Source organism: Indicator indicator, chromosome 27 (genome assembly GCF_027791375.1).
Source record: "Indicator indicator isolate 239-I01 chromosome 27, UM_Iind_1.1, whole genome shotgun sequence".
NCBI classification, from domain to species: Eukaryota; Metazoa; Chordata; class Aves; order Piciformes; family Indicatoridae; genus Indicator; species Indicator indicator.
The window spans coordinates 4,031,188-4,103,117 of NC_072036.1; the positions used below are offsets into that span (position 1 = coordinate 4,031,188).

The 71,930-nt window shown below is 46.3% G+C and overlaps 1 protein-coding gene across 3 annotated transcripts; it reads right to left on the minus strand.

The window, feature by feature from the left end:
• Positions 1 to 916: 916 nt before the first annotated feature.
• Positions 917 to 52,224, minus strand: NCOA7 (nuclear receptor coactivator 7). Of its 3 annotated transcripts, none has more exons than XM_054393091.1 (14): positions 51,981 to 52,224; positions 37,228 to 37,307; positions 36,273 to 36,380; positions 33,800 to 33,901; positions 31,705 to 31,830; positions 27,627 to 27,811; positions 23,565 to 24,631; positions 21,626 to 21,794; positions 12,159 to 12,306; positions 6,183 to 6,308; positions 5,421 to 5,573; positions 3,274 to 3,369; positions 2,163 to 2,236; positions 917 to 1,052 (listed from the first exon to the last, which is right to left on the minus strand). In XM_054393091.1, the coding sequence occupies exons 2-14, from the start codon at positions 37,264 to 37,266 to the stop codon at positions 917 to 919; spliced, it is 2,529 nt and encodes an 842-aa protein (XP_054249066.1). In that variant the 5' UTR covers positions 37,267 to 37,307; positions 51,981 to 52,224. The 3 variants fall into 3 exon arrangements, with proteins under 3 accessions (XP_054249066.1, XP_054249067.1, XP_054249068.1); XM_054393092.1 differs by having other exon boundaries at positions 23,565 to 24,598; positions 51,981 to 52,047; XM_054393093.1 differs by lacking the exons at positions 12,159 to 12,306; positions 21,626 to 21,794; positions 23,565 to 24,631; ... (4 more) ...; positions 37,228 to 37,307; positions 51,981 to 52,224 and adding an exon at positions 9,842 to 9,919.
• Between the last annotated feature and the right edge of the window lie 19,706 nt (positions 52,225 to 71,930).

Sequence of the window (71,930 nt, forward strand, 5' to 3'; positions counted from 1 at the left end):
TCCTCTGGGAACAGGAATGTGGCAGCAGAGTTCCTAAGAAGCACTATCTACCTTCTCTCCTCAGCTCAGGGGAAAAGAAAAAAGAAAGAAAAAAAAGAACCAACAAACCCAAGCCAGAATTATGCACCCAAGTGTTTCTGCCAGAAAGCAAACCCTCTGATTAGGGCACAAAATGAAAATCAGATCTCATTTACAAAATAATAAAAAAAAATATATATATATATAAAAAATTAACTTAAGGAAAACAAAACAAAAAAAAAAATCAAAGAAATTGATTCAGAATAAATGCAAAATGCATAAGAGACTGACCTGAATAATAATTATCAAATTGAGATTTGAAACATTACAAAGAAAAAAAAAACGACAAAAAAACCTCACAGTTAATATATTTACACAAAACCAACAGAAACCAAACCCTGCTACACAACAGCAATAAATTAAAAAAAAAAATAGAATTAGAAACATGTTCCCTTAAGTGCTGTGCACACCTGGTTTCTGCTTCTTTTCCATGGCAAACAGTATGCTGCAGGTTTTGGTAAAGTAACCTTTTATTTTTGGTTAGCATTTGGAGGTTGAACATAAATACAGATGGAATGTACTAGGCTAGAGTTTTCCCACAGGATCTCTTTCACAGTTACAGAAAAGTCTTCCACTTACACACCATGAAATGTTTCTCATAATCACCACATCTCTGATGGAAAAGTGCTGGAAGAGGAAGTAAAAAAAAACTCTTCAGGCTGATGTCTGCCTCTTCCTGCCTCTCAGAACCAGCTCCCTGTTTCTCCTGGGGTTGGTTGGTTGAGTCATGCTCCGGTACAAACTGGAGGAAAAAGCGTGTAACGTCGTGAGGCAGCCTGCACCTTCCAGCCAGCCTTTAAGTGCCCAGTGGATCCAGTCCTTTAAGGCAGTCAGTATTTCATTCAAATGTCCACACTTCCACGTCCTGTATGATGAAATCTTCTTTCTTAGATAAGATGTCGTTGTTGAAGGTGCTGCAGGAGTTGCTGCGCCCGTGGTACAGGTCTGCATCTAACCACAAGCCAAACCGCCCGCTAGAAAGGAAACACACAACACACCTCAGGAGCTGTGGAATAGCAGGAATGCTGTGGAAACCATCACAGGAATGATAGGGAGGAATCTAAGGTCTGAAGAGCCCTTAGATAAAGAATGTGCAGTGCTCAGTCCCAGCAAAACGCTTGCCAAGCAAGAAGATAGAGCAGTCCCTTCCTGCCTGTCTGCAGCAGTGAGGAGGGCAGAGCCAGGACCCAGTGTGTGCCTGCCCTCCCCAGTGCCATTCAGCTGTCCACACCACCAGCAGTGGCTGGGGCTGGCACCAGAGACTGGGCACTGAGGCTCTTCCCCAACTGTTTGGAGGCAGACACAGCCCCTCCTGCTTTAGGAGGAGCAGTGTTTCCACCACCTCAATACAAAGCATGCCCAGATGTCCCATGCAGACAGCTTTAGTGAGTCCTGTAGCCTTGGCCCTTGATTTCATATCCACTGACCTCAAACTTGGGACCTGAATTCAGCACTGTCTGTATCCTTGCTCTATCAGGGGAGACTAAATGTTAGATGTTAGAAAGAAGTTCTTTACAGTGGCGGTGGGGAGACACTGGCACAGGTTGCCCAGGCAGGTTGTGGATGTCCCCTCCCTGGAAGTGTTCAAGGCCAGGCTGGATGAGGCCTTGAGCAACTTGGGCTGGTGGGAGGTGTCCCTGCCCATGGCAGGGGGGTTGGAACTAGATGGTCCTTCAAGTCCCTTCCAACCAAAACCATTCTATGAATCAACAGAATAACAACAACTTTATCAGGACCACATGAGAAACCTTAGAAGCTGATGGCAAAACTGTCATTAGAGATTATTTTCTAGTGGCAAACTCCTTCAGCAATGGGACAGGTACCTATCCAAAACATCTGTGCTCTTTCTAGCTAAAAAACCCCAAACCCACCAGCCCTATTTTGCTAACATCAGCCACTCCCTTTAAGCAATGGAAACTGGTCTGGGTCTGTAACAGCAATCAGATTGCTGAGATATCTGCCCCGAACAGTTTGCTAGAAGTACATTTGGACATTTTCCTGACTTGTTTTTCTTACAACTACCATTTTTCCTATCTCATTATTACAAAAAAAAAGCTACATGATTTGAAAAATCATTCACTTACCCTCCACCTCCAAGCTCCAGAGAGCTGGTGTCTCCGTTGATGAAGTAGGTGTTCTCCCCACTCCACTTGAATACCTGAGGAAGGGGGAGGAAAAAACCCCAAATATATTTGAACTGTGAGGATTCTTGCACCCTAAACCTACTGAGGAGTGACTCCTAGCAGCTATTTTTTTGGTGTGGCCATACCGTATTTCATTTTTTTCTTGAAGGGGGAGGAGGAAGAGTTAATAGGTAGAAAGTAAAGGAACAAAATGTATTTGAAACGAGGAAGAAGGCAACCTCATCCTTTTTTTAAACTCTGCTTGCATGTCTACTCAACAGGCATTCTGCTACAAAGGAACAGTGTGTTCAGTACTGACAAATGCAACATTATGGGGTGCTTCAGCAGCACTCTTATCTCTGGGTTGTCGTCACTGTGGACCTAAGCAGGTGTGAAATTATAGCCTCTTCCTGATAGCCTGCCTTCCAAGCTGTGTCTTAGACAGTCACAGGATCACAGATCACAGGATGTTAGGGGTTGGAAAGGAGATCATCAAGTCCAACCCCCCTGCCAGAGCAGGGCCACAGAATTCAGCACAGGTCACACAGGAACACATCCAGATGGGGCTTGAAAGCCTCCAGAGAAGGAGACTTTCCCACAACCTCTCTGGGCAGCCTGTTCCAGTGCTCTGTGACCCTTACAGTAAAGAAGTTCTTCCTCATGTTGAGGTTGAACTTCCTATGCTGTAGTTCCCATTCACTGCCCCTTGTCCTAGGTGCAACTGAGCAGAGGCTGTCCCCTTCCTTCTTGGCACCCAGCCCTCAGATATTTACAGATTAAATGCCCTCTCAGTCTTCTCCTTCCAAACTAAAAAGCCCCAGGGCTCTACTCCTCCCTGCTTCCCCCTGCAAGCCACTAAAAACCCTCTCCTCACCCTCACAGTCTGTCCTCTCAGGACTTGAGATCATCACAGACACTTCTGCTCAAGAGCATTGCACTGAAGCAATGAGTGAAGTGCATTCACCAAGCTGGCACACCTCCTGAACTCAATCATGCTGCCTCCATAAAAAGCTCATAAATGTTTCAGAATTGGAACCTAAAATGTTATTTGAGAAAGCAAACATCAACTTACCTTGAAATTTGGACTGAATGTGTAGAGGAATGTTTCACCAGTGCCATAATAATGGTCACTAAACCTGAAGGGATGTGTAGCATATGCCCCAAATATCTGTTAGAACAGAAGGATCACTCTTAGGGCAAAACTCAAAGAGAAAAACCAATAAACATTAACAAAATGTTTTCTAAAGAACAACTGAGCTGGTGTTTCATGTTAGAAGAACCAACCAGTCAGGTATATCACACAATCACAGAGTGGTAGGGGTTGAAAGGGACCTCTGGAAATTGAGTCCAACCCCCCAGCCAAGGCAGGTTCACCTAGGAAAACAGGAACACATCCAGGTGGATTTTGAATGTCTCCAGAGATGGAGACTCCACCACCTCTCTGGGCAGCCTATTCCAGAGCTCCATCACCCTTATATTAAAGAAGTTCCTCCTCATATTTAGACTGAACTTCTTATGTTCCAGTCTGTGCCTGGTACCCCTTGTCCTGCCACTAGGCACCACTGAAACAAGAGTGGTCCCATCCTCCTGCCACTCTCCCTTTAAGTATTGATCAGTATTGATGAGATTTCCCCCTCATTCTTCTCTTTTCCCAGACTAAAAAGGCCCAATTCTCTCAGCCTATCCTCTTTTAAGGAAGATGTTCTAGTCCCTAAATCACCTTTGTAGCCCTGCTCGGATGAACAAATATTCACAGAATACATCTGGTTGGAAGAGACCTCCAAGCTCAAGTCCAACCCTTAACCCAGCACTGAAGGGCCAACACTAAACCACGTCCCTAAGCACCAGGTCCACATGCTGCTGGAACACCCCCGGGGATGGGGACTCCACACCCCCCCGGGAATGGGGACTCCACACCCCCCCCGCCGGGGATGGGGACTCCACACACCCCCCACGGGGATGGGGACTCCACACCCCCCCGGGAATGGGGACTCCACACACCCCCCACGGGGATGGGGACTCCACACACCCCCCCGGGAATGGGGACTCCACACACCCCCCATGGGGATGGGGACTCCACACACCCCCGGGGACGGTGAACTCCACACCCCCCCCCAGGGATGGGGACTCCACACCCCACCCAGGGATGGGGACTCCACCACTTCCCTGGGCAGACCATTCCAATGTTTGAGAACCAACCCTTTTAGTGAAGAACTATTTCCTAATATCCAGCCTGAACCTCTCCTGGTGCAGCCTGTAAGCACTTCCTCTAGTCCTGTCACTTGTCATCAAGGAGAAGAGGCTGCCCCCTCCTCACTCCAACCTCCCTTCAGGTACTTGCAGAGAGTGATGTTCCCACCAATCTTTTGTAACCTCTAAGTCAGAAGCCAGATGACAACAGCAGCAACAGGAATGTCAACTCTGGGAGCTACTGCTGTGCTGGACCTCCAGAGGCACGATTCGTGACAGCTCAACTAACTCAGGCACCCAAGGAAGACTCTTCCCTGTGCGCTGTTAAAAGAAGCACTCCCTGCAAGTATGAAGCTGAGGCAGGGAGTGTCTCTCTCAGTACTGCAGCACTCTCCTGCTGTGGTGGATTGAAAACTCCCCCCCAACATTAAATTTGCCAGACCAGCTCAGCTGGAAGCAAATGAAAGCTGTATTTCCAAGGAAAACTATAATCTACAACGTAATGCAATGGATATGTACAAAATATGCAGGATTTACAATATTTACAATTAATAAACAGCACAAGGACCTAATAGCTTCTCCCTCCCTGCCCCTCCTTACCCCGCTGTACAAAAGGGACAAGAGAAAGGAGCAGAGAAAAGTTGCTGTGAGACTTAGCCCAAACAATGCAGCCAAGGCCAAGCAGAAGCCAGCAGAAGCACCGAGTTAGTATCTCCCAGCCCGAGGAAGCGAGAGGAGAGAGAGATTGCTTTGGGAACCAAATCTGATGGTAGATCTCTCTCCAATGGGAGGTTTGTTTAGAATTCTCATTATTTTCCTTTTCACACCCAGGAGTGATTTATTTACATTTTACTCCTTCCTGCTCGAGATCTGTGAAAAAGATTCTAAAGGCATCGCCTAAAACTCCCACCCCTGCTGCACGATTAGCTTCCTGAGGGGCAAAGACAAAGCTCCAGTGTCTTATTTTGGGGTGATGCCAGCACTTGAGGCCGATGGTGCCCTTCCAGCCCCTCCTCCAGCACTGCTCACCTGGTTGTCCATGTCCTTGATGACCAGCAGGACAGGGCTGTCCAGCGAGGCTGACTTGCGGTAGAGAGTCTTGAGGCTGGTGCCGTGCTCCAGGGTGCTGTAGGCCAGCCGCCAGGGGTAGCCCTGCACCCGCGCGGGCAAGCGCCGGGCCAGCTGCGCAGGGAGGGGGGCAGAAGGGTGACACATTCAACAGCCTGGCTCTCACCTGCTGCCCCACACTGCTCCCTTCCTGCAGGGGCTTCTCAGCCAAAACACGGCTGACAAGGGAGCAGCTGATGGCTCCGGCTTAACGTTTCCACCACACAGTCTGAGTCCAACTGTCTGCATTCGCATCACCTGTCCGAGATTTCACCCTGGCAGCCTGTGTCCCAGCATTGGAAGAGCTGCCAGACCTCAGCATCACAATTCCAACTCCAGAGTTGCAAAACACATAAGTTTGGCAGGGGAGCCAGTCACAGAATCACAGAATTAACCAGGTTGGAAAAGATCTCAGAGACCATCAAGTCCAACCTCTCAGCCAACACCATCTAATCAACTGAACCATGGCACCAAGTGCCTCATCCAGTCTTATTTTAAACACTTCCAGGGACAGTGACTCCACCCAGTGCTGCAGACCTTACACAAGGACACTCCAACACACTCAGGAGTTTGAAAACTCTTACATTAGAGGCATTGCTACTGCCTCCAGAAGGCAGAATATCCTACAGTGGGCAGAGACAGCACCACAGCTAACAAGAAACCTTGAGCTTTGTGTAGCCATACCTGCTCTATGTGCATATTCTCCAGGAGAGCACTGTGATGCTTCAAGACAGGCAAAGTATCATCATCTTCCTCTTCATAGTAACTGCAGACACTCTTCCGCCGTTTGGCCTCTTCTACAGTGATGATCTGGGGCAAGAGAACAGATATCCAAGCTAAGGCACAGCTCCTACACTGCCCACCCTCTGTTGAAGCAAACTGATTTAAACAACATACTCCTCAGCTGCTACACTGCATGGAGCAAACCCACTACGTGATGGCTGCATGGAGCACAGTCAGCCTTAACCAAATCACAGTCTTAGAAGAGTAGGGGTTGGAAGGATCTCTGGAGATGGAGTCCAACCCCTCTGCCAGAGCAGGTTCACCTAGAGAAGGTCACACAGGAACACGTCCAGGCAGGTTTTGAATGCCTCCAGAGAAGGAGGCTCCACCTCTCTGGGCAAGCCTGGTCCGGTGCTCTGTCACCCTTAAATTAAAGAAGTTCCTCCTCATGTTTCAATGGAACTCCTGATGTTCAAGTTTGTGCCCAGTGCCCCTTGTCCTGTCACTGGGCACCACTGAAAAAAGCCTGGCCCCATCCTCCTGACACCCACCCTTTAAGTAGTGATCAGCATTGATGAGATCCCCCCTTGGTCTTCTCTTTTCCAGACTAAAAAGCCCCAATTCTCTCAGTCTTTCCTCAAAAGAGAGATGCTCTAGTCTCCTAATCATGAGGCAAATCTAACTGGCAAGGTGTTTTTGAGACAGCACGGCCATGATTTATTCATCCCCTGCTGACCTCCCATAGCTGTAGAGATCTTTGGGATTAATAAAGTTTGAGGTAACCAGGTGACATGATATGGTCAGTCTCACACATACCTGGGCCCAAGTCAGAAGGTTAAAGTGCACCTACTTCTTCCAAGGCACATAACATGCACCTGAACTTAGATGTCTTGTGGGGAGATAAATGAGGAGGAAAAAAAAAGAAATAGGAAAAAAAAAAGGCTGAAAAATTGGTGGGAAAAAATGAGGAGGACAGAGAAGCTTCTTTGTTTTCTCTCATGGAGCTAGCTGAGTACAATTATTTTCTCAGGTGTTAATGCATGAGGGTATGAAACATTTTAAACTTCACTTCTTTTTTTCAGAATGACAGCTTTCTCCTGCTTTTCTTCACTGACCCAGGCATGGGTTTGTGTATACCCACTGAAACAGAATGAATACAGCAAAGAAGGAGAAAGGTAATCCCACTTGGAACAGGTATTTGGAAGCCCTGTCTTGCTGGAAATTATTTTGAGTATCAGGTTCTTGAAAATACTCATTCTGAGAGTCAAGGTCTTTATAAAAGACACTCACTCACTCCTTTGCTTAAGGCTTTATAAAGAGAGCACAGTAATATTTTTGAAAGGTGAGGCCATGTAAATATCACCAGTGTCAGCTGTGGATTTCAATGCCTATAAAACAGAGCTCAGGCTTCTCTCCAGCAGCTGCAGGTGAGCCACACTGCCCTTCCCATCCAGCTGAAACACAAGGAGAACACGTGTCCATACATGTAATGCTTGGCTATAGAAGGATTTAGCAGCCTATGAGCTGCTGAGAGGCACAAGGGACAAACTCTGAACCCCATGGGGCAAACAAGAGCCCAAACATGATGCAGGGCAGAAGGCTCCCTGCTGCCCAGAGCTCCCCACAGAGGGGAGGAAGGCCCTTGGTGGCAGTGCTCCACATCTCCTGGCTCCAACAGGCTGCTGCTGGGATCCTTGGCCAGGAAGAAAGCATCACCTGGCACAGCTGAAAAGCTGCTAACCCTTCAGTGCAGCCTGGGGCACTCAGTGAGTGCCAGGAGCCTCAGCTCTGCACAGCAGTGGGAGAGGAGATGGAGCACACTGTGCCTGGCAACTGGGCTTCAGCTGGAGCTTGGTGCCACCATGGCAAGCAGGAAGTAATGGCTCAGAGATGGGGCTGATGAGAAAGAGGAGGGAAAGCAAGGAGGCCTAACTACAAAAGCAAGGGGAAACCTTAGAAACCACCTTCCTTCCATAAGAGGCCTTGTCTTGGGGCAGGAGCCTCAAGATGTAGCTGCAGAGCATGCTGCACCATTGCCACTCACCTCCCTGCAAATACCTCCAACAGCTTTCCTGTTACACAGGGAGAGCTTTGCATAACCCCTCGGAGCCTTCACCATCACTGCTTGAACTTGCAGAAGCTGTCAACAGTCGAGGCAATTGCCAAGAAGTGCCTGGAAGTCCTACACATGCCTGCCCCACAGGTGAGAAAATGCACTGGGCTGACTCCAGGTGCAGATTTAACCACACCACAACACACAGGAGGAGGTTTCTGTGAAGGCCAGCACTGGTGAGCAGTTCACTGCGGGGAGGACAAAGCCCTAACACCATCAGTCACACCCAGCAGCTCCAGTGGAATCTCTGCTGCACACACTCCCTTCCAGCCCATCTTCACCTGCAGACGCCTGGAGCTGAGCTCAGGGCAGCCACCTCGAGCAGGACACTGGGCAGCAGCACTCCCACATATTCCATGGGGTTAGGAGAAAAGGAGAGGACAAGACCACAGGGCAAAACCCCAGCATACAAAGCCAACACTGTTACGTGCCCCTGCACACCCAGGCAGCACAGGTACTCCTGCTGGTGATACTGGAATTGCTGTACAGCTGCATCACAGCATTGTTTCAGTTGGAAAAGACCTCTAAGATCATCAAGTCCAACCATCAACCCAACACCACCATGGCCATTAAACTACATCCTGAAGTGCCATGTCCACCACATTTATTGAACACCTCCAGGCATGGTGACTCCACCACCTCCCTGGGCAGCCTGTTCCAATCCCTGACCACTCTTCCAGTAAAGATATCCTGCTCCTCCAGCCCAGGCTTCAGTAGGATCTAGTCCTGGGTCTTCTGCAGAGAATCCTGTGCTGGAAAATCTTCCACATGGACAATTGCAGAGAAGGTTTGCACTGCAAAATTAAGCTCAATTAAAAAAAAAAAAAAAACAAAAAACAAAACAACAACAAACCAAATACCACCATAAACAAAAATAAAAAAAAACCCACAAAACAACAATGACCTGCTAAAGTAAAATGGTTTTTCTACTTTTATCCTTGTCCTTTTTCCACCTCCTGAATGGTTTTCCTTCTCATTTCCCAGGTCATTATTTATTTTAGGCTTTTTTCAATCTTATATCAAAAGTACTCAACTCCTCTTCCCAAGACTATTTTCTAGGAATAGTCTTCCTCCAAGAAAGGAGGGGGGGAAAAAAAAAATCTCAAAATAAATCAACCAGCAAGAAGTATCTGTAGCAAAATGCAACCAAACTCAGACACAGGCAACCACAGACAACCTATTAGCATAACCATAAATTGCAAATCAAAACCAACACCTGCTCTGTAACTGCAGCACACCTCTGAATGAAGTTCAGAGTCCACAACAGTAAAATGAAAGACCAGATATTTACAGACCATGCAAAAGCAGAAAGACAAAACCAAATCAACCACTTCTAGAAACTGGATCCACAAACTCTCATTTTACAGATTTGAGAGGACTGAGAAAGTAAAAGCCACCAAGCTACCTGGGGTGGAAACCCCCTGTTCAAACCCATCCCACGTTTTCCACTGGGATAGAAACACTGATCACATCCGTGCTGCATAAAGAGGGACACAGTTCAACATACCTCCACAAAAGGCTCCCCCTGCTCAGGTCTGGCACAGTAAACAATTCGAATATTCAAAGGCATTTGTTTCCCTTTCATCATCTACTGGTTTATTTTGCAGTATCCACCACACTTCCCTGCTCCAGTGGCAAGAGCTCTGGCCCAGGAGCGTGACAGACAGCTACTGCCCTTGGCATGCTGTGATAAAATTGCTTATATGCTCCCTCCAGAATCACACTTTCTGTTTCCCCACAAGGAAGAGTGAAACTTTCACAGTAATCATGCCCAAATTTGGACTCCCGATAGGGACTTCCTGGCAGACTTGACTTGAAATTTGTAAAGCCTGAAAATGCTACAAATAAAAGAGACACACCTTTGGAAGCAGTTTCCAGCTAATCCTTTTCCCAATACACATTTAAACAAAACAGTGAGAGACCAGTTCCCAGTGGGTCCAGGTCTCTCCCACTTCTACTTTTCGGACCACTAAGCCCTGCTCCTTCAGTTTGGTTTTATGCAAATGGCATGCAAATAACAACTGCACAGAGAAACCTACTGCAATGTGCAACCACACTCAGCTCTCAGCAAGACAGGGAACGAAGAATAACTCTTTCTTTTTAACATTAAGAAACTACAAAACTGTAAAACCAGAAGCTACCTGGGATCAGAGTCTTGTTGCTGCATTTCAAATGGCAAGCCCCTGCTCTGCTTTTGAACAGGACAAGATACTTTGAAGACAGGAATGCTACAGAAGAAATATTCAGTGGACAACAGCACTTTTAAAGTAAGTTTCTATTTCACACAAATAACCAGATCACTTACTAAACCACTTTCAAGGTATTTCATAGGATGACAGAACGGTAGGGGTTGGAAGGAACTTCTAGAGAGCCTGCCAAGGCAGGTTCACCTAAAGAAGGTCACATAGGAACATGTCCAGGCAGGTTTTGAAAGTCTCCAGAGATGAAGACTCCACCACCTCTCTGGGGAGCATGTTCCAGTGCTCTGTCATCCTTACATTAAAGTTCCTCTTCATGTTTAGATGGAGCTTCCTATAGTCAAATTTGTACCTGGGACCCCTTGTCCTGTCACTGGGCACCACTGAAAAGAGTCTGATCCCATCCTCTGGACACCCATCCTTTAAGTACTGAGGAGCATTGATGAGATCCCCCTCATTCTGCCCTTTTTCAGACTAAAAAGCCCCAACTCTCTGTCTTTCCTCATAAGAGAAGTTCCATCCTTTTTGATGGAACCCCCTCATCATCTTCGTAGCCCTTTCATGTATCCTCTCCACTTAAAGACTGGTCTGGGTTTTAATGTATTCCATATCCTTAGCACAGGAAAATACTTCAGTGCTCAGAAACACTTTAAAATGCGTGCCAGCTCCTTTCCCACAGAAACCAGGCCTTGTGTGCAGAGGGCACAGCCTGATAACAACCAGAGGCATGCCAGGTAGTTAAAACACATTGCAAAAGCCCCCATATGAAAAAGCCAAAGTCCAAGGGTAAAACTGATCCATCTTCCAGCCCATTCTGCACCAGTAGTGCTGTGTGCACCTGAGAAGCAAGGGGCTGGCACTTCACCACACATACCAACCCATTCCAACCAGCACACAGCAATCTCTGCTGGGCTTTACATGTACACATTTCAGAGATTTTAGTTGTAGCACACAAACACATCATGACTTGAACCACACAAATACAACCACAACTTCAACCACACTGACAACACACACACACCTCTACAGGTTTGCAAATGGCTAACAGCACATAACCAAAACACTGACACAGCTTCTGCTGGTGGCACAGCAGAGCTTCCAGTTGTTCTCCTGCTCTTTGTAAGGAGGAGAGAAAAGAGAGGTGAGGGAAAATGAGTACATTGCTGAGACAGATACAGGATGTTAGGGGTTGGAAGGGACCTCTGAAGATCATCAAGTCCAACCCCCTGCCAGAGCAGGACCATAGAATCCAGCACAGGTCACACAGGAACACATCCAGATGGGGCTTGAAAGTCTTCAGAGGAGGGGACTCCATAACCTCTCTGGGCAGCCTGTTCCAGTGCTCTGTGACCCTCAGAGTGAAGAAGTTCCTCCTCATGTTGAGGTAGAACCTCCTGTGCTGTAATTTTGCATCCAGTACCCCTTGTCCTATCCCAGGGTGCAATTGAGCATAGTCTGTCCCCTCCCTCTTGACCCCCAGCCCTCAGGTTTTCATAAACATTAATTAAATCCCCTCTCAGTATGTAAAGAAACATAAACATCAGGAGAGCTCAGCAGAGCAAATGCTCAGATTTGTAACAGAGGATGTCCACACACATGCTCCATGTTAAAGCAGAAAGCACTCACCTCCCAGCTTTTAGTTGTGGGCTCACTGAAGAAGTTGTCTATCATGTCAAGCTCCTCCTTTTCTACCACCACAAACCCTTGCTCTTTGGCATCTTTCCCATAGATTTCTGGTGACCACTGAACAAAAAACGTGTACAAGTGATCCACCCTGCAAACAGAAGAGGAGATGACTGCTGTTCAGTGGTCCATCAACACACCACTGTCATGTAGTCCAGAGGTTCTGCCCAGTGACACAGAAGGGACAACCACACAAACAGGATACCTGTGTATTTCTGTCCTCACTCAGTGCACAAGGCAATAGGTCCCTCCATGTGTCAGCCTGAAGCACTCCAAGGTTTGTCTGCCCCACAAAGTGTTTTCCTTCTTCCTCTGCTGAACGCATGGTGCCAAAGCACTGTGGTAAAACCAAGTGGCTTGTGCAGTCCCACACAACTCACATTCAGAAGTCAAACTGATTGGTACTGCAGAGTCACAGGCTGCATCCAGATGGAAGGGACCCTCAAAGGTTTTTTTGTCCAACCCCCTGCAGTCAGCAGGGACGCCTCCAACCAGAGCAGGCTGCCCCAGGGCTGAATCAAGTCTGATCTGGAATGTCTCCAGGGATGGGGCCTCAACCACATCCCTGGGCAACTTGTTCCAGTATTTCACCACCTCATAGTGTAGAGCTTCCTCCTGATGTCCAACCTAAATCTCTTCTGTTCCACAGCTTCAAACTATTGCCCCTTGTTCTGGCACTACAAGCGCTTCTGAGCAGTTCCTCCCCAGCCTTCCTGGAGATACTGAAATGCTCCTACAAGGTCTCCCTAGAGCTTTCCCTTCTCCAGGATGAACAGCCCCAACTCTTTCAGCCTGTCTTCATTGGAGAGGTGCTCCAGCCCTCCCACTAGCTCTTCACCTCCCCACCAGCTAATGTGAGTTTCAACTGAAAGAGACATTGGCCTCAGCACTATGTAATTTCTGTGCAGCAGGCCTAGTCTGGAAAGAGAACTGCTTAATTCCTACAAATCCCCTGTGAAAGGACAACAAAACCAGTGGCTGCTGCTGTCTGGCTAGGATCAGTCTGAGAGCATGTTCCTGCAGGTGGGTGGAGGAGAGCAGCATCCTCTCATCTTAGACTCACAGAACACATTTAGGTTGTAAGGCACCATTGGAGATCACCTGGGCCAACTTCTGTGTATAGCAGAGCTAAGAGTCTTGTCCACTTGCAGCTGTGCAAATCTACAACAGAGATTCCACAAGCTCTCCGTGCAATCTATTCCATGTACAATCAGCCTCACATTTGTGTTTTCTCTTTTATCTAATCACAGTTTCCCCCCATGCATGCAGCATGTGATCTGAGATGGGTCTTCCACCATTCTACTTCCCCCCCCTGCTTCCCCCTTTTATAACCACAGGTCCAAAAGGAAGAGGGGAATAACCACCACACAGGCTGTTGGCTCTGCTCTTCCTGTTGCAAGCCAGCAAGAAGGGAAAGCTCCTTTTCTACAGTTACTCCCCAGGCTGGGGCTGCAGAGACTGCTCCACCCCAGGTGCACAGCTTTGCATTTGCCCTTTCTGAACTTGCTGATGTTTCTGTCAGGCACTTTCTCCATGCTGAGGTCCCTCTGAACAGCAGCCCTGCCCTTCAGTGTATGAACACTTCCCAGAGGCAGCATCATCCCTCCACAGTGAAAGGTGTATTCTGCCTCCTGATGAAGCCATTCGACTGGCTCAGTCCCTAAGGAGTACCACTTGCACCTGGCTGCTACTCAGATGAACTATCAACCTTTGGAGCCCAACAGCCCAGCCAGTTTTTCACCCACCTGGGAGTCCACCCATCCAGGTCACAACTCTCCAATCTGGCTGTAAGGGCACTATGGGAGATTGTGTTAGAAGCCTGCCTAGGGTCATGGTAAAACAACAATCCCTTACTCCCTCCTCATTCCCATAAATAGTTATCTGGTTGGTAGAGAAACAACTTGCCCTTGGCACATCTGCAATAGCTGTTCTTATCCCTTCTTGCCCTCCCTGTGCCTGGAACTGGCATCCAGAAGAATATGCTTCATAACCTTCCCAGGGGCTGAGGTGAAGCTGCCTGCCCTGACCTCCCACAGATCCTCCTTGATTTTTCTGAAGACAGTTGCAGCATTTCCCTTTCCAGTCATTAAGGACCTCTCCCAGGGATCATAACCTTTCAAAGGATGATAGGAAGCAGCCCTGCAACAACATCAGCCAACTTCCTCAGCACACTCAGACAGAATTCCCTGTCAGGCCCCACAGACCTGCACATGCTCAGTTTACTTCAGTAGTCCATAACTGAGTTTTCCTCTACAGTGGACAGATGCTAAATAAATCCAGACACTTCACCTTTAAGAAGCAGCAACATCAAATGAGCACTAGGTGACTGCAGGACTGAGGTGATGCTGAGAGGAGCTGCAGAGCACACCTCCTCTGTTAATCAAATGGTAACTCTGTGCTATGGTGGTGTTTTCAACCTGCCAAACTGATGAAACTGGAGGCAATTTTTACATGGACAAACCACTGCCTGAGGAACTCTTACAGCCAACTTGACAGCTGCAAGGAAATTGATCAACAGTGCAATAATTGGTCTGGTGATCACCATGCTTGGAAGTTTGTCATGCACTAATAGAGAAACATCAATAAAACAAAGTACCTGGAAAGGAGCAACTTCAGAAACCCTAAATTAATGACTCTAGAAAGAAAGTATTCAGAAGGTGATTACAGGGCACTTGAAAACACACACACAAAAAAACCCTAACAACAAAAAAAATAACTTAAGAGATGAAATGAAAATTAAAAACTGAAAGATAGAATACTGATTAAAGAGGGAATCACATCAATCTGTAGGCAGATTAAAAATAAAATTAATATGGCCTCAAGTTGCACCAGGGGAGGTTTAGGTTGGACATTAGAAGAAATTTCTTCCCTGAAAGGTTTAGGTTGGACATTAGAAAGAAATTTCATGCAACATGTTCCCCAAGGAGGGATTTGAATCCCCATCCCTGGAGGTATTTCAGAGATGTGGTGCTGAGGGCCATGGGTTAGCACCAGACTTGGTAGAGCTAGAGAATGGTTGGACCCTGTGATCTTAAAGGTCTTTTCCAACCAAAATGAATCTATGACTCTGTTTATGAACACATTCACAGTAACACACAGAGAGAGCATAAAACAAAAAGAAAAGGATATGAATTCAGTAGGAAACTAATTTGGGAGAGCACAAAGATCATGACAGCAAAGTGATAAAATTATTAGTGTAAGAGAAAAACTTGGTGGAGTATTAAACCACTGTTTTGCTTAGCAAAGTGGGCACAGTCAGCTGTAGGCTTGAACATATCTGAACAGAGGAGTCCAGACTGGCAGAGAGCACAGTGAGCAGAGGCTGTGCTTGCACCACAGTGCTTTAGGCTTGGCAGAAGCACCCTAGAGACAGGATACCCACCTCTGAATTTTGGAGCAAGAGCTCTACACCAACACACTGATGACACTACTTGGTGTGATCACTGAATGTACCAAGAAAGGAGCATTCAGCAGAAGGAATTGGTGTTTGATACTTTAGTGACCACTGCTGGAATACTCTGCCCATCTCTGGTACACTATTACCCAAGTCATGGTCAAGTGTTGCAGCTTAAGAGACACAAAACCAACCCAAAAAGGGTTGTTTAGCTCACAGGAGCAATATTCTGTGATAGCCTGCTTTAAGAGGAACTGAATCCTGGTAATACAACCACAAACAGTCTCCAAAAGCCACTTAAAGTAGGTCTGTAGTGCACTGAAAAAGAGGAAAACCAATTATCAGTAAAACACACCAGACAACTTGTCAAGTTACAGTTGAGCCCTGAGGGGAAACCATAAATGATTTTTCTTCTAAACGATACACTTGGAGGTCCCCAACTGCCATTGTCATCACCATTTCTGTTGACGTGGCAATAATACCTGACCAGTTTTCCAGCAATTAATGTCTTCAGTCACAGGTTGGAGAGGGGCTACTTCCAAATCTGTGTTTGGGGTGGCAGGGGTGGGTTTATCCATCCTGTGATACCTGCATGAAGTCTCTTAAGTTCAACCTCCTGGCCTAGAAACAGGAATTGATTCAGGAGTCCTGTGACTTCCTTATGCCTGACTAGATGATGATGATCCTTGATGAATCTCATGAGAGCTAAGGTACTATAAGCCCTCATATGCCTTTTATAAACTTAAATGAGCCTTCACTGTAAGATATTAAGCTATAGATACAAACAGGTTTTCATAGGTCTCATCTGGTATAACTTGATATTCATCAGGAGCCTACCAGTACCTTATTTGTAGAAAGCTAATTCAAAATGAGTCCAGATCCGAGCTATTTCATTAACAGGAGCAGAGAGGAGTGATCCTTCCTCATCAGGACCACCTCAGTCATCATCCCTTTATGCAAAGCCCTGAATAAGTGCACAGAAGCATCATGCAGGTATTGACTCCAGTAGCTGTGCTGCAAGTTCTTCCAGATCTCAGCATACCTCTGCATCAGCTACAGGATGTTATGCCACTAGATGCTACCCGGAGTCAGAACCAAGTAACATCTTGCTCTGCAAAAGGAAACCCCACAGAAACAGTAAGAAAAATCAAACCAAAACTCACCCTGAATCAAAACAGAAAAGCCAATGGGACAGAAAGCTAAGACTGAAAAAAGGCAGAAAGGCTCAACCATTGGTACCTTTCCTCCCTGAATACCTGCCTGCTCTCAGAAGGGAAAATTCCAAAGCAGCAGAAGCCCTCTCAGCTGCATGAGCCTGGGGCAATGTCTTCTACATCAACATCAATACATTCATAAACCAAGCCTGTCTGCCAAATTGATGTTATAGATAATCAGTGAGATTTACTCTTTGACTGAGGAAGTAGTGCCACAACGAGTAAATTACTTGTCAGGACACATACTCATAAAAAAAATTTAATTCTGCAGCACTGTGACTGTTCCAGTGCAAGGCATTTTCCTCTGCAGTGGGAAATCTGAGGAATCTTGAGGAAATCTCTCACATAATTATTGACCTACTACTACTCAAAATCCACTAGGCTGGAAAATCTACATACCCACATCAGCACAGCAGTAAGAGCAGGCAGAGACTTACCCTCTCGTACTGTAAGCTACACCCATGGCAAGGCTTCTCAGCACAACCACCAATCTCCCTAGGAGTGTCCAAAAGCTCTGTTCAGCTGCACCTGACCAGAAGCTGCCCTAGACTGAGGAACCTGTATGTAGGGTGAGTCAAGACATCCACCTCCCCCCCTGCATGCTGAGGTGAGTGCTGCTGTGAGCCAGCAGCCCCAGGGTCACTGATTAACACAGCCCTGCGCTGCGGCTCGCGGCGTGACGCACGCCAGGACGCCCAGCAAGACACCCAGGGGGAGAGGAGACCTGCAACAGCCCCCAAAAGGCAAACAGGAATTAAGACTCATTGATGGCTTTTATAAAGAGTATCAACAGTAGTGCCTTCCCTTCAGGGAATCACAGAATATTAGGGACTGGAAGGGACCTCGAAAGCTCATCCAGTCCAACCCCGCTGCCCCAGCAGGGTCACCTATACCAGCTCACACAGGAACTCATCCAGGCAGGTCTTGACCATCTCCAGAGAGGAAGACTCCACACCCTCCCTGGGCAGCCTGTTCCACTGTTCTGTCACCCTCACAGGGAAATAATTCTTCCTCCTGTTTCCATGGAACTTCCTATGCCTCAACTTCCACCATTGCTCCTTGTGCTGGCATTGGGCATCACCCAGCAGAGCCTGGCTCCAGCCTCTGGGCACTCACCCTTTATGTATTTACAAACATTAATGAGGTCCCTCCCTTAGTCTCCTCTTCTCCAAGCTAAAGAGCCCTCAGCTTCCTCAGGCTCTCCTCATAAGGAAGATGTTCCACTCCCTCCATCACTTTCATAGCTCTGTGCTGGACTCTTTCAAGCAGTTCCCTGAGGTCCTTCTTGACCTGAGGGGCCCAGAACTGGACACAATATTCCAGATGTGGCCTCAGCAGGGCAGAGCAGAGAGGCAGGAGAACCTCTCTGACCTACTGACCACAGCCCTTCTAATACAACCCAGGATCACACTGGCCTTCTTGGCCACAAGAGCACAGTGCTGGAAGTCAAGGAAGCCTAACAGTCTTCTCTCTGTGTTGAGAATGTTTCCAGAAGCTTCCATGAAAAAAACACAACCTCACAAAACCCCAAACAAACAAAAAAATAAAGGGAAAAAAAACCAACGCTGTTAAAAGGTAAAGGGGTCTGCCCCCCTTCAGTGCAGCTTCCCTGCAGCCTGCCAAGGCTAGAGAAGCAGCAGCAGCCTGCAAATGGAAGAGAAGCTCTGCTGGGAGCTATAGGGCCAGGCTGAAGAGAGAGCTGTTTCTGCAACTGATGACAGAAGCTACTTCAACAGCAAACACTAAGAAAGCATGGAAAAAATGTAACTAAATGCAAATCAGAGAGAGACTGAATTTACACAGTGATTACAGACATGCACACCAATTTATTTACAATCTCAATCCAGATTTGGCTGAGGACTTGGGTTTGTTTTGCTTTGGTTTTAATGACTATGAAACATCAAGATGCTGCACAAGCTATTGTGACTAACAGCACTGGACAGAAAGTAGTTTAGTTATGCTAGAGATGAGAACAGCATTCTTGGTATTTTCATACATGAATATAAACTGCACTCTTAATGTCTTTAAAATTAGTAAACTGTCTCAAAAATACATTGTAAAGCTATCCCAACTGACCTGCTGTCCATGGCACTCTCAAGATGCAATGCTGGTAATCTCATACTGTGCCATAGTGGTACAGGAATAGCACCAGAGGGTGGGAAGTGATACATCTTGCTTTGGGAAGGCATCCAAGAGAGTGGGGAAAACACTGACTTGTTAGGCAAAGACATGTCTTGCATTAATGGTAAGGATTGGCATTTAGTTTAAGGAATTTGTGGCTTTTTTGCCCCAAGCTCTCCATGATTTTCCCTGCATCTCTGCAGTGTTCAAATAGCCAAGTGTGAATAGCACCACATGACCCAATCTTCCACAACCACTAAGTTTGTCACTAAACTTATTATGAATCACAGAATCATGGAATTGTTAGGGTTGGAAGGGACCTCAAGGATCATCCAGTTACAACCCCCCTGCCATGGGCAGAGACATCTCACACTACAGCAGGTTGCTCACAGACACATCCAGCCTGGCTGCAAAAAGCTCCAGGGATGAGGCTTCCACCTGTTGCCTCCTGTTCCACCTGTTGCCTGTCCCTGGGCAACCTGTTCTGGTGTCTCACCACCCTCATGGTGTAAAACTTCTTCCTAACATCCAGTCTGAATCTACCCATTTCTAGTTTTGTTCCATTCCATTCCCCCCAGTCCTATCACTCCCTGATATCCTAAAAAGTCCCTCCCCAGCTTTCTTGTAGTCCCCTTCAGATACTGGAAGGCCACAAGAAGGTCTCCTCAGAGCCTTCTCTTCTCCAGACTGAATAGCCCCAACTCTCTCAGTCTGTCTTCATAGCAGAGCAGCTCCAGCCCTCTGCTCATCCTCATGGCCCTTTCTCTGGACACCCTCCAGCACCTCCAGATCCTTGTAATAGGGGCTCCAGAACTGGACACAGTATTCCAGGTGGGATCTCACCACCAGGAATGAACTATGTCACTAATCTTACTCACCACTGATTTTGACCAAGATCTGAACAGCAGCCTCAAGCAACAGAAATCTGTCTTGTCAGCCAGTAGAGCCAAGTGCTGCTGCAACAGCTCATTGCAGAAATGGTTTTTCCCTTCTTCTAAACACTGCAGGATAAACCAGCAGTCAACACTTCAGTTTGTCTGTGGGTTAGGGCCCCTCACTGTGCAGAAGATGACAAACAGAGGAGCTGTTTTCTAAGTTTGTGAAGCTTAACAGGTTTACCTGTTGCAAAGATGACCCCAGCTCAGCAGCTTGATTGAGCATCAGATACACCTACCCCAAGGCAACAGCTGACCTTGTCTTACATGACAGCATCACTCCAACTCCTGGAAGTATTTACTTGCACTTCAACCTAGAATTTTCTGGACCTGCCCTTTTGCAATACCTGAGGAGCCAAGGACTGGGCTCTGCAGATAGCAAGCAAACCAAAAGCTATATTCAGCTACACTCACAACGGTAACATTCCAGCTGGATTAAACCTCTCCCCCTCCTCCTCTGGGTCAGCAACTTCCACACCAGTGGTCTGCTCAAAACACTAATTTCTAAAACACAAGAAACAGACATTGAAATCAACACACATGCTACAACTTTGAAAATAAAACACAATATTCTGAAAAACCAGTAAAAAAAAAAAAAAGAAAATTGCCTGCATCTTAAAGAGACACCTCTGAGACTGATCAGCTGCTCAGCTTCTTCCTTCCTGGCATCTAACTCACCAAAGTGTGATCACTGATTTCCCTGTGTTGGTTCATCAACAGACCACAGAGTTGCTCTGTCTGCCTTCTAGCAAAAGAAGGATCAGGGATTTGATTCCTCACAGCCAGGGGAAATTGTTGGGTGATTTATATGGAAAAATCACAGGCCTCTACCATTTTATTTTTCTGCTGTAGCACTCTTTATGCACATACACACCTACAGGCACATCATCTAAGTGTATTTTATCACAAAGGAAAAGACTTTCTTTGTGGCCCTGAAGGCTAAAGCAGCAACACCCATTCACAGAATCACAGAATTTCTGAGGCTGGAATAGACCTCTGAGATCATCAAGTCCAGCCTATGACCTACCACCACCACATCAACCAGACCATGGCACTAAGTGCCACATCCAAGCTTGCCTGAAACACCACATTCAGTGAGGAGTGTCTCCCATTCCCACACCATGCCCTTTCCACATGGGAAATAACTCTTCTTCTAGTGCTAGCACTGCAGTGGATTTGTCTCTTCTGCAGCTGTTTCCCTTTCCATACAGTCATAGAATGGTTTGAGTTGGAAGGGACCTTAAAGACCACCATGTTCCAAACCTCCCACCAGCCCAGGTTGCTCAAGGCCTCATCCAACCTGGCCTTGAACACCTGCAGGGAGGGGACATCCATGACATCCCTGGGCAACCTGTTCCAGTGTCTCACCACTCTCACTGTAAAAAATTTCTTCCTAATATCCAAACCTCTTCTACCTGAGCTTCAATCCTTTTCCTCACTTCCTAAACCACAGCCCAACCCCACAGAATGCCCAGTGCTTGTATAATGTTAGCTGCATGCATATCCTTCTCTTCACCTTCCAACAGGCACTGATCCTTTCTTCCTCTTCACTGGGAGCCACATTAGACCAGCAGCAAACACTGCTTTGCCCCTCTGGCATGCAATCAAGCAAGGCCACTCCTCATCTTAGCATCCCTGCTGCATTTCACACCTTGGACCACCCAAGGAAGTCAGATTCCAGTCTAGAAAGCACCAGGTGCTGAAGCCAGAGCCAAGTATGTTGTTGTGCTATGCACTGCAGCTTACCTTTCTCGAGGAACAGCAAACCAGTACTCTGGTTGCTTGATTTTTTTACTGTACTGCTGAGACATGGTGGTGCTCTGAGACACAAAGGACTTTCTCATGGGCTTGCCTACTTTAATGCACAGAAACATTGGAGGAGTCTTGCTCTTCTCCTCTTTTGAAGGAAGCATATCTGGATGAGAGAAAAAGAAATGGGCTGCTTACAGGCAAAGTATAAATCCTGCAGTTGACAAAACATCATCACACAGCATTGATCTTGTGCAAAGGAACACTCAGAGGCACTGTACACAGAATTAAACCTGGCAGGTCATTCAATGGCCAAATTGGTTTCATAAACCCTTGTTCATCCTAAACTGCAGCCATTTCTTCCCATTTGATCACAATCTATACCCCCCTCAGCTGTACAGCTGTGTACAGAATAGCCCTGTAAAGCAAACCAGTAAGATGAGCAAACTGCAACATGAAGCAAGCAAGAAAAAGGGATAGTGCCAGACTGGGTCCTGGAAACCCATCCAGTCAAAGGGTTGCAGCCCTGCACACACACACACACACACAAATCCTGATCAGCTCTTCAGCTCTGACAGTCAGAGAGCCACACAGCCACCTTTCATCTGCACAGGCAGGGTCAGGGGTCAGAGCAGTTAAAGATCCTTGAATTGCTAGGGGGACAAAAAAAAAAAAACTGGTCATTAAACTATAGCCTCAATCACACAGAAGCTGCCTTGCTCATTTCAGGAGCACACAGAGAGCCTTTTAGGGACTTTTCTCTTCCAGAGAGAACAATCACCAAATGCAACCAGCACCACAGAAACCCTTCCTAAAGAAGAAAAACTATGTTAAAACACTGTTTGAAAGAATCCCACCTAATCATCCCTCATCACCTGATAGAAATCAAGGCTATGTCCAGTGATTCATTGAACTACCACAGAATCACAGAATCATTCCAGTCAGAAAAGACCTTGAAGATCATGGAGTCCAACCATTCTCTAACTCTACCAAGACTGGTGCTAAATCATGGCCCTTAGCAACTCAGCTCCACCTCTCTGAAACACTTCTAGGGACAGGGATGCAACCTCCTTCCTGGGAACCCTGTTCCAGTCTTTGAGGATCTTTTCAAGGAAAGAAGTTTCTTCTCATACCCAATCCCCACCTTTCTCCAACCTCCTTTCAGGCAGTTGTAGAGAGCAATGAGAGAACCTCCTCTTCTCCAAACTAAACACCCCCAGTTCCCTCAGCTGCTCCTCACCAGCCCTGTTCTGCAGACCCTTCACCACCTTCAATGCCCTTCTCAGGACCTGCTCCAGCACCTCAATGTCCTTCTTGTAGTGAGAGCCCCAAAACCAAACCAAGGACTCGAGGTGTGGCCTCATCAGTGCCAGTAGAGGGGCACCATCACTGTCCTGGTCCTGCTGGTCACACCATTGCTGATCCAGGCCAGGATGCTGTTGACCTTCTTGGCCACCTGGGCACACATTAGCTCATATTCAGCCAGCTGTTGACCAACACCCCCAGGTCTTTCTCTGCTGGACAGTTTCCAGCCACTCTGCCCCAAGCCTGGAGCATTCATGGGGTTGTTGTGACTCAAGTGCAGACTGCAGTGAAGCAACAAAAGCTACCCATACAGAGTGACAACTCCTAGACCATGAATAGTCACTGTCAATCCTGCACCTGGCTGACATTTCACTTAAAAATCCTTCTTAAAACCAGCAAACAGAGGTGAAGATTATATAACCACTGATGACTGAACATGGAAAGAGCACACAAGCTACTTATCAAATTGGAAGCTGAGGGAATTGGAAGCATTTTTTTTTTCTTCTAAACAGCAGATAACATAAAAAAATAATCATATGCAAGAGAGGAAATGTAGAGCTATCCATTCAGAGGTTACCATCACAATGCTGTCCAAAAGCCTCAGAGGAAACAAGGAGAACCAGAGACCTACCTTCAATTGGCACTTGAATTTTCTGCAGCAGCCACAGTCTGATCTCTGATTGATTGTCTAACTGTGTTTCTTGACAGGTCTTGTCTATAGCTGGTACTAATGAAGAGTCCACAGACTCTTTCAGATCCTTTTCCTCTGCTGCTGCTGAGCTGATTTCTAATGAAGGTGCTTTCCTTTCAACACAGCAGGAATCAAGCTCCATACTTTTAACTGTATGGACTTCATTAGCTTGGGACTTTGAACAGCTAAGTGTAAGGTCTATGCCAACTGCTTTATTGTTTTCACCTTTCTGGATTTCAGCCTTGTGTAAGTCTTCAGATGACTGAGACCCATTCCCATCTTTATTGAGGTAAAATTCAATAAGTTTATCTTTCTCTATCTCTTTCTTAGGGTCCAATGCAGTCTCCACCTTACCTGTCGGGGAACTGACACATTTGTTTACTTCTGGAATAACATCTTGCTTTTCACACAGCTCTAAGTCTAAGTCAGCTTTAGGTTCAACACTGTCCTTTTTTTCCAAGGAATCAACTGTCAAGTGCTCCTGGACTTCTGTAGTGGATTTGGTTACCTGCTGCTTAGTTCTCCCCAGCTCCCTGGGGTCAGCCAGCAAGCCTTCCATTACTGAGATTTTCCTGTCCAACCCTCTGTCCATAGGAGATGATGTCTTTTCCAGCTCAATGAGGTTATCCTCTCCTTCTTTTAAAAGGGATTTTTCTTTGGTTTTGATTTCTGCACTGTTTTTTTCCCCAGAAGGCTCCTTGGCACACGGATCTGCAGCAAACTTTTCCAAGTGTTCAGTGGCAGTGATGTTGTTGGGAAACTCCAGTGACTTGGATTTGGTTGACCTTGCACTCTCAGATAACTGAAGAACTTCAAAATCAGCAGACTTTTCCTCATCTGAAGGCTTTCTCTGTTTGGCACCCAGAGCAATGGATGGATCCCCATTCTGTTGCCTCTTTTCCTTGCTAAGGGATTTGAATTTGCTGAAAGGATTGATATCTTTCTCAGAGGACAGGTCTTCCCATTCTCCTGGCCTGTACAGAGGACAAAGATCCTTTGGTATGTCACTGTCAGGGAAAATGATGGATGTATATAGGGTGTTAAACACAAAATGGAAACAGAAAATAAAATGGAAAAGAAAAAAAACCAAAACCCTCAATAATGTCCCAACTTAAGCTCTGAAACTCAACAACAACAAAAAAATTACTTTTACCAAAATAAACATACACCAGAGGAAATAAGTGACTTGAAAGAAAATGGATAAAAATGGGGCAAGGATAATAGTGAAATCAAATGAGCAAAACACTTGGCAGAGTATGCCAGATGGATGAAGGGAAGGCATGTGAGACATGGAATAACAATGTGCAAGTCATCAGAATTTCAGCCGACATGATACGTCCTGCCCACTGCAGTCAGCAGATGATTCAGCCACCAGGACATGTACTTAGCTGCTGGAATTTCATTCATACCACATCAAGACTGTTATTTTTTCCCACACCTGACAATGAGTCAACCTCTACAACCACCCCTGCTTCCCTAGGTTGTACAACTGCATTTTGGAAAAGAAAGCAGATCAGACATAAGCCCTGCCCTGCTTGAACATGTTTGATGCAAAGCAGTAAGAGCCAACAGAGCTGGGGCTTTTCCCTTTTGTTTTCCTGCCTTACTCAAATGTGGTGTTTGAAGCACAGAATGGCTTAGGTTGGAAGGGTCCTCAGAGATCATCTACTCCAACCTCCCCACCATGGGCAGGGACACCTCTCAACTAGACTTGGCTGCTCAGGACCTCAACCAACCTGGCCTTCAACACCTCCAGAGAGGAGGCATCCACAACCTCTCTCGGGAACCTGTTCCAGAGTCTCACCACCCTCATACCAAAGAGCTTCTCCCTAAGATCCAGTCTAAATCTACTCTCCCTCAGCTTCAAACCATTCCCTCTTATCCTATCTCTAGACATCCTCATGAAAAGTCCCTCTGCAGCCTTCCTGTAGGATCCTTTTAGGAACTGGAAGACAGCGCTAAGGTCCCCCTGGAGTCTTCTCTTCTCCAGGCTGAACAACCCTCTCCTCACAGAGGAGCTGCTCCAGCCCTTGGATCATCTTTGTGGCCTCCTCTGGACTCACTCCAACAGCTCTCTGTCCTTCTGCTGGGGACACCAGGACTGGAGGCAGGATTGGAAGTGAGGTCTCAGCAGAGCAGAGCCAAGGGGCAGGATCCCCTCTCTTGCCCTGCTACCCACACTCCCTCTAGTTGCAGTCCAGCACACAGCTGCCTGCTGGGCTGCATGAGGGCACTGCTGACTCATGGGGAGCTTCTCATCAATCAACACCTCCAAGTCTTTTTCTGCAGAACTACTCTCAACCCACTCTGCACTCTGTAGTCTGTACTGAATGCAGACTTCCCCAAAGATTTCAAGTAGGACAATCACAAAACATTTCAAAATGGAAAAATCCTTAAAAACTTAAAGAGTATACAACTTCAGCTCTTCATTGCTGCTAAAAAGGGTGAGGTGAAATGAGAATACAAGATTCTCATCACTTACAAGCTACTAAGAAGTTACTAAACACTCTAAGTGTAATAAATATCTGGAATGTTTTTCCTGACATGAGAAAATGGAGAGGAGTAGATGAATTTCACTGGTTAAAGAAGTGTTGCCTCAAAGGAGAGAATCATAGAATTGTACTGAGTTGGAAGGAAACTCAAGGATCATCCAGTTCCAATCCCCTGCCATGGGCAGGGACACCTCACACTACAGCAGGTTGCTCACAACCACATCCAGCCTGGCTGCAAAAACCTCCAGGGATGAGGCTTCCACCACCTTCCTGGGCAACCTCTTCCAGTCTCTCACCACCCTCATGGTGAAAAACTTCTTCCTAACATCCAATCTGAATCTCTCCATTTCTAGTTTTGCTCTATTCCCCCCAGTCCTATAGCCTATAGCCTAAAAAGTCCCTCCCCAGCTTTCTTGTAGCCCCCTTCAGATACTGGAAGGCCACAAGAAGGTCTCCTTGGAGCCTTCTCTTCTCCAGACTGAACAATCCCAACTCTCTCAGTTTGTCTCCATAGCAGAGCAGCTCCAGCCCTCTGCTCATCCTCGTGGCCATTCTCTGGACACCTTCCAGCACCTCCAGATCCTTCCTGTAACAGAGGCTCAGAACTGGATGCAGTAATCCAGGTGGGATCTCAGCAGAGTGGAGCAGAGGTGGAGAGTCACCTCCCTCATCCTGCTGGCCACACTTCTCTTGATGCAGCCCAGGCTCTGCTCGGTGCTCTGGGCTGCAAGTGCTCACTGCTGGCTCATGCTGAGCTTCTCACCCACCATCACCCCCAAGTCCCTTTCTTCAGGGCTGCTCTCAAGCCAGTGAAAACCTTTCTTAGAACAAATGTATCAGCAGTACCTAGAGTACACACAAATGAAAGCAGCCACCCCAGGAAGTCTGTTATGTATCATAAATGCTAACAGCTCTGGTTATGAGGTGGAAATATTCCACTGACTGAATCACAGAATGCCAGGGTGGAAGGGACCCCAAGGATCATTCAGTCTAGCCTTTCCAAGTACTAGTAGAGTTGAAATGAGATGGCCCCAGCAAACTGAGTCAGCTATAGGGGAATTCACTGCTTCCCTGAGGAGATAATTCCAATGTCTGACTCTTTTGGGATTTCTGTAAATGCCAAGGATGGAAGTTAAGGTGCTGTTACCTTCAAAAGATTCAAATACTCCTCTCAGAACAGTCCTGGTTCAAATCTAACCCTTTCACTTCCACTGAATTGACCCTGGAGAGAGGTCAGTGCAGGACCCCACCATGAGATGCTATCAGTGCTTTTAATTCCTCTTTTTTAATGGTCTCCTTCACACTTTGGTTCTTACATTCATGACCCATTTCTCTTTAATGCCGCCGAAGCATTCCAACAAGAAAGCAGAACACCACCAATGGATCATTCATTTCCTGGCCCTTTCCTCCCCTGCATTACAACTTTTGCTTTCCATTCCCTTCCCTCTTCCTTTTCCATGCCCCTTCCTGAAAATCTGCCAAGCCAGGTTGAGGGAAGAGCACTCCTTACGATGGCAAGGCGTCTTTGATCTTCATGTGAGAGATGTCATTGTAGAGGGCTATGGAGACAACCTCCTCCATGGGGCATATGAGCCCATATTCTTCACAGCCATTCTCAATCACCAGAGGATCAGACTTGTGTGGGTCAAACATGATATTGTTGGGAGTTACTATCATGACTCCTCCAACTACACCCTAGAATAGGAGAAGGAAGAGTTAGCACATGGCATGTAATGCACTTAACATTTGCTATTGGATCTTAGGCTATATTCCTATTTAAAAAAAAAAAAAAGCTCTCTCTCCTGCCTCTTTATACCCCAACCATGCAATGCTGGCTAGCAACACACTTTGGTTTTCAAGTCAGACACTGTAAGATAAAAGTTTAGTAACAGCCAAGTTCCTGGCTGATAAGGAAGAACATCTAAGTATTCAACTTTCAATACTGGCTCCCCCAAGCTAAACCTGCAGAATTTTCATCAGTCTCCCACACAACAGATTAGTGGATTAAAAACAAAGTCATTGCCCCTCATTCTGTCACAAGATGCCTTTGTCAAAAGTCCCTTCCCAGATCTCCTGGGGGCCCCCTTCAAATACTGGAAGGCTGCTCTAAGGTCTCCCTGGATCCTTCTCTGTTCAAGGCTGAGTAACTCCAACTCTCCCAGCCTGTCCTTCTTGTACTGGGGGCTCCAGAGCTGGAGACTTCAGGTGGGGTCTCACCAGAGTAGGGCAAAGGGAGACAATCTCCCTTTTGACCTGCTGGCCATGCTGCTTTTGATGCAGCCCAGGACACAGTTGGCTTTCTGGGCTTCAAGCTCATGTTGTTGGCCCACATTGAGCTTCTCATCAACCAACATTCCCAAGCTCCTCTCCTAAGGACTGTTCTTTGTTGTCCTTGATCTGCTCTCCCACATGTACATGCAAAATTCTTCTACACATAGGGGCCTGACACAACACAGCTTCTCCTCATTCTAGAAGCAGCTTCTAATACAGACCCAAGCACACTTTGTACAGTTGCAGATGATGCATTCAATTCCTCAAAAACAATCTCCAGCCATGGATTTCCTAAGAGGCTGCATCAGCCATTATTCAGCATCCAACCCATGGCAACTGACCATTTCTCAGGAGGAGATTTCCACTCTTTTGCTCCTGCACCCTCTTTTCCACATGAGCTCCAAAATTCACCAGACCAACTCAGAAGCTGTAAATCGTATCTGACAAATAGGAGGCATAGACCAACAGGGGTGACTTACACTGTAGGTACTGTTAATTATCCACTGTCATCTGCAAGGCAACCAAGGAAGGCTGTCAAATAGGCAGGTAGAGGACCACAAGTTTGTTTTGTTGTTTTTTGTTTTTTTTTTGTTTGTTTGTTTAATCAAGGAAATGCCAAGCTGATGGGCTGGCACTGGCAAATGAGTCCATGTGTGCCTGCTCCTTTGTAAAGCAAAGTCTGCATCTAATTCCCATTTGCTTCTCCTGTGTGACTCATGTAAGGATTTGGATGAAAAAAAAAAATCAGTTATCAAGTGGGGAGGTTTCTCTCACAGGTTTGCAACCATCATTAGCCAGATGAGCTGTGCTTCTTACCCAGCCACTGCAGGAAGCCAGTCAACACAGGATTTTAGCTACACTGGCTAAGTCATCCCACTACAGATTGTTCTGACTGCAAATTCCAGCCATAAAATTGGCAATCTGTATCCTCTGCATCTAGCAAACACCACATAAAGCAAAGTGTTGCCCTAATTTACATGGCAGAGATCAAGCAGTCCCCCTATCAGCTTCTACAAAACAGCAGACTGAAAAATTACAGAAGAGTTAACTGCAGTCTGCATTCACTCAATACCAAGAGAAGCCCAAAATTGTAGATGTAAACACATCCATCTTAGAAAAGTCAGGATGAAGGGAAAAACATTGTGGTGGTTTAACCCTAGCTGGCAGCTAAGTACCAGGCAGCCACCTGGTCACTCCTCCCCCCACAGTAGGGCAAGGAGGAGAATTAAAAAAAAAAAAAGTAGTAAAAATTCTGGGTTGAGATAAGAACAGTCTAATAGTTAAAATATTACTATAATAATAGTAAGGAAAAATATTATAGCAAAAGGAGAGAGTAAAAGAAAAGCCAGGAAAAGACAAGTGATGCACAAAAGTTGCTTATCCCCCACTGACTGATGCCTAAGCAGTGACCTGCCCCTCCTGACCAATTCCTCCCAGTTTATATACTGGGCATGACCTTCTGTGGAGTGGAGTCCCTCTGGCTAGCCTGGGTCAGCTGTCCTGGGCATGCTCCCTCCCACCTTCTTGTGCATCTGCTTGCTGGCAGAGCATAGGAAACTGAAAAATCCTGAACTAAGGACAAGTGCTACTTGGTAACATCTAAAAGACCCCTGTGTTACCAACATAGCCTCTCACTAAACCCAAACCACAGCACTGCACCAGCTACTAGGGAGAAAATTAACTCTACCCCAGCTGAAACCAGTACTTATGCTACAACAGTTAGCATGCCCAGTGTTATAAGTTCCAGGGAACTTCAAAACCCAAATATGCAGACATCTGAAACCAGAAGCAACCAGAGCAGATGTATCAAAGCAGAGAGTTCAAGAAGGTCTTGCAACCTTGAGAAGAAAAGAGGGTTAAAATACTGCTCAGGCTGTGTGCCTTCTAAAACAGCTGCTGTAAAAAAGAGGATTGCAGTCCCAGTGGGAACATGCATGTTACAAGAATGCTTGCAAGAAAAGGAACGACGGCGGAGGAGGAAAGGGAAAGAAAAGGAACGACGGCGGAGGAGGAAAGGGAAAGAAAAGGAACGACGGCGGAGGAGGAAAGGGAAAGAAAAGGAAAGACGGCGGAGGAGGAAAGGAAAGAAAAGGAAAGAAGGAAAGAAGGAGGAGGAAAGGAAAGAAGGAGGAGGAAAGGAAAGAAGGAGGAGGAAAGGAAAGAAAAGGAAAGAAGGAGGAGGAAAGGAAAGAAAAGGAAAGAAGGAGGAGGAAAGGAAAGAAAAGGAAAGACGAGGAGGAGGAAAGGAAAGAAAAGGAAAGAACGGAGGAGGAAAGGAAAGAAAAGGAAAGAAGGAGGAGGAAAGGGAAAGAAAAGGAAAGACGACGGAGGAGGAAAGGGAAAGAAAAGGAAAGACGACGGAGGAGGAAAGGGAAAGAAAAGGAAAGAAGGAGGAGGAAAGGAAAGAAAAGGAAAGAAGGAGGAGGAAAGGAAAGAAAAGGAAAGAAGGAGGAGGAAAGGAAAGAAAAGGAAAGAAGGAGGAGGAAAGGAAAGGAAAGGAAAGAAGGAGGAGGAAAGGAAAGGAAAGAAGGAGGAGGAAAGGAAAGGAAAGAAGGAGGAGGAAAGGAAAGGAAAGAAGGAGGAGGAAAGGAAAGGAACGAATGAGGAGGAAAGGAAAGGAAAGAAGGAGGAGAAAAGGAAAGAAAAGGAAAGAAGAAAGAAAGGAAAGGAAAGAAAAGAAAAGAAAAGGAAGGAAGAGGAGGAAAAGAAAGAAAAGGAAAGAAGGAAGAGGAGGAAAGGAAAAAAGGAAAGAATAGGAGGAAAGGAAAGAGGAGGAGGAAGAAAAAATTTGTATTATGCAACATTTATCTTTTTTAGTAGGGTTTGCATGCCATTCGTTAGGCACTGCAGAAGCAATGTGGACATGTTTGGAAATACTGCTCTGGAAATAGTTAAAATGTAGCTTGAAGTCATAAATGAAAGAGATGTGCTCAGTTTCCAAAGGCATTGCACAATTCAATGGAACTGGACAATTAATCCTGACACGTCCTAACTCTAAAGTGCAGGTTTCTCTCTATCTAGCAACACACTCTTCAAAAGATAATGCTGGCAAGCCACAGTAAGGGAATGAAGATGGGTAGCAGAGCTCTTCTTTCATTAAGCAATTATCACAACAGATTAAACAATTAAAAGAACACAATGACAGAGAATGCAACCACAGCACCAATACACACAGCAGCACTAAAGCCACCAGAACGTTTACATTCTTTACAAACAGGGAGCAGGTTTGACTCCTGAAATACTGATCTCTCACTTATCCAAACAGATCTTGCTTTCAAAGAATCTGAAAGGGTGCCCCAAAGCCAGGTTCCACCTACCTTCCCATCTGTGAAGTAACGACAATTCATTTTTAAAAATTTGACAACCACAGGCTCGTCCTCTTCTGAAGTGGAGGACAGGACTCTCTCAACTGGTTTGAGAGCCTTTCTTGCCAAATCAGCATCCTTTAAAAAAAGAACAGGAAAGTTCAGTGTGGAGCAACAGAACCAGGATCACATACTTGTAGGTTTTGGACAAGTAAAAGGCCAGGTTCAACCAAGTAGTTTGCTTTTGCTTGAGGAAGAAAAGTGGTGGCTGTGTATTTCCGTGTGTGCACTTCCTGCAGTGCTCTGTATGGAAGAACAACCTTGCACCATCACAACACATATCCATACAAATAACAGGCAGGACATTAAACAACACCAAGGCAAGTCAGCTCAGGGAATTTCCATGATGTGCAATCATGAAAAGAGGACTACTCCTAGTCCTACCACCTCCGCTACACTGAAGATCTCTGCACACAGTGCAGTGGTGTGATGCCCCATGCAGGTGGCACCCAGTTATTCACTCCAGGCTTCTCTCCACTTCCCTTTTCCTTAGTTACAGACTGGAAATGTCTAATTGCTTTCATATCATACTGTGTCCAGTTCTGGGCCCCTCAGTTTAGGAAAGATGTTGAATTGCTGGAGCATGTCCAGAGAAGGGCAACGAGGCTGGGGAGGGGTCTGGAGCACAGCCCTATGAGGAGAGGCTGAGGGAGCTGGGACTGTTTAGCCTGGAGAAGAGAAGGCTCAGGGGTGACCTCATTGCTGTCTACAACTACCTGAAGGGAGGTTGTAGCCAGGAGGGGGTTGGTCTCTTCTCCCAGGCAACCAGCACCAGAACAAGAGGACACAGTCTCAAGCTGCACCAGGGGAGGTTTAGGCTGGAGGTGAGGAGAAAGTTCTTCACAGAGAGAGTGGTTGGCCATTGGAATGGGCTGCCTGGGGAGGTGGTGGAGTCACCATCCCTGGAGGTGTTCAAGAGGGGATTGGACGTGGCACTTGGTGCCATGGTTTAGATATTCATGAGGTTTAGGGTGACAGGTCGGACTCGATGATCTTTGAGGTCTCTTCCAGCCTTCTTGATTCTATGATATCAGTAGGTGGACAGCTAAACTGCCTAAAACTACTATCTAAACGCAGGGTGGTCAATCACTCCAAGGAAAATGAAGGACCAGCTATGTTCATGCCTTCAGCAAAGACTCAGTCCAGCAGTCTTGCCTATACAAGACAAGTCTATGAACCACCACAATTCACTGAACTAGAAAAAACTTCCTGCTCAGACTGAACTGACAGCCTCCTCTGCTCAAGGATCCCAATGCAGGATCAAGGCTCTGGACTGCAGAGCAGCACAGAAGTCTCCAGGGTGACCAGCAGGATGAGGGAAGTGAGTCTCCCCCTCTACTCTGCTCTTGTGAGACCCCACCTGAGAGTGCTGCATCCAGTTACAGTGTCCCCAGCATAAGAAGGACATCAAACTGCTGGAGTAGATCCAGAGGAGGCCACAAAGATCATCAGAGGGCCAGAGAACTTTCTATATGGGAACAGGCTGAGAGAATTTGGGCTGTTTAGCCCGGAGAAGAGAAAGCTCCAGGGAGTCCTCAGAGCAGCCTTTCAGTGCCCAAAATGGGACTACAAGAAACCCAGTAAGGGACTGGACTGAAGCTTGAGGAGAGCAGATTTAGACTGGAGATTAGTAACAAATTCTTTGCAGTGAGTGTGGAACAGGCTGCCCAAGGAGCTCATGGATGCCCCCTCCCTGGAGGTGTTCAAGGCTAGGGTGGAGGAGGCCTTGAACAACCTGGGCTGGTGGGAGGTGTCCTTGCCCATGGCAGGAACCAGATGATCTTTAAGGTCCCTTCTAAGCCAAACCATTCTATGAATCAGCTCTTCTTTAGAACTATACATTACAGCATTCCCAGGGACAGACTCTGGGCCCAGCTGAACCTGTACTGCGTTTCTATTCGGAATACTTCAAAAGAAGATGATAGATTTGGTGGTGCAGCAAACTAAACCTCAATACACAAGGTGTGAACTGCAACCTCAAAATCTGAGGAGAAGAACCAGGCAGGATTTTGTGAGGGTGAGAGCAGGGAAGCAGCGTTTGACTCACAGGCAGTTTATCGTATTCGGCATCGGACGATGAGGGAGAAACAGGAGCACCAGGGCTGAGAGACGACAGCCTCGCAGCACTTGTTTCTGGCACAAAGAGAATCTAAACACAAACACAGGTGTCAAACCAGGAAGACACAAGCTTTACAATGTCATTCACTACCAGTGCTGTGTCCTATGAGAAAGGTAGCCCAATAATGAGCACTCCTCGGTGCAAGGTACTCCTTAACTACTCACTCCTTCTTCACAGGTGGTGGTGGTGAAGCACACGCAGCTCATTACTCAACAGGATCTACATTTTGGTTTGCAGCACAGGCAAGAAAATAAAACATGTTCCACAGAAGGAGAATTTCCTTTTTTATCCCCAAATTTATAATCTCAGGTCATCTTGCAACTATTCCAACCACAGAACTGTAAAATCATAGAATTGTCAGGGTTGGAAGGGACCTCAAGGATCATCCAGTTCCAACCCTCCTACCTCACACTACATCAGGTTGCTCACAGCCATATCCAGCCTGGCTTTAAAAACCTCCAGGGGTGAGGCTTCCACCACCTCCCTGGGCAACCTCTTCCAGTGTCTCACCACCCTCATGGTGAAGAATTTCTAACATCCAACCTCAATCTACCCATTTGTATTTTTGTTCCATTCCCCCTAGTCCTATCATTACCTGACACCCTAAAGTCCCTCACCAAGGGGCTACTAATAGTCATAAAGTGACTAGCTATTACAGAACTACAAAATGCCTATTAATAGTTATTGATTCATAATAACAAACCTTGGTCCAAGGAGAAGGCTGCTGCTGAAGATGGAGGTTTTCAGTGCTAGAAGTTCCTGCCACTTCACTATAGTTTGTCTGTTGCCAAGAACATACATCTCCAAATTTAGACTGGAGATTAGGGAGAAATTTTTTACAGTGAGGGTGGTGTGACACTGGAACAGGCTGCCCAGGGAGGCGTTCAAGGCCAGGCTGGATGAAGCCTTGAGCAACCTGGGCTAGTGGGAGGTGTCCCTGGCCATGGCAGGGGGGTTGCACCTGGACAATCTTTAAGGTCCTTTCCAACCTAAACCACTCTGTGATTCTATGAATCTAAACAGGAAAATATTCTTTACATGAATAAGTATTTTAGGACTATGTACTGCACTTAAAAGAAAACCACCAACCACCTTAGAATAATACGAGTGCATATAAAAATTTAATGCTTTAGCTGAATGTTCACATTCCCACACAGGGAACACCCCAGACAGTACTAAACCTGCTGGTACAGCCTTGGACCTCCACCCATCTGTTGCGAGAGTCAGAGCAAAGGAAGATACTCCTAAAGGTAAATAAATCATCCCAAGTCTAAAAGAAAAACGTTCAGAAAAATAAAGTAATTTTCTTTATCCCAGTTTTTGTCCTCTGCTGGGTGTTCTTAGGCAAGTCACATCAGCTCTTTTGTGGCTCAGTTTCCCCATCTGCAAATCAGGACACTTCTGTGCTTCACAGAAGAGACTGAAAGACACATCTGCTCTTCATGAACCAGGTGTCAGCCTTCACATTTGCATTTCCATAGCATGACTCTCCCAAAACCAGTCTATTTCCATGCATTTCCATCTCACAGGAGGCTGACTCATCCCCAACATAATGGCAAAGAGCCACTTCAATGCCTGTTCCTAACTCTCTAATTCTTTAATGTATTATATATAGCATTTATTATATGTATATTACATATGTATTATACATAGCCTAATGTATTATATATAGCATGTATCATATCTATTATATATATACATATTAGCCATAGCCTAATGTATTATATGTAGCATGTATTATATCTATTATATATATACATATTAGCCATAGCCTAATGTATTATATGTAGCATTTATTATACCTATTACATATATACATATTAGCCATAGCCTAATGTATTATATGTAGCATTTATTATACCTATTACATATATACATATTAGCCATAGCCTAATGTATTATATGTAGCATTTATTATACCTATTACATATATACATATTAGCCATAGCCTAATGTATTATATGTAGCATTTATTATACCTATTACATATATACATATTAGCCATAGCCTAATGTATTATATATAGCATTTATTATATCTATTATATATATATATGTATTAGCCATATATATGTATTAGCCATAATGTACTACATATAGCATTTATCTGGGCCTCCCAAGAATTCAGCTCTTTTGCAACAGCTACGTTACCCTCTTGAGCTTCAGAACCTTGCTTAAATTTACTGCCAGCAAATAAAGAACGAAAGTCAGATATGGCAATTAAAAAGCTCCCTTCCCCAACTCCAGGCAACGATCTGGTGAATTCCCCTTTGAGGGATTTAAATGCCTGTGCCTAATCCTTGTCTTTTATGTACTCAAAGATATGTGAAAGCAGTAAAAAGCTTTTAAATACATAGCAAATAATCAGGTTTCAGGTTTTAAAAGCACCACAAAAGACTTACCTGGCCTGGCACAATCGTCTGTGTGAAAAGCTTATTGAGCTCCACCAGCTTGTTTGGGGTGATGTTAAACTTTAATGCTATGCTGTTTATGGTGTCCTGATTGCCAGCCTGAAGAAAGAGTTGAAGCTTAAGACACCACAGTAAACACACTCAGCAGACCAGCTGAACTCAAGCCATCTAACAAGCTGTTTGCAGGGAATAGGTTTGATGATCTCAACTCAGCCTCTGCTTAACAGCCTATATGATAAGCCAGAATGATTCTCTCACACTCTGCAGTAGATAAAATGGAGAGGTGTTACAGGTGTCCTCCTCCTTTTTTCATAAATCCTTCAAGCAGCACCACCTTACTTAGAGAACTTGTCTGACAAGTGGGGCTAGGACCCACGCTGGGAAGTTCACAATACCTTCAGCAGTTGCAGAAGTCAAGTGTTTGTACTGCTCCCAGTTAGGACATTGGCCTTTCACCCTCATTCTGCATGATGGGGAGCAGGGTGCAGACCCCACAGAGGAACCTGGACAGCTCACAGAGACCTTCTGGGCAGAGCTGGAACTCTGAGCCAACAGAGCAGCCGCTAGCACCCTGCTCTGGCTTAGAGAAAGAGGTCTCACATCACCTCAGGACCAAGCACAGGCCAACAACTTGATGACTTAATCAATATAATGGAATGGAAGCATTTTGCAGAATAGTAAACACATTGCTTTAATAAAGAGCCATGGTGCAGAACTAAAAATAGGATTGGCAACCACAAGAAGAGGCAGAGGAGCCAGGCTGAGTTCAGGATGTCAGCCTATCTCTCCCCACACAATGATATCTGGAACTATCCCCGCTGAAATAGGCACAAACTGCATCCAGGATTCACGTGGTCCCTTCACTGCTGTGCCACTGGCTCCCTCTTGACCTCAACAACTCCCCTTTCATAGAGCAGGGATGAACAAACCCCACACCAATACTTACAGTGTATTCTATGGTACCATGGGGTTTCTGAGAAACCATTTTCTTCTCTTTCTTTTCATTGGTTTTGTTTTGATTGTCATCTAAAGAGAAAAAAAAAAAAAACAAAACCCCACATTATTCATGTAACTGACTTCCAAGATACTTCCTACCAGCAAGTTTTCAGAGATTTACAAGATGTGCAAACTGCATCTGTGAATAGGAAGAGGACACTTCAACAATATCTATTAAGCTTTCAAACTGCACTGCAAGGTAAAACTTCTTCAAGTACAGCAGGTTTAGTAATCATTCAGGAACTCTGCAAGAGTACATAATACCATCTCAATACAGCACTGCTCCCATGGTTTTCCCCACGATTCCACACCATTCAGCTGTGGGATAAAAGGGCTTTGTGTGATGAGCTGCTCTCAAGGCTGAGGCAGAAACCAGCAGATGAACATTGTCACTGATACTGCATCCACACAGCCACAACAAATACTGCCTAATGCCCACTTCACATCATAGTTAAATACTATTTTGAACTCTGAAGGTGAAAGCCCTGCAGAGCAGGCATGCATACAGTACACAGTCAAGCATCAGAAAGCACAACACTCCTTCAGAAGGCATCTTCCACCAGCTGCAAGTACCCAAGAAACCCTCTCAGGACCTACAAGGCACAGCTGAGCCCTTGGAGCATGGCAGGGTGGCTATTTCCAGCTCTTACAACAGCAGAGGGTGAGCAAAGCTGAGGAGCAGGGAGGGTGCCAGCCAGCCCCAGCCCCACGGGGCTCACCCTCCCCAGCCAGAGGCACGTACCTGGGGGAGGCGAGGGTGGCACACAGCCCCAGCTCCAGGAGCGGGGCCGGGGTGCGGAGAGGCCACGCATGGCTGTCCTGCTGGGCCCCTCGGAGAGCTCCTGCTGCAGCCTGGCCCAGACAGGCAGAGCTGAGAAGGCAAGGCAGGGCTGAGCCTGCCCAAACCAGCAGCGAGGGCCAGGAGTGGGGGGACGCTGCCCTCCTGGGGAGTCCGCTCCTGCAATCCAAGCCAGCAGCTCCAGGAGGAGATCAGGGAGGAGAGGCTGAGGAATGGCAGCACAGTGCTTCTGGCTCGCATTCAGGCTCTGCTGCAACCTTTGCTATTTCCAGAGAGCAGGAGGCAGACAGTAAAAACAAGGGCGAGGACTCTCCTGCCCCACTGTAGTGTACACAGAGCTGTGCTGCTCCTCACCCCTCCGCCGGCTCTGCTCCACTGCGAGGTTAATGCTGCGGCTGCCTCAGCATCTTGGGGGCAGAGATTGTCCTCTTCTGTCAGCAGAGACTCACAAACATACAGCCAGGTGCTCCTGCTCCCCACCTACTACCTGCCTTGGATGCAGCCACGAGAAACACCATGACAGAAGAGGTGGCAAAGATGTTTTCCTCACAACATAAGGGAGGCGGAGAGCACGCAGGGACTGAACAGAGGGTCAGTGAGTTTGGACAGTACACCTGGCATGGGGCACAGAGGAAGAGCAGGACAATGCTGCCTTTCCCTGACAGCATTTTGGAACAGAGCATCACCCAGTGACCTCACGTATTTCAACTCTGAGGCTGGAGAGCCACAGTAAAACTTTTTAAATTAGCATTTTTGCTGCCTTTTTCCAGCATTCCCATTTCCCACACCACCTTGCTCTGATCAAAGCAGACTATGGGGAAGGGTGGAAAACCAGGTAATGATATCAGCAGGTCATGGATGCCTCCCTGGTAGTGTTCAAGGCCTTTTTGGATGAGGTCTGGAGCAACCTGTTCTAGTGGGTTCCAACCCCCATGACAGGGGGTTGGAACTAGATGATATTTAAGGGGCCTTCCAACCCAACCCAATCCATAAATCCATGCTGTGTAGGCTGTTCAGCTACAGGATAAAAGCAGCAGTCACACTCTGTGAACCTGCCTGCACCCAAAATCTGACAGTGTTTAGATGCTTTTTTCTTTTTTTGTTCACTCTCTGGGTCTTTTTTAAATCCCACCCAACAAGGGGTTCTGGACACCACCCTCACAGTGAGCAGGTTTTAGCAATTCCAAACACATGGTTTTCTGAAATGATCAGAAAAAGGCACCCAGAGCACATGTGGGTATGATAGAATCATAGAATGGCTTAGGTTGGAAGGGACCTTAGACATCATCTACTCTAACCTCCCTGCCATGGGCAGGGATGCATCCCAACTCGACTTGGTTGCCCAAGGCCTCATCTGGCCTCAAACACATCCAGGTAGGGGGTCAACCCCTCTGGGTCAACCAGTTCCAGAGTATTACCACCATGAAGAACTTCTTCCTAAGATCCAGTCTAACCCTACTTTCCCTCAGCTTCAAACCATTCCCCCTTGTCCTGTCTCTAGACACCCTTAGGAAAAGTCCCTCTGCAGCCTTCCTGCAGGATCCCTTCAGGTAGGCAACTCTAAGGTCCCCCAAGAGTCTTCTCTTCTCTAGGCTGAACAACCCCAGCTCCTTCAGCCTATACTCATAGCAGAGGTGTTCCAGCCCTTGGATCATCTTTGTGGCCCCATCTGGACTCACTGCAACAGTTCTGTGTCTTCTTATAATGGGGACAGCAGGCAGAGTCCTCAGTAACCACATTTCCTTCAGACAGAACTAGATGGAAGAGCTGCATCTCTCCACAGACATTAGGATTAAGTGCCACTGGCTACTTTTTGAACTTGGACAATTGCTTAGTGATGAAGTGACTCATGGCCCTGCCCGCCAAGTTTCCCTGCACTGCACTACACTGAAGATGGGATTGTACAGCCAGGAGAACTCACTAGGTGTTAATGCAAATTTGATCACACTGCATGTTCAGCAAAAGGGCAGAGTGGGTGGACTCTGAAACCACCTCCCTGTGGTTTCCAGCAACATATAAAAGAATTATGTAAAACCAGCAAGAAATTAGAAGAAGAATGCCAGGAAAACACAGGCCTACTGAAAATGGGCAGGTCCAGAGCAGAAATTGTTCTGCTCTCATTGGTACCACAGAATCACTTTGATTGGAAAAGCCCTTTATGATCATTGAGCCCAACTGTTCTCTGACTCTACCAAGGCTGCTGCTCAACCATGGCCCTCAGCACCACATCTCTGCCTCTTTGAAACATCTCCAGAGATGGGGATGATTCAACCACCTCCCTGGGCAGCCTGTGCCAGTCTGTGAAAACCCTTTCAGGGAAGAAGTTTTCTGTACCTGGGTTTTCTTCACTGACTGCAAACAGGATGATGAATTTGCATAAGAACTGGGGTCCTGACCACACATTTAGATGCCAAATGACTAAACAGCACCTCCAGGCAAGTGACAGAACGTAACAATGACCTTCTCTATCTGATCTAAGGACACATGTGGCTGCTGCTTGCAGTTCCCAGTAACACAGTGTGCTTCTGTAGTGTCCTCAATGAGTGACACACTTTAGCTGTGCTGTGTGGTTTCATCTGGTTGAGGAGTTGATAGCATAAACATTTGCAGGTGGCCAACTCAGAGCCAATAAAGCCGTAAAATGCTGTCCAGGGAAGCAGTGACTCTATCAAACTGAAAAGAAGGACACCAGGCAGGAAAGACAAGCCCTGCAGGGACAGCACAGGGATGCGAGTTCTCAACAGGAACATCAAGCTCCAGGCAGCTAAGCAGCCCCCATGGCAAGATCTGTACTTCTGCATTTAAAGTGTCCTTTGTCAGGATCTGCTTGCAAAGTGGGAGGAGGAAGGATCTCCCAGCTTCTTCCTGGAGCAAGGCTGCCTATCTGCAACGTGAATATCCGGAGTCACGGGGAAGACTGAAGGAGAGAACCTGAGACAGGAGGTAGGGAGTCCTTGTGTCAAAAAATAGGGGCAAGACAAGGCTCTTGTGAGAGGTTTCTGATAATGATTATCATTTCTGTGACAGGAGCTTGTTCCCATGCACTCTGGATAACTACTTCACAAAGTTGTCAAAACTCTGGACTCTTCCTGACCTGCTTTCCATTTACCACTACTGACTCTCTCTCCCCACTGCTATTTCACAAACCTCCAGCCACCTGTGAGGCAGGCTAGGGAGCACGTTGCTCACCTGGGCTAGCCACAAGACAGACCAAAGTCCTATTACACATCAGCACCACCTTAGACTAACTGCAGTCAGCAGCCAAACACCACATCTTTGGCAGTTAAATGCTTTATCCTCCTCCAGAGCTGAAGTTTATGAACCACATTTATCAGCCAGGCAAAAGGCAGCCTGTGAGCAATGAACGTCCGCTACCCAAGGCTGAGACTACATAGCTCCCATCCATGGTCTGTAGCTCCATGTGGAGGAACACATGCTATGTTCAACCTAACAACTGCAAATCACAGCCAAAGCAAAGATGCAGCAACAGAAACTTCATCATGGGCTGCTACAGCCTGTTGAGTACACTGAGTAAGTACATAAGAACCCCAAAAGTGCACCATGATGTCCTCCAGACTGTTTGGCAACAGTGGGGTCAAGTGCCTCACCAGCAGGATTAGCATTATACAAATACACAAGGTTAAGTCAACCTTCCACAGCAATACCAACTTGCATAAGACAATTCACACTCAGCATCCAGAAACCTCCTCCTCATCCAGAGTTCAGCTTTACTCATAAAAAAGAATTCTGCAGACTCAAGATGAGAAGCTGTTTGTACCTTCTGTCACCACTTCTTCCAGTTTCTAGGTCAAGACCATTCAATCTACCCCAAGATGGCTGTGCCATCTCTAAAGTACCCTGCTCCCCTTGTCTATTTGGATAGGAAAAAAAGCCCTCTGGGGTGTGCCCTGATGAAGCCAGCTGGAGCTGGAAGACAAAATGAATATTGTGCTTTGCCAGGTTGATCAGCCAGTGTGGTCTGAGTTGTCTTAACATAGTACAACAGTCACCATGGACTTAAAACAGAAGTCTACACCCCAAAAAACAGTAAAGTGTATTATCAAAACCAAAACCAAACACCAGATTCCTTTCTCTGGTTTTCTTTAAAAAAAAAAAAAAAACAAAAACAAAAACAAAACAGGAAAAACACTAAACTTTCAGGGTGACAAAGAGAGTAACAAAGTGTCTGGTCAGTGCTTCCTTGAACAGCATTTCCCCCATTGCCTGGGAAAGAGCTTTATTGGCTCTAAATTGGCCACCTTCAAGTGTTTGTGCTCTCAACTCCTCAACCAGATGAAATCACACAGCACAGCTAAAGTGTGTCACTCATTGAGGACACTACAGAAGCACACTGTGTTACTGGGAACTGCAAGCAGCAGCCACACGTGTCCTTAGATCAGATAGAGAAGGTCATTGTTACGTTCTGTCACTTGCTGGAGGTGCTGTTCAGTCATTTGGTATCTAAAGCCATGGACATGACCCCAGGTCTTATGCAAATTCAACATCCTGTTTGCAGTCAGTGAGGAAAATCCAGGTGCAGGCAGGAAAGTTCTCACAGCACCTTCCTGAGGCCTCTGTTGGATGGAGTTCATTCAAGTTCAAAGTGGTAGGGATGAGGAGAGGCAGACTTCCAGCAGGGAACACTAGAAATCCCCAGTATAAGATTGAAACTGCACAATGTTTGGGGTTTTGGGTTGTTCAGGGGGCTTTTTGTTTTAGGTTTGTTTGGGGGGGGGTTTGGTTGGTTTTGTTTTGTTGTGGGTTTTGTTTTTTTGTTGTGGTGGTAGTGTTTGTTATTCTTTACATGAAACATTAGACAGAGTTTTCTTTTAACAGTTACTTAGTCTGAAATCAACCCTTTCACACATTTGACTTCAATTTGTTCAATAAATTTTCCTTGGCAGTGAGAGAGGCTTAATGCAGGTGACCCTGCACAGCTCCCCCCTGAAAGCAGACCCAACAGAAGTCCCTGTGCAGCACTGCTGGCTTTGGGCACAGCTCCATGAGCAGTTTAAGCTGTGATGAAGCAGTTGCCAAAAGGTGCAGCTTCACCAACCTTCTTCTTTCATGCCTCCTGCCACCAGCACTGCACTGGCTCAGGTCACTAGACGCCAGCCCAGGGAAACCAGCTCCTGAATCTCTGGGCTGGTGACACCTGAAGGCCAGGCCAGGGATCAGCCAGCTGGGATCAAGACAAAGATAGGCAACACATCCTCTTTTAGCAGCAGCATGGACACCTTAGATTGACTTCAAATGCCTGTGAGAACACACCCTGAGAGGAGGGATGTGGTGACAATCAGAGCTAGTTCCAGGTGTCCTGTACAAAGGTGGAGGTAAAAAAAGGGTTGGTGATTATTCCAAAAGATATGGGGATGAATTAAAAAAGAAGGTTTAGTGAATTTTTACTCACTTTGAGTGTAAAGTAGGCTCAGAAGCATGTTGGAGAGGGATGGATGAGCATCTGCACTCTGGTCTTTCTTGTGGTCTGACAAACAGCATTACAAAGATTCATAGAATGGTTTGTGTTGGAAAAGACCTTGAAAGATCATCTAGTTCCAACCCCCTGCCATGGACAGGGACACCTCCCACCAGCCCAGGTTGCTCAAGGCCTCATCCAACCTGGCCTTGAACACCTCCAGGGAAGAGGCATCCACAGCCTCCCTGGGCAACCTGTTCCAGTGTCTCCCCACCCTCACTGGAATGAATTTCTTCCTAATCTCCAGTCTTAATCTGCTCTCCTCAAACTTCAATTACTTATGAATCCTGTTCAGCTAAGTGTCAGTACCTAAATGCATCTACCAGAAAAGTATTATCATAAAATTTCTGAGTGTTTGATTTGACATCAAGCACTCAGACAATAGAGTATGAGGAAAATCAGCCTCTCGAGAGAGCAGTGCTGAGGGAGGGAATACTTAGGTATCACAAAATGAGACATGTGCAGTTTAGAAAACTGATAGGACAACAGATCCTTATTGCCTTTATTCATGGTGCTGCTTGAAGACACAGCAGCTTGCCTAGGAAGGCAAACACCCCCAGGGATGGGGCCTCAACCACCTCCCTGGGCAACCTATTCCAGGGTCTCACCACTCTCATGGGGAAGAACTTCTTCCTCACTTCCAGCCTGAATCTCCCACTTCCAGCTTTGTTCCATTCCCCCCAGTCCTGTCCCTACCTGAGATCCTAAAAAGTCCCTCCCCAGCTTTCTTGGAGCCCCCTTCAGATACTGGAAGGCCACAAGAAGGTCACCTCAGAGCCTTCTCCTCTCCAGACTGAACAGCCCCAACTCCTTCAGTCTGTCTTCCTAGGAGAGCAGCTCCAGCCCTCTGCTCATCCTCATGGCCCTTCTCTGGACACCTTCCAGCATGTCCATAGCCCTCTTGGAACAGAGGCTCCAGAAGTGGATGCAGTACTCCAGGTGGGGTCTCAGCAGAGCTGAGCAGAGGGGGAGAATCCCCTCCCTGGCCCTGCTGGCCACACTTCTCCTGATGCAGCCCAGGCTCTGCTTGGCTCTCTGGGCTGCAAGGGCACATTGACAGCTCATGTTGAGCTTCTCCTCCCCCAGCACCCCCAAGTCCCTCTCCTCAGGGCTGCTCTCCAGCCAGTCCCTGCCCAGCCTGGATTTGTGCTTGGGATTGCCTCGACCCAGATGATATCAGCATCTGATGTGCTGCTTCCTGCCAGCACTTCATCACACGGAGCCTAGGAGCTGTAGCAAAGAGCAACTCAGTTTCCACACACTGCTGATCCCAAGTGTGACCTGACAAGCTGCAACACAGACATCACCACAGGCTGATGAGAGATGAAGAAACATCAGTGTGGAAAACTGGGAGCCACAGTGTTACAAAACAAAACTGATCTGCTTTAACTTGGTGTCGTCATCAGCTGCAGGTGAAAGGAGCTCTGGTTTGCAGAGCATTCAGGTTAACTTCCAGCAGTCTATTTCAAGAACCTCTGGAAGAGGAGAAAAAGAAATGCCCTCCCTGAGGAAACCAGGCTTGAGTTATGCAGACTCCCTGAGAATGAGTCTCTCATACTCTGCTTGGAGACCAGAAGATCTGCAATATTATTTCAAATGCACTATCTCTGTGCTCCTTATGTTCTTGGCTTATGAATATTCCTGCCTGAAAGACATAAAAATGTACACCTCATGTTTGAAACTGCAAAGGGAATGTTCTACCTCTTCCCTGTGGGCAGAGATCCTCAGGGAGCTGCTGGGAGTCATTGGGAGGGTAGAGAAACTAGGGCACTGACATACCTGGGGGCTGCAGAGGACTACCCTGCAGACATCTTGGGCATGGATCCTGAAAATCTGGGTCAGGGAGAGGCAAAGGATCCAGTCTGACTGGTCGACATCCCTCCCAGGAAATGCTCAAGAGAAAAATCTGCAAGAGATTCCAACCCTCTTCCCTGAGACAAGATACACTGCCAACAATCAGCTCCAAGGAGCTGCTCATCCCCTGCAGGCACTCAGGGGAACTTCACCTGCACTCAGCAAGCACAAGACCCAGCAGGCAGCTGGCACAACCTGGGAAAGTTCAGATTACCCCAAATGTGATGAGCCAGTGGATGCTGGAAGGGAGGGAGTGTCAAACCATACAGACATAGCATCACAGAATCGTTCTGGTTGGAAGGGATCGCTAAGAGAGAGTCCAACCTTCAGCTTACCACCATTGTCATCAAACCACATCCCCAAGTGCCATGGCCACAGGTTTCTTGAACACCTCCAGGGATGGTGACTCCACCACCTCCCCTGGGCAGCCTGTTCCAATGCCTGATCACTCTTGCAGGAAAGAAACCTTTCCTAATCTCCAACCTAAATTTCCCCTGACAAAATTTCAGGCCATTTCCTCTTGTTCCACGATACCTGGGAGAAGAGACCAACCCCCACCTCACTCCAACTTCCTTTGAGAGAGCTGCAGAGAGCAATGGAGGTCTCCTCTCAGCCTCCTCTTCTCCAGACTAAACAATTCCAGTTCATTATACACTTCCCTTCATCACCCCCAGCAGAAATAAGGCAACTCCCTTCACGAATTCTCCCAACACACTTCCCCTTCCCCTCCTGCACACAATCCTGCTGCAGCCTCACTGTGTGCTATGTGCCCAACAGCTCAACACCTTTCCTCCCTTCCTTCAGGGGCCACTTTACAGAGATGTTCAGTGCACCTGCATTTAAATATAGTTAAGAACCTAAGTGCTCGCTCTTCCTGAAAATCCAGGCCCTGGGAAAAGAGAGAGCCTTTGGAAATGCACCTGGTTCTTTCAGCAGTCCAGTTTTAGCTGGACAGAACCCAACAAACGGAGAGCCACGAGGATGATTTAGGGGACTTGAGCATCTCCCCTGTGAAGAGAGACTGAGAGCCCTGGGGCTGTTTAGTCTGGAGAAGACTGAGAGGGATCTGATCAGTGTGTATAAATATCTGAGGGGTGGGTGTCAAGTGGAGGGGGCCAGGCTCTTTTTGGTGGTGCACAGTGATAAGCCAAGGAACAACAGGTTCAAGCTTGAACATAGAAGAACATTTCAGCTCAACATGAGGAGAAATTTCTTTCCAGTGAGGGTGACAGAGCCCTGGAACAGGCTGCCCAGGGGGGTTGTGGAGTCTCCTTCTCTGGAGAATTTCAAACCCACCTGGATGCATTCCTGTGCAGACCACCCTGGGTGATCCTGCTCTGGCAGGGGGGTTGGACTTGATTTCTTGAGGTCCCTTCCAACCTCTAATGTACTGTGAGACTGTGAAACTGACCTTTGCAGACCAGATCAAGAGATGTCAAGATATTAAATCCTACTTTGAGTAACTGCTAGGGTTGAACATACCATTTAGAAAATATCCAATCCTGGCATTTCCTCCCCCTAAAAGTGACAGAAATTCCACTGTAACTCTTTTTCATTTGCTGTCTCAATAAGAATAGGCTATACCTCTGGATTACACACAAAACACTTCTCTGTGTCTTTTAGTTAAGTTTTACAACAAACAGCTCATCCATCAAGATGATCATTAAAAGAGGATTCCACACAGGGAGAGCTCAAGCAGCATTAAGATGTTTCCATCCAAATTTTCAGTGCTAACAGCATTACCTCTGGTACTTACTGCTCAGATCCAATTCTCCTGCCTGAAGACAATAGCTTCTAGTAAACACCAATTAACAACCCAGCCTGAATATAACTTGGTGGCCTTAACCCTGATCCACTGGGATTTGAGATCATTTCTTCTTATTCCAAAACAAGTGAGCTGAAACCAGCTGCCTTTCAGCCATTCATCCACCTCATCCTTTCCACATGGTTTCAGCCCCCAACTGCTTGAAGCTTCCCAAACAGTCACTGTCCACTACTCCCAGTTTACACTCACATGTAAGTTATTCCAAACTCCTCATTTGGACTCCTCATACATAGGCAATAACAATCAAATAAACTTCTTCCTATGATGCTTCAATTTTGAGATCTTGATTCTGGAAGAAACAAATTATTTCCCTTTTCACTACTCCTTATATCTACTCTCATTTTTGCTGCCTGAAGCCAGCCCAAAACACAAAGGCTAAAGCAAGGTCTCAGCACTTGGGAAAATTCAGATCCTCTTCCTCTTACTGTTGTACTACTAAGAAACTTAACAAAAGAATACTCCAGTTTGTAAATCACACATTCACAGATTGCATTGGGTTGGAAGAGACCCTCAAAGGTCATCTTGTCCAACCCCCTGCAGTCAGCAGGGACACCTCCAACGAGATCAGGCTGCCCAGGGCCACATCGAGTCTGATCTTGAGTGTCTCCAGGGATGAGGCCTCAAACACATCCCTGGGCAGCCTCTCCCAGTATTTCACCTCCCTCGTTGTGAAGAGCTTCCTCCTGATGTCCAACCTAAATCTCCCCTGCTCCAGTTTCAAACCATTGCCCCTCGTCCTGTCACTCCAAGCACTTCTAAACAGTCCCTCCCCAACCTTCCTGTAGGTCCCCTACAGATATTGAAATGTAGCTGTAAGGTCTCCCCAGAGCCTTCTTTTCTCCAGGCTGCTTTGCTACACAAATAGGGCTGACCAAGCCTCCAGAGGCTAACGCTGATTACAGTTAGCTAATTAACCAGCAAGAATTTATAGGGATTTTCTTAGTTTTTAAATTCTAAAACTTAAAAACTTAGCTTCTAACTCTACCTTTTTACAACTAACATCTAAATGAAGTCCTCAGCTGCACCCTGCTGTTGAATAACTGTACCTGGCAGTACTAAAGACAAAACTAGAACTCAGCAGTAGAAGTTTCAATTTTCAACTCAATACACTCAGATTAAGCCTATTAGCAAATGACCTCATTATTACAAGCTAGTGTGCAAAGGGGGTTCAGTAAATGCCCCACCTTTCTGTTAAATTTAGTGGCTTATACATTTCCATTGCATTGCAAGCAGCTTTCAACTCTGAAACAAAGCACTGCTGATACCTTGCATGGGAGTTGCCTCTGCTGGTTCCATGCCAGTCAGGGCAAATCTCACCCCATTATGAGTGATGAAAACTGCTGTGCCCTTCTCTTGTTTTATTTATTAACATTTGTTCTTGGCCAGCTACCCAGAACACTCAGAGGCTTTGTCACTGCACACATGCCGTGCTAGTCCCAAATCCCCCCTGCCCAAGTGGTGGCAGGGAGGAAGAAGCCAAAAGAGCATCCATTTTCTGCCTCTGGACTCTGGGGAGACACTCTGGCACCTTCTGCTCAACATGCAGTACACTAACTCATTAAATGGGCACAAAGTATTGTCCCTTCTCACACCATTTAGGACTCCTGATTGTTTTGGACAGAAATCAGAGCTACAACAGGAGGAGGTTTTGTAGTCTCACCTCCCACTCGTGTGCTGAAGAACATGAACAGCATACAGTGAGTGAGTAAGTATGGCTGTATGAGTATAGAGCAGGACCACAAGCTAGCCAACTCCGTTTGATTTGGCTGATAAAAGCAACTGGGTGACATGGGACAAGTCACCTAAATGGAACTTTCCTTTAGGAAGCACTCTTTAAAGGAGACCCATTCCTCACATCTGCCAATCGCTTCTGTTTTCAGCCAAAATCAGTGCAATCTAGGACTGCTCTGGTATAAAAACCACAATATGCTGTGCTGGAACAAATACATGGATGAAATTCAGAGCCTAATTAGGCTCAAGCCTTAGCTGCACCACTGGTACACTGCCTGCTTTCAGAAGGTCACAGTTTTGCCTGTTGCGCTGTCTTCAGGGGCAAAACACAAGCGATCATCTTCATCCAGTTTAGCAATTCCTGACAGGAGTCCTGGTTTCCTAATCTCACAGGAGTCCACCTAACAGCCTGGAGAGAAGGAGGTTTTAGGGACACTTAATAGCAGCCTTCCAGTACCTGAAGGGGACTACAGGAAAGACAGAGAGAGACTGTTTACAAAGGCCTGTGGTGACAGGACAAGGGGCAGTGGTTTCAAACTAGAGAAGGGCAGATTTAGATTGGATAACAGGAAGAAGTTCTTCACTATGAGGGTGGTGGAACACTGGAACAGGTTGCCCAGGGAGGTGGTTGAGACCCCTTCCCTGGAGATATTCAAGGTGAGGCTCGACGATGCCCTGAGCAGCCTGGTGTGGTTTGGGATGTCCCTGCTGATGGCGGGGAGGTCAGACTGAATCACCTTAGCAGGTCCCTTCTGGCCTGGACCATCCTATGATTATATAATTCTGTAACAGGTCTATCCCCAGAGATGTGCATCCTGCTACAGAGCCAAGAAACTGCTGCTTCCTGGCTATGACAGCTCTGCTGCTGGGTTCCTGCAACGTACCTCATGTTCGTGAAAGTGTTTTGGAGCTTGTAACACATGGGGAAAAAAGAAAAATTCTGAGAGAAAAAAAAAAAAGAGGAAAAAAACCAGCAGAAAAAGAGAGAAATAAAAATAATGTTGAATCTTAGCAAGCCAACACCTTCCAGCAAAACCTGTGTGCCTGAACCAAGCAGGCAAGCTGCAGAAGCAGGTCAGCTAAGTTATCCCATGAAGAAGGGGACAGCACCCTGGGCACTGCCATATACAGCCATCACACTGTGCCAGACTGACCACATTCTGAGAAGCCTGAAAGCAGATTGCTGCAGCACCAGCAGCAGAAAGGGTAAGACAAAGTTAAGGAAACAACTCCTCCATAAACCAAGAGATGTAGTAAAAATAAGGGGAAAGGGAAGTGTTACTGCCCTTTGCCCTCAGGAAAGGGCAACGAACGCTATCGGCACCTCTGTTGTTCAAGGCAGGAAAACAGGGTTATAGCAAGTTGCACCAGGGGAGGCTCAGGTTGGATATTAGAAGAAACTTCACTGAAGAAGGCTCTCAAACACTGGAACAGACTCTCCAGGAAGGTGGTTGAATCCCCATCCCTGGAGGTGTTTCGGAGGCAGAGATGTGGTGCTGAGGGACATGGTTGAGGACCAACCTTGGTAGAGTTTGAGAATGGTTTGACTCAATGATCATAGAAGGGCTTTTCCAACCAAAATGATTCTGTGATTCTATGATCTGCAAAGCAATGCCTTACAGGGTGAGATTTGGAGACTGAATTGTACAAGTTACTCCACAACTGCAGAGCCACTACAAGTGGCACAATACGAGTGCCCAGAGAAAAGGAAAACACGAGGATACGCTGGAGAGGTCTGGCAATGGGAGCTCTTCAGCCATCAACAGCTCACACCACCAGGTTGTTTCTAACAGTGCCAGCCCAGCGCTGGCAGATGCAGAGAACAACCCTGGCTGGGGAGATGATGCCTGAGGTTCCCTGTGGAGGACTCTCAGCTCCTCCTCAGCTCGGCCATGCCCCCTGCCGGCCGCAGGCATTAGTGCAGCATAGCGAGGAGCCACTCCCCCCCGCGCTGCGCCTCTGCCTCCTGCCCGTCTTCTAAACACTCTTCTGCACCAGGTGTGGCAGCAAGCACCACCACCTCCAGTTTCCAAACTCTGAAACGTGCTCCCCAAGGAAGTGGCTGAATCCCCATCCCTGGAGGAGTTTCAAAGAGGCAGGGATATGGTGCTGAGGGACATGGTTCAGCACCAGCCGTGGTAGAGTTAGAGAATGGTTGGACTGGATGGTCTGAAAGGGCTTTTCCAACCCAAACAATTCTGTGACTCCTTCAGAGTCAGCCATTCATGCACACACTGTGTGAACAGTAAAGAATTTTGCTTTGAGGACAGTTACCATTTGCTGTTCCCTTCCTTCTGTTTAGAAAAGGATTCCTTACAAAATGGAATCAAGAGTTTTCTTAATCTAAGAGTTGATTCCTACAAAACACCAAGAGACAATTTGGAAGGAGATATACTTCATCAATCATCTTTGAAATACCTAACAAATTACAATCCAGAACTGTAAACAGAGATGTGTATGACTCATCTCAGAGATTTATGCATGAATTGATTTCTGAATTGCTTGCAAGTCAAAATCTAAAAATGGTATTTGTGATTAACCAAGCTACTGATACTGTTGGGAGGAGTGAGGGTGAAACAAGTTTTCCAGCACACAAGATCCCTGACATCTTGTTTTAAAACATGTAGTTCATTTACTTAACTTGTTCACACTTCAGCAGAGAAAATGAATATGAATTAAGACTGAAATCTTAAACAGCATACATCAGCAACAAACAACCCCTGAGCCCCAATGCCACAAAACATGGAAGACAAACCTTTAAAACAATTAAAATGCAAGGCAGTAACAACCTTGATGGCTGCCTGTAACACCACCACATTTTAGAACTGAGAAACAAGAAATATGTTTAGAGAGCTGCAAGGTTAAAATTGTAAGCAGGTGGTATTCAGAGCTACCTAATTTTGTTTGTGGCTATCCAAAGCCAATTGTCCTCTTAAGAGAGGCCTACAGAATATGACACCAGGACATCACCAAGCTATCAAAACACATTTCCAAGCACGTGGCATGAAGACAACTCACCAGTACTGTAGTATCTCTTGAGTTCTGTGCGTCTGATGTCTTTCAGCTGATTGTATTTTTTCTTTTTCTTTTCTTTGTCCGGAGCAGTTTCCTTTTCCCCAGCAAATTTACAGTTGTCTTCCGAGGAACTGATTTGCTCCAAAATAACTTTCTCCTCTTCTTTCTCAGGAGATGCTTTGGAAACAGGAGACTCAGGGGAATTGGCAGGGACAGCCTCAGTGTTTGGTTTGGCTTGCCTTTTCTTTTTCAAGCTATGCATAAAGAAAAAAGCCACAACATTAAGAAGCAGCCAACCTCTACAGACACACTAACTCACTTGCTAATTTGATTTAAAAAAAAATTAATTTAATACCAGAAGTCCTTCCAAGTCAGCAAACCCCAAACCCTTTGTGCCAGTAAATTCATAGAATGGCCTAGGTTCCTAGGAAGGGACCTTGGAGCTCATCTACTCCAACATCCCCACCATGGGCAGGGACACCTCTCAATTAGACTCAGCTGCTTAAGGCTTCATCTGACCTGGCCTTGAGGCATTCAAAACCTCCCTTGGGCAACCCATTCCAGAGTCTCACCACCCTCATCCTCAGCTTCAGTCTAACCCTGCTCTCCCTCAGCTTCAAACCATTCCCCCTTGTCCTGTCTCTAGACACCTTTAGGAAAAGTCCCTCTGCAGCCTTCCTGTAGGATCCCTTCAGGTATTGGAAGGCAGCTTTAAGGTCTCCCTGGAGTCTTCTCTTCTGCAGGCTGAACAACCCCAGCTCCTTCAGCCTATCCTCACAGCAGAGGTGCTCCAACCCTTGGATCATCTTTGTGGCCTCCTCTGGACTCACTCCAACAGAGCTCTGTGTCCTCCTTATGCTGAGGACACCAGAACCGGATGCTAAGGGATATCTTCTTGAGAATAACCAGAAAGGTTATAAAGCTTTTGCTGTTGTTTACTGGGGAAGAGGAATGGATAAAAAGAAACAAAAAGCACTGTTTTAAACCACCATGCATATAAACACAGAAACAAGATACAGAATTCTGTTTTCAAGATGAAACTTAGGATAAAACCTCAGATCATGATGTATGATGATGCAACAGCTAACATAATTTCACAGTCCACTGCTCCAGCTTTAGAAAGCCCCTTGTTTGGATATAAACTTGTTATTTCTTCCCATTTTCTCCAAGGTTATGTCCCAGTGGCCACTCATGCTACTCCACATCTGTTCTTGCACAACCACCTGGCACTCCCGAGTGTCACCCAGCAGCTCCTTCCACAACGTGACTGACACGGCCACAAACTGCTCCTGTGGGAACATTTTCCAGCTGCTAGAGATCTTCTGAGAGAAACCTTCATGAGCTGCCTATACAGCTTCCAACTTATCACTACACTAATGAGAATATTTTCTGTTTAGAAGACTCCTAAAAGTACAGCTCAAGTGAGAAAGATGCTTCAGGAATCCTAATGTGATATTTTCTGCTAAATCAGGAAATCAAGAGAAGTGATTCTGCCCCTCTGCTCAGCTCTGGTGAGACCTCACCTGGAGTGCTGTGTCCAGCTATGGGACCCCCAAGACAAGACAGACATGGACCTGCTGGAGTGGGTCCAGAGGAGGCCACCAAGCCAAGATGATTAGAAGGCTGGAGCACCTCTCCTATGAAGACAGGCTGAAAGAATTAGGGCTGTTCAGCCTGGAGAATAGAAGGTAGACCTCAGAGCTACACTTCAGTATCTGAAAGAGACCTACAGGAAGGCCAGGGAGGGACTGTTTAGAAGGGCTTGGAGTGATAGGATGAAGGGCAATGGTTTGAAACTGGAGCAGGGGAGATACACGTTGGACTGAAGTTCTTCACAATGAGAGTGATGAAACACAGGAACAGGCTGCCTAGGGATGTGGCTGAGGCTCCCTCTCTGGAGATACTCAAGATCAGACTTGATGTAGCCCTGGGGAGCCTAATCTAGTTGGAGATGTCCCTGCTGATTGAAGGAGTGTTGGACAAGATGGCCTTTGAGGGTTCCTTCCAACTGGACACAATCTGTGAATCATCATCTTCAGCACTCTTTGCTTAGTGAGAACCAAGGCTGACTTCACATGCCGAGGGTCAGCACCACTAAAGCAGTCCTCACTCAGAGTCACTGACACACACCACAGAAAATGAAGAACTAATTTATCTAATGTTCCTTCTCTCCAGTCCATTAACTTCTTAGTCACAAGGCACCTAAGGGAGGGAGCAGGATATTCATCTTGTTGACGCTAAAAACTTTGTTAAATGCACAGGAAGAATTATGCAGAGAAAACGCAGACACTGAGTCACCACAAATGGGGGAAAGGTTACAGGATCTCACAGCACTGCTCTCTGGAAGGGAAAACTTAGTATGTGAAGTTATTCATATAAAGCAGCATTGCACAAGTTCTTCCTTCCTATTTACACACCATCAAGGGTATTTTTTCAGCCTAAAGCAGACAAGCACATATACAAAACGCTGGAGAACTACAGGAAGACAGTCCAGGCTACCCTCATTTTTTCATTTCTTTGTTTTTAAAATAAACATTAGAAACAGTTTCCAAGCTTACAATATCCAGCTTCAGACCTCTTGATAAGGTCAATTTCTCAGCCCACATGGCCAATCTTTTCCAGTGAAACGTTTCAAAAGCATGTCTTGCAAAAGCTGTGTCTATCACCCATGCATGTACACACATTTCTTAAATGCTTCCCAAAACACAGCATCAGGAGACTGATGTTCTGCAGCCACCTCATGGATGGTTTAGGTTGGATATGAGAAGAAAACTCTTCACTGAAATGGTTCTCAAAGACAGGAACAGGCTCCCCAGGGAGATGGTTGAATCCCCATCCCTGGAGGCGTTTCAGAGAGGCAGAGATATGGTGCTGAGGGACCTGTTTTAGCACCAGCCATGGCAGAGTTTGAGAATGGTTGGACTGGATGATCTTAAAGGGCTTTTCCAACCAAAATGATCTACAAGTTCAGTGAGGATGCTGTGGTTCTCCCCATGCATTTCTAAGACAACTAGGAGCAGCTCATGCTGTGTATAGCAAAATAGATTGAATGTGTGTGTGGAACTTCACAGATCAGGTCCTGACTACCGACGAAAACAACCCCCAGGGATTTCTACAAGATAAAAGCGAATAATAACAAAGTGCTTTGTTTAGACTAATGAAAATTTGTGTATGCAAAAGAAGCTTATTCTTGACTAATATGCTCAAGTCCTGATCAAAGGCTGCTGTGGCAAAACAGCAAACAAAACACATTGCAAACGCAAAGCCTTTGCAGAGCAGCTCTCTCCACTGAAGAGGCAGATCCTTATTATGCTTGATTCCAGACTTACAAACAAGACAGGGCCCTGATGTTTTACTCTAGTGACTCAACTTTCCTGTAGCTGTGCATATCACAAGGTACCCAAATCACCTGCTGCAGCACAGGGAAACTGGCAAGCACCCACTGGCAGCCCCGTTTCTACTCCCATTGCACCTCAGATTCCTACTCTCTTTGTTTTGGTCACTAACTCTGTTAAGCAAGCTTTCTGTAACAGAAATGTAGCATCTCAAAACAACAGCAAAAAGCTGCTGGTGGAAACACAGAACTCTTTTTTTTTTTTTTTGCAGGGAAAACAAAAATAAGTATAAAGAGATAAAAACCTCTCTAGAGGTCAACAATCCTTATGACAAAAGTAACAGTTCCCATCAGCGTTTTCCCTAAATCATAAAACCCTTTTGGTTGGAGAAAACCTTGAAGGATCATCAAGTCCAAGCATTCCAAGTCTGGTGCTAAACCATGTCCTAGCACCACATCTGTGTCTTTTAAATATCTCCAGGGATGAATGTAGTCATTTGAGCTAATTTTCAAAGTTGCCAAACAAGCTAAATCAGAACTGGTCCCCACCAAGAGCTCTTCACACCATCTACAGCACCCCCAGCACACAGCTGCTGATGCTGTCAAGGGCCAGTTCCACTTTTCAGGTAGCAGTGATCAAGAACCTGAGCACTCCACAGTTTCTATTCCATCCTCATGGCAGGGGTTGGATTTTCAGGCAGTGCCAAGCCTACTCCTCCTGCCCACTGCTCTGTTTCAAGGCACTGACCACTGAACTCTCCAAGCAGTGACCTGTGGCACTAGAAAGAATACCAGGTGAGGACTGAGTATCCATGACATCACAGGACTTGAAATTGCTGCAACTCTGCCTAGGTTTATGATTTCTGCCTGAAAGATGCTGCTTCTAGAGATCTCTTCAGCCTGCCCCAAATGACTCAGTTCCTCTCCACTCACTCTTAAAAAACCTCAACTATAATATCCCAAGGAACCAAAATAAGCTTTCAACAGCATTTCACACTAAGAGCAGCCTCAAATTTACTGTGCATTTGGACATTATCTGCACTCTCTTAGCAAATCAAAGTTCCAAAAGTGTTTACTGCAGCTTAAAAAACCCTCCATCCCCCTCAAGGCACTCCCTTCAGCCCCCACTTGCCCTTCTCTCACATTGACCTCCACATCCCAGCAAGGCAAACTGGGCACCCAACACATGCTGCCAGTCCCTCTTCTGCTCAGACTTCAAATCCATTGCCTGCTAAAAGAGTGGAAGGCTGAAGGTCTCATCCACTCCACCCAGCCCTCAGGTATTTCTCACCCTTCATAGCAAGAGCTGCCATGGAAGATGGAATTAAAAACATCATTGCCTCATTATTTCCTTTTCCAAGTACGCTGGAAGATTTTGAGGAGTTTTGTTCAGTTTTAAAGGGGATTTTCTCTGAATGAAACCAACATTCAGCCTTCTTCTAACCATTATGAGAGCAAAGGGCTATATAAATAAATAAGCAGATAAATAAAGAAACCCCTCAGTTTAACAGTGCCAGGGCTTTGCAATTAAATCAGCCCTTCAGACAAAGCAAGCTGCATCTTTTCCAGTCACTGGATTAGGTGTTACTGCAGAAGATGTTTGTTTTTCCCTAGAAAAGCTGCTGGGGGAAGGAAGAGGGAGAGACAAAAAGGCAGCAGGAGAAACAAACAGCTTATCTGCAAAAACACTCCAGCTTCTCAAGAAACAGTCTAACACATCTGGAATTCCATGGCAGATAGTGTTTCTCAAGCTAATTGGTTCCTGACAGACAAAATATTTCTTCTGCATTTTCAGAGAGATGTCTTTTTACAGCTCCTCAAAGTGTTTTCTGGGCAACAACTGCTCAGCCATTTTGCTATTGTCTGTCCAAATACAGCTTCCCAGTAGAAGTTTTCAGTCAGCTCCTGTGCACAGCAGATGGCATGGGGGCTTTTCACCAAGTCCCATGAGAATCAGAGGAGCACTCTGAGCTGGTTGCATCTACCCTGCAGAAGGAAGGAGCAAAACGTCCTGCAACACAAAGACATTCTCCTATAGTTTCATAAAGGCCAACAAGCTGAAATGGACAGAGTCATCCCAGAGCAGGCAGACAGGGACAGAGTCATCCCAGAGCAGGCAGACAGGGACAGAGTCATCCCAGAGCAGGCAGACAGGGACAGAGTCATCCCAGAGCAGGCAGACAGGGACAGAGTCATCCCAGAGCAGGCAGACAGGGACAGAGTCATCCCAGAGCAGGCAGACAGGGACAGAGTCATCCCAGAGCAGGCAGACAGGGACAGAGTCATCCCAGAGCAGGCAGACAGGGACAGAGTCATCCCAGAGCAGGCAGACAGGGACAGAGTCATCCCAGAGCAGACAGGACAGTCATCCCAGAGCAGGCAGCAGGGACAGAGTCATCCCAGAGCAGGCAGACAGGGACAGAGTCATCCCAGAGCAGGCAGACAGGGACACAGTCATCCCAGAGCAGGCAGCAGGGACAGATCATCCCAGAGCAGCAGACAGGGACAGATCATCCAGACAGGCAGACAGGACAGTCATCCCAGAGCAGGCAGACAGGGACAGATCATCCCAGAGCAGGCAGACAGGGACACAGTCATCCCAGAGCAGGCAGACAGGGACACAGTCATCCCAGAGCAGGCAGACAGGGACACAGTCATCCCAGAGCAGGCAGACAGGGACAGAGTCATCCCAGAGCAGGCAGACAGGGACACAGTCATCCCAGAGCAGGCAGACAGGGACACAGTCATCCCAGAGCAGGCAGACAGGGACACAGTCATCCCAGAGCAGGCAGACAGGGACACAGTCATCCCAGAGCAGGCAGACAGGGACACAGTCATCCCAGAGCAGGCAGACAGGGACACAGTCATCCCAGAGCAGGCAGACAGGGACACAGTCATCCCAGAGCAGGCAGACAGGGACAGAATCATCTCAGAGCAGGCAGCAAGGGACAGAATCATCCCAGAGCAGGCAGCAAGGGACAGAATCATCCCAGAGCAGGCAGACAGGGACACAGTCATCCCAGAGCAGGCAGCAAGGGACAGAATCATCTCAGAGCAGGCAGACAGGGACACAGTCATCCCAGAGCAGGCAGACAGGGACACAGTCATCCCAGAGCAGGCAGCAAGGGACAGAATCATCCCAGAGCAGGCAGCAAGGGACAGAATCATCCCAGAGCAGGCAGCAAGGGACAGAATCATCCCAGAGCAGGCAGCAAGGGACAGAATCATCCCAGAGCAGGCAGCAAGGGACAGAATCATCCCAGAGCAGGCAGCAAGGGACAGAATCATCCCAGAGCAGGCAGACAGGGACAGAATCATCCCAGGGCAGGCAGACAGGGACAGAATCATCCCAGGGCAGGCAGCAAGGGACAGAATCATCCCAGAGCAGGCAGCTAGGTGTACAAGGTTAGCAGTGCTCACTTCAATTCAATTGCAACTGACTACTTAATGGCTTGGCAGAGACTGACAGGAAAAGAGCCAGGGAAGACTTCAAGAACTGGCCTCCTTCACTTTCCAGACTCAAGCCTATTTGTCTGCTCACCAAAGGCATAAAAAGATGCATTTTTAGACTACAACAGCCTGAACTTCTCATTACACTGACAAGGTAGGTGGTTAGCATAAAAAGAAAACTGCTCAGAGAAAGGAGGGGTGATGCTAACTGCACAATTTTCACTAGACAAGCAACCAGAGAAGCTTTGCAACTCTGACACTGAAACAATAAAGACATGGAGAGCTGACAGTGATTTTGTCAAGATATCCTGTCTGGCTTTGGGTGACACTTATTCAACAGAGATGCCTAACAAACAATGGGATAGGATCTCATTTGCTATCTAATAATTAATCAGAGACAAAGAGCACTGGGTGCACATTGTAAGATGTGGGAATTTGAAGAAGAGGAGGCTGAGGGGAGACACTACAGCCCTCTACAACCACCTGAAAGGACAACAGAGAGAGGTAGGTGCTGGTCTCCTCTCACAGGGAATCAGTGATAGAACAAGAGGGAACAGCCTCAAGCTGCACCAGGGGAGGTTTAGGCTGGACATTATGAAATATTTTTTTTTCACTGAAGGAGTGGTCAAGCACTGGAACTGGCTGCCCAGGGAGGTGGTTGAGTCACCATCCCTGGATGTGTTTAAAGGTCATTTAGATGTGGTGCTTAGCATGGTGAACTTGGTACAGCAGGGTTAATGGCTGGACCTGATGATCTCAAGGGTCTTTATCAACCTGAACAATCCTAGGTCCAGAAAACTCCTAGGATAATAAGACAGATTGTGATGTATGAGATTAATAAAAATCATACAGCATGGACAGCTCTTGCTTATGAAAAAAAACAACAAAGCATCTAACAAAATAGGCCTCCAAGAATACTTCAAAAGAAGGAGGAAAGGACAAGAAATCTTCATTTTATCTTGAAGGTGACACAGTCTTCCTTTGGGGAATTTTTCCACAATGTGCATCCTCTAAAATGTGCCTTGGTATCTGGCATACAATCAGCTTAACATCCTGCACAGCACAAACAGATGATGTCCTACAAATGCTGGGGTTTTTTTTAATCTATTTATACATATAGCTAATAAGATGAACAGAATTTATAAAACAAACAAATAAACCACCAATTTTAAAGCACTTGAACCATCTTAACATCCTTTGTTCCTACCAAGTTTCTTGTTAAGCTCCTTTGCATACAAAATTAAATATATACACCCCAGTTATTTCATTCATAATTAACCATTTTCACTTTAATCTCTGCACTCAGTATAATCATAGAATCACAGAATGGTAGAGGTTGAAAGGGACCTCTGGAGATCATCCAAGCCCAACCCCCCTACCAAAGCAGGATCACTTGGAGCAAGTCACACAGGAACACATCCAGATGGATCTTGAAAGTCTCCAGAGAAGATGACTCCACAACCTCTCTGGGAAGCCTCCTCCAGGGCTCCAGCACCCTCACAGCAAATTGTTTTCCTCATCTTGAGGTGGAACCTTGTGTTCCATCTTTTATCTATTGTTTTTTGTCCTATCACTGGGCACTACTCAAAAGAGCCTGGCACCTGCATCTTGGCACCCACCCCCCCAGATATTTATAGACATTAATAAGGCCCCCTCTACAGCCTTCTCTTCTTGAGACTTAACAGCCCCAGTTCCCTCAAGTCTTTCTTTGTAGGTGAGATATTCAAGTCCTTTCATCATCCTCATAGCCTGAGGACTCCCTCCAGTAGCTCCCTGTCTCTCTTGGGAGCCCAGAAAACAACAATATTCCAGGTCTCACCAGGGCAGAGCAGAGGAAGAGGATAACCTCCCTTGACCTGCTCTTCTTAATGCACCCCAGGATACCATTGGTCCTCTTGGCCACAAGGGCACACTGCTGATCCATGGATCACTTACTATATATATTTTATAGAGAGAGAAAATACAATATATATAATATATAAATAATTTAATATGGGTTTTATCTATATAAATAATCAATACGTAGTTCTATAATATATACTAATTTCTTTGTACCCTGCAAGCCTTTCTCCACCCACGCAGAACAACTAGACAGATCAAACAACTGAAAAAGTATTTCTGAAATAGTTATCAAAGACTTTGCACTTTAAGTCTTTCACTGAAAGGATTCTCAAAGACTGGAAGAGGCTCCCCAGGGAGGTGATTGAATCCCCATCCCTGGAGGTGTTTCGAAGAGGCAGAGATGTGGTGCTGAGGGCCATGGTTTAGCACCAGCCTTGGGACAGTTAGAGAATGGTTGGACTCCATCATCTCCAAAGTCTTCTCCAACCAAAACAATTCCATGATTCTATGACAAGGGTGTGGTTACAGACACTTTATGGTGTCCACACTCAGGTCATTCCCAACGACTGCCAGTCGTTGGGAATGACCTGAGTGTGGACACCATAAAGTGCTGCTGTTAGTAGCAGAGGTCAAAGCTGCTATTGGAAGTCCTGTTACTAATTTACAGCCAACACCAGCACCAGGTTTCACACATGGCCAGTTATCAGCAATGCTTAAGAAAGCTGGCAAAGAGTACAGTGCTGTGATGACAAGCAGTATGTCTGTTTTCTTCCTGACACTGCCATCAGCTTACTCAGGCAAATCATTCTACCTCTGTGGCACCTTCTGTAGCAAGCAGGAAAGGATTTGTAGTAAAGCTGCTCTGGAGTTTTAAAGACCTTTTACCTTCTGATAGAAAAAAAAAAGTTCTTAGATTAAATGAAAATATGTTAATTTCCCCCCTCCAGTCCTCTGGCTGATAGCAGGAAATTTTAAACATCCCACTTAAGCTGTCTTATGTTTATCCTAGGGGAGGGAGGGAATAATCACCATTTCCCAGGGTAAAACTCAAGGTTGAATTTTGAGCTGTCAGAAGGGTTTTGTCTTCTTACATTTAAGAACACAACATTCCCACACAGATTAATGAACTTTCTGTTTTCAAAGGCAAAAAGTATCCCCATATCTTTTCTGCATCCCCATATCTTTTCTGCATCCCCGTATCTTTTCTGTTTACTTAGCAAAAGAAGTTATGATGTATTCAGCACTTTAGTCCCACGGCAACAATTTAATAAACTCTTTCCCACAGGGAAAGGGTTTGGAAAGCTGTTTTGTTTGATTTAAACATCTATTTAATTTTTTCTCTTAGAACCTCAGTTACTGCAGGCTCTTCAAAGCACAGCTTTAGGCAGAATGAGAAGGGAAGAAATCCTCCCTTCAGATGACTCCTTTAACTCTGCTTGAAGCTCCCTTATCAGGCTCCTTCACTCAAACCCACATCACAGATCCATCTTGTCACAAATACCAAGATGACTTTTACCACACTCCCATCCTGCTCCTCCTCTTCTCTCCTCTGCTAACGATGCCAGATACTTTCTCCTACTGTGGTGTTTATCAGCCACACCAAACCCCTCCTACACATGCAGTGAATTCTTCCCAAAGCAGTTCAGCAAGATGAACCAAAGCCCTGGCCAGGGAGTAACAGCCTTGCCCCAGCACTGGCTGGGCTCCAGTTGCTCTCCCATGCTCAGTGCCAGCTCCCCAAGCCACCAATGCCCTTGGCATCAGCTGGGTGAAACTGTGAGAAAAAGGGAAGTGCAGTTACAGGACACAGGAGGATGTTACATGGAAGCCACACAGGTTCTGCACAGAAGAGTTACACCATAACCAGAGATTCATAGAATGGTTTGGGTTGGAATGGACCTTTAAGATCATCCAGTTCCAAGCCCTCTGCCCTGAGCAGGGGTACCTCCCACTAGACCAGACTGCTCATGGCTTCATCCAACCTGCCCTATTAAAACCATCAAGATTATTTGATGAGCACAACAAGCACATGGCAATCAGGCTGGCTGGAACACATCTCAAGTTCTCCCTGAAGCTTTGATAAACTCCTCCCTCCCTGCCTCAGATTGAACTCTTCAAGAAACAACTTCCATGACACAGAGTCTGGCCCTTTAGTCATCAACTAACACAGGGAAACCAAGTGCAAGAATTGAGAATGACCCAAAAGAAGAATGAGGGCCACGGGGTACATGGAGAGCTGTGGGAGATGTGTCTCCATACAGCCATGGCTGCACACCAACTTTCCCAGATGAGGTCAGCACCAAACCTTTCCTGATAACAGAGCCAGCCAGCTTTAGTACTGATTGAAGTGGCTGAAAAGAGTGGGAAGGAAATTTAGTGCTCAGTGACTCAAATGGCAATAAACATTTACAATGAAGCAATGAAAGAGGAGATGAAAAAAAAAAATCAATGATCACTTAAAGCAAAACCCACCGGCAATGTGCCACACTCTGGGCAACAGCCACGGAGCTGGAACCCATCTCCAGCACAAAAAAAAAAAAAATCTCAGTGGTATTTCAGTATTTCTTATATGAGAAACACCAAAGGCACCACATGAAATACTTGCAAGAAGTATTTTCAGGTAAGGGGGAAAGCAGCTAAAAATAAAGAGCTCGGGCATGTCGTTTGCCAAAGAAGTAAAGGGGTACAAAAAGTAGCTATGAAAATTCCTTGTGGCAGGGCCATCATGAAGGGCTATGGAGAACACAGGCACAGGGACACAGCTTTTCTCTCTTCAGCAGGTACCTACACCACAAACTGCTAGAAGCCTCTACTCCTGTAGGCATATTCATGAAGGATCCCTGCATGCACCCACTATTTTTCTTTCATTCTTAAGCATCCCTGACTGGCCCCGGCAGAAAATGCATAGGGATTGCACCACTAATGGGGCAAAAAGCATAGCAAGCCCCTGGGATTCAGGGGGAGCAAGTCCTATTTGAGGAAAAGGAGACTCAGCTCAAAGCTTGTAGGTCAAAGAAGTGTTACATCCATTTGCATCAGTAAAAGAGGGTGCCTGCCTCTCTGCTCACCACTGATCCTGTCCCCAGGAGCTGTCTCCACTCTCACACACTGAGCATTTGCTGAGGCTTCATGGGGACCAGCTCTGGGAAATCATCAATGCAAAAGATAACCCAGCAAAAGTGCTGGGTTAGGAAAGCTTCCTGGCATGTTGGTACCAGCCCTGCTCTGGCAGGTGGGTGGGGAGCTGCTGGCCTCCTCTCCTCTCCAGTGCCCTGGCATTTCACTCTGGGACCTGCTCCCACCCCTCTTGCTACAGAGCTCTGTTACTATAAGCAGCTTTCAATGTTCTGCTAAAGCTAAGAGTAAGATTCTTCATAGGCATAAAATTGCTCAAATGTACCAGCTCACAGCATCAGAATCGTGTGCCCTAGACTTGAGACACTCTGTGGGACTGCCAAGAAGAAGAAAAAAGTAAAAAAGGGGGGGGATTGGCAGCACTTGTTACACACAACTCTGCTGCAACAACAAAAAAAAGCCCTTCTCAGCCTTAGGGGAGCAGAACTGCCATGTGCAGCACCTGCTGTCATCCAGGTGGAAAGAAGAGCATCAACCTTTTCACACAGTTGTTGAACACAAGTGAATCTGCTGAAGGAGGTTTGATTTCTTTTTTAAAGATTGTCTGATTGAAAGAAGTGGTTACCCCCTTGAAGCCAGGTATTGGTAGAAGCATCACTGAAAGAAGAATCCAAGAGCTTACAGAAATGCACTGCTGTGGCAGAGCCAAGAAAGCATCATTTAAACCAAGCTTCCTTGTGACTGGCTAGATGTTAAGTTTACACCTACTGAAATGAAAAACAGCCACTCCAGAAAATGGTGACAGAAACCTGGAGCTGCTATCAGTACACTGAGTGCCGTATCTGGGAAGCTCTCTGTGCCAGAGCCTGCAGGCTGACAGGAAAACACTTGGTGCATTAGGGCACTCAGCTGATTTATGGCTCATTTACATGACAAAGGTTTTGCAGCACAAGGACAACTCTCTCCCTCCTCCCCAAATTGCTGACCAGTTCTGCTGCTCTCCTTGGGATTTTCTCTCACACCAATCAACGAGACAAATCCCACAAGATCTCAGTGGAACAGCAGGAGTGACTGAGTGCACAGCTCACATACGTGCCTGCATTTCAGATGATCCTAGGAAGCACTCCCTGCCCAGGCAGCAGAGAAGGACAACAACAAAACCCTCACCACAAACCTACATTTACAATCCACCTCCTCCTAATCAGATTGGCAGGGGCAGGGTGAGGTGGGGAGAAATCTCCTCCAAACCCCGTCTGGAAGCTGGATTAATGCTGAGGGCAGGAGCTTACCAACCTGGCACCACGTGGAGTCCAATGCCAGCAGGAGTACCCACAGAGCCTCTCACCCTGTCAGCCCCAAGGAAGAGAGCAAAATCTTCATTTCCTGGGAGAGGAGGGAAGGGAGAGCCCACAGAAGAAACTGCAGAACATGCAACTGAAGTTCAGATACAGTGCAGGCAGACAGGCTCCCAGTGTCCCCATGCAGGACCCACAGCATTCTTTCTCTCACCAGCAGAAATCCCTTAGCTATAAAATGCTTTCCAATTCCTGGAAAAGAGGGAAACAAATCTGCCCCTCTCCAAAAGCACATTCCTGCAGGGATCACTCCTATCTTTATTTTAATGTGCAAGCACTGTCACCAAAACGAGACCCTCTCACCAGCCAAACCAACAATCCAACACAGCATGGCACATGCCAGCCTCAAATGGGCAAAAGTCTTGAATCACCAGAGCAGATAAGGGCAGGCAACTTCATCTCAAGGCCAGGAACACCAGCAGCTTATCAGCCTGGGTCTCCTTCAGTCCAGCAAACTCTTGACATATCTCATGATGCTGACTTCTCAAAATACTGCAACCCCTACTCCCTACCGTGCTTTGTACCACATGATAGCAGAGCTGAGGACTGTTGCCACAAGGGAGTGAAAAACAGCTCAGAGTGCAGCATAAGCAAGAGATGATCAATAGCACCACCAAGAAGTCAGTACCATCAGGCATCTCTTTAGGTGTACACTTCCAGGTCACTTAAAACTGTGGCTGCCCCTGGAAGGGGGCTTCGTGGCACAGCAGCTCCTTGATGGCATCTCTTCCATCCCCAGGAAATGGCAAAAGCAGAAGGCTGAGAGGAACCATCTCTTTCAGTAGCATCTTACACAGCTTGCTTTAAAACTGACCATGGAACCACACACCTGCCAAGTACTAGTGCTGCACTGCCACCAGCATTTACACTAGGCTTAACTTAAAACAATCCACTGGGCTTAAGCAGAATTCTCTGCAGTAGGTCCTAAGAGCAGAAGAGAAGACATGCCTAGAAGGCTGAAGGGACAGGACCATACCTACAGCCACTGATGGTACACAGGGTCATTTTACAAGGTTACAACAGTAGGAACAGGGTACAGACAACAGCAGAATGTCTGTATCACAGCCACCCAGAAAGCCATTTCCAGAAAGCCCCCAGATGTTTCAGAACCACAGAATGGTTTGGGTTGGAAGAGACTTCAAAATCATCTAGCTGCAACCCCCCTGCCATGGGTAGGGACACCTCCCACCAGCCCAGGTTGTTCAAGACCGCATCCAACCTGGCCTTGAACACCTCCAGGGAGGGGACATCCACAACCTCCCTGGGCAACCTGTGCCAGTGTCTCACCACCCTCACTGGAAAGAATTTCTTCCTAGCTCCAGTCTCAATCTCCTCTCTTCCAGCTCAAAGCCATTGCCCTTCGTCCTGTCACTCCAAGCCCTTGTCAAAAGTCCCTCCTGTAGCCCCTTCAGGTACTGGAAGGCTGCCCTAAGGTCTCCCCAGGCTTCTCCAGGCTGAACAACCTTTAAGATGCAACATCTTTACATCTCTCCAAGAGTGCAAAGGTAAATGGCCTGGCCCATGGGGAGCCCCCAGCACAGTCCTCATGCCCAGCACACACAGCTGTAAGGCCATGGGGAAAGGAAGGGGAGGAAGACAAAACATCTTTCGATGATGCTAACAGCAACCCTTATCAAACCCACACAGACTTCTACATCAAAAGGCCTCTCATGTAACTATTTATGTTCTAAAAAGAAGGATAAGTAGGTTTCTTTTTTTTTTTTTTTCCCAGTTTCTTTTTAAATGCTGGTTAAGAGACACCCAAAGGTCCCTTTGGGACAAGCAAGTGGAAGGTCACCATGTGCCTGCTGCCTCACAGGCCAGCCTTAAACATATCTGGCAAGGTGAACAGTTAAAGTATCTGGAATTGCTGGTGTGAGACAGCATGTTTGGAGAATAAACCAACAGAAACACTTTTCTCTGTGTGTTTTGTGATACAGCCCTCAAAGAAATCAAGAACATCATGAAAATCTCTCCTTCTTCCCTAAAAAAAAAAAAAGCCTCTCCATGCAGAGCCCACAGTTACCTCACTGCACACACAGAGGGAAGCAAATGGGTGAGGAGATCAACCATGCTGCCCATCTTATGCAAGCTTTGTAGCTGCATAAACAGCACTGCTGGTACTGGAAAACTTGGCAAAATCCCAAGGAAAGCCTCACGGCCTCATCAGATACTTGCACTAACTCTGCTAGGCAATAACAAAATTCTTCTTCAATCCTACTTACTCTTGAAGGCACTGGAAACCACTGCCTGTGGATGGGAATCATCCTGTGATTTGCAGGCTGAGCAGAGGACAGTAATTCTTGCTCTTCTGATGACTCTTATCCTGCACCACAGAATTACAAGGCTGCTACCATAAAAACCTCAGAGTCCAGGAAGCAACAGCAGTGTGAGATGAGGAAACAGCTCCCAAGATAAGCAGCTTTTCCACATACTTACCCTCCCTGCACTGCAACACTCTTCAGAAAAAGCAGGTTTGGCTTTCTCCCCAGTTCTCATTCTCCAAGTTTACACTTTGGATAAAAAGGAAAACTCTCATATTTTTTTAATATATCCCACAAAAAGTTTAATCACCAATGACCAGCAAGGGTCTCCTAAGCATCTGAAGGACCTGACCAACCTCCCAAAGCTCTACTCAGCAGCCCCTCATGCTGCTGGTGGTGGAACACCAGACATTCTTCAATGTCTGAAAGCTGTAACAGCTGCAAAGGGGCAGCTGAAATACTAATACAGCTGCACACCTACACAGCAGCAGGCACAAAGTCTGCCAAAAAAAGGAAAAAAAACCAACATTGAAACCTCTCCATTTTAAGTAACTGGAAGGCAAATCACAATACTGTATGTTTCAGAGAGTATTTTATGGCTTCTCTCAGCATTCAACTCAGCAAATCAACCATCACTCACACACACCCCTAAATAACAGGGCAAATAATATTCACTGCACCCCATAAATCTGAAAGAGTGATACCTTCAGCTTTTTTCCTTAGAAAATGAAATGCCTCAGGCATACGTGTTGCTGGCTGAAGCAACGTGAGTGGAATGCTCTGCTGGGTTTTTTTAGTTTTAATAACAGGATTATGAGGTAATGTTTGCATGTCTGGAAGCAGAGCTAAGAAATTTCCATGATACAGATGAGTTTGAATGATGTATTATTTCCTAGAGCAATTAAACAAACAAAAAAAAAAACCCAAACCCTAAAAAACCAGAAAATTAAGCATCTCCAGGATCTTGGCTTGATTATTCCTCACACCCAAGATAAACCTCACTGATGGTTTGTTCTAAAAACAATGTGTGGAAACTTTTCCTTCTAAAAGCAAAAAATAATTTATGGGTGCTACAGGAAACCTGAATAAACATCAACACTTTGGCTCAGCACTGCAAGAACAATTGCAAGGAGATGATTGCCAGAGAAATACTTATTGGAGGAGCACCCAATGATGTAAGCCTGTTGCACGAATCCTGGGCTGCTAAACAAAAGAAATGTGACCAGCAGGATGAAAGAGGTCTTTCTGCCCCTCTCCTCTGCTCTGCTGAGACCTCACCTGGAGTACTGTGTCCAGTTCTGGTGTCCCCAGCACAAGAAGGACATGGAATTGCTGTGGTTCACAGTCTCAGAGTATATCAGGGGTTGGAAGGGACCTCAAGAGATCATCAGGTCCAACCCCCCTGCCAGAGCAGCATCACTTAGGGTAGTCTGCACAGGAATGCATCCAGCTGGGTTTGGAAAGCCTCCAGAGAAGGAGACTCCACAACCCCCCTTGGGCAGCCTGTTCCAGGGCTCTGTCACCCTCACTGGAAAGAAGTTTCTCCTCATGTTGAGCTGAAATCTTCTGTGTTCAAGTTTGAACTCATTGTTCCTTGTCTTATCACTGTGAACCACCCAACAGAGCCTGGCCCCCCTCCACTTGAACACATGCCTCAGCTATTGATAGACATTGATCAGATCCCCTCTCAGCCTTCTCTTCTCCAGACTAAACAGCCCCAGGGCTCTCAGTCTCTCTTCACAGGGGAGATGCTCAAGTCCCCTAAACATCCTCATGGCTCTCCCTTGAACTCTCTCCAGCAGGTCTCTGTCTCTCTTGAACTGGGGAGCCCCAAACTGGACACAGGATTGCAGCGGTGGTCTCAGCAGGGCAGAGTAGAGAGGCAGAAGAATTTCCCTAGCCCTGCTGGACACCTTTCTTGATCCATCCCAGGATCCCATTGGCTCTCTTGCCCACCAGAGCACATTGCTGTCCCATGCAGAACTTGCTGCCCACCAGCACTCCAAGGTCTTTCTCTGTGGAGCTGCTTTCCAGCAGGGCAGCCCCTGAGCTGTCCTGGTGCCTGTTGTTATTCCTCCCCAGATGCAGGACCCTGCACTTGTCCTTATTAAACTTCATGAGGATTGCCTGCACCCAGCTCTCAGCCTGCCCAGGGGCTGTTTAGTCTGGAGAAGAGGAGGCTCAGGGGAGACTTTGTTGCTGTCTACAACTACCTGAAGGGTAGTCTCTGCCTACTCAGATGAACTCTGGAGCATGTCCCAGACATTTATGCAGATTTTGTTTGTTTGGGTCTGGTTTTTTTTGTTGTTGCTGTTTGGGGTTTCGTGTTTGTTTTTGTTGTGATCTTGTTACTTTATTTCCAAAGAATGACAGTAACAAGAGCAATGTAAATTCAATAAACACAAAAGCACCTAAATCCCTTTGAGAATATTTTCCCTAATTACAGGCACTTCATCTTTAACATCACAAATCTGCCAACTCAGTGGTGATCCAAAAAAACAAACAAACAAACTTAAAACAAACTAAAACCCAAACAAAAAACCAAAACCAAACAAACACCAAAAGAACTCCCAAACAAAACATTAAATACAAACCACCAGACTATGAGCTAAAATTCTCAAGTCTCCTGGAAACTATTAAATACATAATTCAATGCCAGTATCAGTTTTAAGGTTCATGTCTATACAGCATTCTTCAGCCTAAGGTCACCACAAGTTAGTGAGGTGATTCCAAATCTCAGAAAACCTTTTCACCAGCCTGAGGAGGTTGAGAGGCTGCTTTGCCAATTCCAAACCTCAGCAAGAACCTTTTCACTAGGTAATACTGATAAAATTGGTGTCAGCATCTTAGTCTCTCTGCTGAAAATCATCATTTATTCAAACAAAGCTCTGATTACTTGTGCTCTGCTAAGCAAGTAGTTGAGAGCTACCTGACAGATCTTAGAACATTAGAATCATAGAATCAGTCAGGGTTGGAAGGGACCACAAGGATCATTCAGTTCCAACCCCCCTGCCATGGGCAGGGACACCTCACACTACATCAGGCTGGCCAGAGCCTCATCCAGCCTGGCTGCAAACACCTCCAGGAAGAGGTGTTTAGGAAGAAATTCTGCACCACAAGGGTGATGAGGTACTGGAACAGGTTGCTCACAGAAGTTGTGGAAAACCCAAGCCTGGAAGCATTCAAAGCCAGGTTGGGTTGGCCCTTGAGTGACCTGGTTTAGTGGGAGGTGTCCCTGTGTATGGCAGAGAGGTTGGCAGTAGATGATCTTTAAGGTCCCTTTCCAACTCAAACCATTCCATGATTGTATGTAAAGCACAGGAGATGCTGAGTTATTCACAACGAGGAAGGTTAGTAAGAGAGACAGAAAATTTGAAACTGAAAAATCCCCTTTGGTCTTTTTTTTTTTTTTTAGAAAAACTACTCCAACTCTTGCCTTGTGATTTCTCATCTCCTAGAACTTCTTGTCCACATGTATTCAGTAGCACACAATAGCACATGAAAGCAATTCCAGATTCAAGCTGTATATTTAGCATTCCTGACTATGCAGACTACCAATTTCTATCATTCTTTTCAATACCAATTATTTTCATGTGACACCCATCACTCACTTTGGTAATTTCTGTTCCAATTAAGTTAAGAAGGTAAGAGCTATTCATTTTACAAGGTGAAATACCTCTGGACTTGACCCTGTGCAATGGCCATGGGAAAACCAAGAGGTTCTCCATTTTGTAAGGAGAGAGAAGGTAAAGGAAGCACAAGCAGAAGGAAATGGCAAGTTGTAGCAGGGTTCAGGGGCAGATGGTCACAGTAAAAAGCATCCAATGTCACAGTAGACCCCAAGGACTTAATACACAGAGATGTGCCATTGTACATCTACATTACACTTGATACCAGGACAGACTTCACAGCAAGAGGAGACAGTTCTGGGCCAAAAGTTAAAGTAATATTGGTCCATTTCACCTGCTGGAGCAGGTCCAAAGAGGGGCCATGAAGATGATCAGAGGGCTGCAGCAGCACCTCCTGTATGGGAATAGGCTGAGAGAGTTGAGGTTGTTCAGCCTAAAGAAGGCTCTGGGGAGACTTTAAAGCAGCCTTCCAGTACTTGAAGGGGGCTACAGGAGAGCTAGGGAGGGATTTTGGAAGGGCTTGTAGTGATAGGATGAGGCACAATGGTTTGAAACCGGAGCAGGGCTGAGTTAAGTTGGACAGAAGAAGGAAGTTCTGCTCAATGAGAGTGGGGAAATACTGAACAGGTTGCCCATCCCTGGAGATATTCAAGGCCAAAGTTGGTGGGACCCTGAGCAACCTGATCTAGTTGAAGGTGTCCCTGCTCACTGCAGGGGGGTTGGATGAGATGACCTTTGAGGGTCCCTTCCAACACGATGCAGTCTGTGACTGTGTGATTTGGGAGCTAGTGACACAGTAGTCAACAGAAGAGGCTAAAAAGGAGGTTTGAAGAATCAGGCAAGCAAACTTAACTACAGAGACTTAACTATAGAGAATAGTCTCTAAGTAGGAGTAGAAGTCTTAAATAAGGACCTATTGCATAAGATAAATTTATGCTTGCAAGTTACTCTTATACTTTTATTCTTGCCTGTAAACTCCTACGAGCTGTAACATCTTATCTGCA

Excerpts from the sequence above, each read along its gene's own strand:
- NCOA7 (XM_054393091.1), bottom strand. The coding sequence starts at position 37,266 with ATGGTTTCTCAGAAACCCCATGGTACCATAGAATACACT. Across the intron at positions 21,795-23,564 it reads AATTCAAGTGCCAATTGAAG|ATATGCTTCCTTCAAAAGAG; the intron begins GTAGGTCTCTGG and ends TCTCTCATCCAG. Across the intron at positions 1,053-2,162 it reads CTGGAGCTTGGAGGTGGAGG|CGGGCGGTTTGGCTTGTGGT; the intron begins GTAAGTGAATGA and ends TTTCCTTTCTAG.